This window comes from Monodelphis domestica, chromosome 2 (genome assembly GCF_027887165.1).
Source record: "Monodelphis domestica isolate mMonDom1 chromosome 2, mMonDom1.pri, whole genome shotgun sequence".
Classification (NCBI taxonomy): Eukaryota; Metazoa; Chordata; class Mammalia; order Didelphimorphia; family Didelphidae; genus Monodelphis; species Monodelphis domestica.
The window spans coordinates 19,403,808-19,475,896 of NC_077228.1; the positions used below are offsets into that span (position 1 = coordinate 19,403,808).

General features: G+C 42.6%; 1 protein-coding gene and 1 pseudogene across 1 annotated transcript; both read left to right on the forward strand.

The window, feature by feature from the left end:
- Positions 1-22,739: 22,739 nt before the first annotated feature.
- On the forward strand, positions 22,740-25,218 carry TACSTD2 (tumor associated calcium signal transducer 2). The gene has a single exon (XM_007480507.3). The coding sequence runs from the start codon at positions 22,903-22,905 to the stop codon at positions 23,827-23,829; it is 927 nt and encodes a 308-aa protein (XP_007480569.2). The 5' UTR covers positions 22,740-22,902; the 3' UTR covers positions 23,830-25,218.
- A 4,537-nt stretch (positions 25,219-29,755) lies between these two features.
- On the forward strand, positions 29,756-46,502 carry LOC107651080 (peptidyl-prolyl cis-trans isomerase A-like; annotated as a pseudogene).
- Positions 46,503-72,089: the final 25,587 nt, after the last annotated feature.

Sequence of the window (72,089 nt, forward strand, 5' to 3'; positions counted from 1 at the left end):
CAAATTGGTTGTCTGGAAGGGGGGGGCACTCACCGTTGGGGGACTCAGGAAAGGCTTCATGTGGAAGATGAAGCTTGAGCTGGTCATACAGGGAGAGAGGAGCTCAGGAAGGTGGAAGTAGAGAAAGAGGGCATTCCAGGGTTGGGAGACGATGGCCAGTACAAAGGTGTGGAGATGGGAGATGAGAGCTGTTTATGAGGAACAGAGAGAAGACCAGTCTGAATCCCATAGTGCAGGAGCCTCAGTGCTGTCCAGTGGGACAACAAAGAGGCTAGGGGGGCTTGTGAAGGACCTCAAGAGTCAAAGGAACAAATTGTGGTTTAGGGTTGTGATGGAATACTGCTGCGCCCCAACATGGAAAGAATGAGATCGTGGCCAGGGAAATAAGTAGAACCAGAACATCCTACGTGGCCACAGCACAGATACAAGGAGAATAAGCTGAGAATGTGACTTCCCAAAAGGGAACAGCAGGAGATCACGAAAGACTTCATTTATATGAACACACTGGCTCCCCAACTGTGTCCTGTGCAATGTGGGAAGGCAGGGAGAGCCTGGGAGCCTGATGGTCGGGATCTATTAGATAAAGAAAAGACCGCGAAGCATCAAGGCGATCCGTGATTTCATTTGCGTGTTGTCTTCTTTGCCTTTGTTGGAAGGTGTTTTCTAATTTATTTGTATGACATTTGATTGAATTACTCATTTTGTTTGGATTTGCAAACATGGCATGGAAAAAGAGAGAGAGAGGAATTCCTATTTCTGCAGAAGAGATTAGGGAACTCCATTTTTGTTTCTGTTCTCGTTGATGGGATGTGGCCAGCACCCGCTCTCCCTAGGACCTCCAGGGAAGGAAGCAAGGGAGGGAGAAGGAGGGAGGACGTTGCTCCATGGGAAGTTAGTGAAAGTGACCCTCATCCACTCCTTCCCTGTCCTCTACCCAACCACCCTAAGAATTATGTCTGGAATACTAAAGCTCCTTCTCTGGAAAATCAGAGGACTGGGATACTGGAATAGGTAACTAATCGCTGCAGTGATCTTTGAAATCCTGCAGGGAACAGAGTCCTGGAGAAGGACAAATACTGCCCTAATGTTCAAAGAATGGAGGGTGCTAACTAGGCTGAGCTTGAGCTAAGATTCCCTCATCCCTGGAATGCTCACTTGCACACATCTTAAACCCTGGTTTAGAACTATTCTGAGGGACTTCTGGGAACTCCACATCCAGAGGAAGAACTGTGGGAGCGGAAACACAGAAGAAAAACAACTGCTTGATCCCATGGGTTGATGAGAATATAATTGGGGATGTAGAGTCTAAGTGATCACCCCAGTGCAAAATAATATGGAAATGAGTCTTGATCACTGGCACATGTTAAACCCAGTGGAATTTCGTGTCAGATATGGGAGGGGGCGGGAGGAGGGGAGGGAAGGAACATGAGTCTTGTAACCATGGAAAATTATTCTAAATCATCTAATTAAATAAATCTTTCTTTAAAAATCCTTGGTTTCTTTGAGATTCAGCTCAAGTCCCTAGAGGAGACCTTTCTTTCTACCCCCCGTTGCTAGTAGCTTTCTCTCCAAAGTTTGTTGTTCAGTTGTTTTCAGTTGTATACAGCTTTTTGTGACCCATTTGGGGTTTTCTTGGCAAAGGTACTAGAGTGATTTGCCATTTCCTTCTCTAGCAACCTTTTACAGATGAGGAAACTGAGGCAAACAGGGTAAAGTGACTTGTCCAAGGTCACACAGTTACCAAGTATCTGAAGTCAAATTTGAATTCAGGAAGATGAGTCTTTTAACTCCAGGTTGAGCCTGAAATCAGGAAGATTCCTTTTAAAAAGTTCAAATCTAGTTCCTAGCTATGTGACCCTGAGGCTGGATTTGAATTCAGAAAGTAGAGACTCCATGCCCAGCACTCTAGCCACTGAGCCACCTAGCTGCCCATTACAATACTATAGAATTGAAAACTACTCTGAAAGGTACAAGAGTTATGATCAATACAATGACCATCTCTGATTCCAGAGGACCAATGAGGAAGAACGTGATCCACCTCCCATCAGAGGGTTGATAGACTCAGGGTACAAAAGGAGGCATTTCTGAGACCAGGCCAATGAAGGAATTGGTTTTGTTTGAGTAAGAATATTTGCTTCAAGAAATTGGTTCTTTTTCCTTTTCCAACAATTTGGGAAATGGGAGAGAAAGAAAATGTTTTCTTAAATAATTTCTTTAAAAAGTGATTAATAAGGGGGCAGCTGGGTAGCTCAGTGGATTGAGAGCCAGGTCTAGAGATGGGAGGTCCTAGGTTCAAATCTGGTCTCAGACACTTCCCAGCTGTGTGACCCTGGCCAAGTCACTTAACCCCCATTGCCTAGCCCTTACCACTCTTCTGTCTTGGAACCAATCCACAGCATTGACTCCAAGCCGAAGGTAGGGGTTAAAAAAATTTTTTTAAGTGTTTAATAAACTGATAACCCAGATAGAATTGCTTGCTGGGTTCTAGAGGGGGAAGGGAAGGAGGGAGGGAGACAATCTGGATTGTATAACTTTGGAAAATGAAAATGGAAACTTGTTATTATAAAAAAATTTTAATTAAAAAAAGACACTTAAATTCTTTTCTGTACTTAAAAACATCATTTAAAAATGCTTGTTAGTTGATGAATTGGTCTTCTCCAGCTCCAGCATTTTATGATTCTTGATACTTGAAAAGTGAAATTTTTTGAGTGGCCTACCAGGGCTGTGGGAGCAGTCTCTTGCTTCCTTTTGCAGGGAAGGGGAGGGTGGAAAGACTTAGCTTTTGCTGATTTCAAATTCTCTTGAAATTGAGATTCTAGGTGCTTAGAGTTTAATATACTAGTCATGATTTAAAGTAATAGATTCAACCCAGAGGACAGAATAATCTGCTCCAACCTACCTACCTGCTATTTGTATTCCAAGAAAATAGATTCAGTTTCTCCTCATCCTCTTGGTCAGAGTACCAACAAATGCCTTCTTCTCTTTCCCAATATCCTACCCCAGCCTAAGGTGAATGGAGAACAATAGTGCCTTGTCCTTCTGATAAGGTCTCCTTCTGCCAAGGCTAAAGAGCCTTTTCCCTCTACCTCCCCTTCATCCTCCTCCAGCTCTTCCTCTTCTGTCTCCTTGCTTAGCACTCTCTAAATTCCATCTCTGTAATCTCAGGTGACTCACAGATACCATTCATTTGGGTCTGGAGAAAGGGAGAGAAATTCTCCTGGAGGAGCACTATTCTTCTCCATGCAAGAGGGCCAGCCGTGGCTAAAGGGGAGACTTTGACAAATGGTAGCAGTAGGTACCCTTGACCCCCTGTTTGTAAATCCCTGAAGAAGAAAAAGTTCTGTGCAAGAGGGAGTTTGTTCCTCTTGATTTACTCAGCCCTAGAAGACAGAACCAAGAATGAAGAAAATTTAAAGGGAGGAAATTTAACATTTTTAAGGGAATAGACCAGGTCCATTTTCCGATCTTATTTTTTATCCTGAGCTTGACAAATATTAACTAAAGAGATTATACTGTGGAGCAGAGTATTCCAAGTGAAACTGCACATCTCTCGTATACAGCGTTTATTCTTCTTTTTTTTTTTAAACCCTTACCTTCCATCTTGGAGTGTATTGACTCCAAGGCAGAAGAGTAGAAAGGGCTAGGCAATGGGGGTTAAGTGACTTGCCCAGGGTCACACAGCTGGGAAGTGTCTGAGGCCAGATTTGAACCTAGGACCTCCCGTCTCTAGGCCTGGCTCTCAATCCACTGAGCTACCCAGCTGCCCCCATTTATTCTTCTTTTTAAGTAGTTCATAAATTCAACATGTGACTTTCAAAGCTGTCCTGTTTGTTTGTGCTTCCTTCTGACCTTTCTTCTGTTCTCTTCTCGTTGGGAGGAGGGAACCCTTTCATTCATTCACCTGCCTTTGACTTCACTTACCCTTCAGTGAGATGTGATTTTGTCTGTGGGTCTCCTCTCTGTGGACACAGGATACAACCAATCCCTATAGAACGTAGTTGCCATGGCAGAACATTTGTCACCCTTCCGTAGAATTAGAGACAAATCTCCCTAAATGCAACCTGGTTACCGTAGAGCCTACCACTTGGATCACAACGGAATCCTTTGCTACTTGGAAGCACTTGACAGTTTTAGTCTGCTGGCATAGTGTGTAAGGACCCGGAATGACCACCGTCTCTCTACCCTGGGTTCTAGAACTCTTGCTACTTTTCCTCTTAAGGAAAAAACTGAGTTCTCCTTGAGGCTCTTTCTTCTCCCCCATTCCTCGCATCACGTTATCTGACATCATCTCTCACCATCTCGTCTTTCTTGCAGTAGTCCTTCTGCTTGGCAAAGCCAAGTTCTCTCCATGCACCTGAGATGCCATCCCTTCTCATCTCTTCCAACAGATTGCCTCCCACCATCACCCTATTGTTTCCTAATCTTCAAGCTCTGACTCACACACACACACACACACACACACACACACACACACACACACACACACACACACACGGCATTAAATAAAAGCTTGTTGACTTTACCTCTCACTAGTTCTGCAAACATGCCAAGTCTAATCCTCCATCCTAAAATATCTCTCACTCATTTCTACCATGCCCATTAGCTGTCATCCTATATCCTATATCTCTACTCCTCTCAGCCAAACTCTTTAATAAAACTCTCTATGCTTTGTGCCTCTATTTCCTCTCCTGCCACTCTCTTCTAAGCCCTGAATTCTCATATTATCCTTCAATCAAAAGCTCTGTCTTTCCAAAGTCATCAATGGATGTCTTCAATGACAAATCAAATGGCCTTCTCTCGAGCCTCAGCCTTCTTGCCCTCTCTGCAGTATCTGACGCCATCTTCCCATGGGCACGCTCTTCTTTCTGGGTTACTTTGACTCAACTCTCTCTTACTTGGACTTCCTGCCTCACCCCTGCTACCTCTCCAGGCCACCCCTCCACACAACTGCCAAAAGGCTTTTCCTCACATGCAGATCCGATTGTATCATATCTGCCTCTCCCTCCCCCAACTCAAGAACCTCTAATGACTCCCTGGCACCTGTCTAGGCTCAAGTATAAAGTCCTTTGTTTAAGCTGTTCCCAACTTGACCCTTTCCTTCCTTATTATCTCCCTCTGTCGAGTCTGTGGTCCAGCTGCAAACAGGTCAATCCACCATCCACAGTATTCCACCTCCCACCTTCTTCATTTTGCCAGAAAGCAAAGGAAGCTCCCTTTAACCAGTTAGTGCCTTCTGAATTACCCCAGTTCTGGCTTAGCATCTCATCCACAGTAGGTCTCTTCACCACATGGTTAGAATCAGGGGTATGTTGGTCAGTGTTTAACAATGGACTCTTTCTTAGTCAGGGGTTGGGGAGGGTGTTATATCATTTTTTATTTTAATCTGCATTATTGACATTTTATCCATCATTTTCTTCAATCTTCAGCCAGTTTCTGAGTTTTAATGGCTAACGCTGAAAATTTAACCATCAGCCCTTCTGAGTTATTTCAAAGTGGCTCCAGCATCCCCTTCTTAGAAGTCTAGACCCCGTTATAGAATGTCTATACATATTCCAAAAAGGGACTAGGGCCTCAGACATTTCCCAGCTGTGTGACCCTGGGCAAGTCACTTAATTCCCACTGCCTAGCCCTGACCACTCTTCTGCCTTGGAGCCAATACACAGTATTGACTCCAAGATGGAAGGTGAGGGTTAAAAAAAAGGGGGGGGGGTGACTAGGACCCTTCCATGACAGATGTATCATCAAGCCTGTCCAGAAACAAACTCTTCCACATCAACTGACCACAAATAGAACTTGCTGCCAGGCACACTGGAATGGTGGCATTCTCACTGACCAGGCCCCTGTTCCACAGGCAAAACTGGATCAGTGATACAAGAACAATGAAATAATTCCCGCTCTCGAGGAGCTTTTGGTCTTTTGTGGGGATACAACAAATACAGAGAAAGGTTTCACCAGGCCAAGAGACGGGAGGTCCTAAGTTCAAATCTGGCTTCAGACACTTCCTAGCTGTGTGACCTTGGGCAAGTCACTTAACCCTCATTACCTAGTCCTTGCTACTCTTCTGCCTTAGAATCAATACATAGTATTGACTCTAAGATGGAAGGATAAGGTTTTTTTTTTTTTTTAAGGCTTCCTATAAGATATTGGAGATGATTTGACATTGAAGAACTAAGAGACAGAGCTGGTTGAAGAGGGAGTGCTTCCTAGGCATGGGGGAACATGGTATATACAGCACAGCGTAATCTCAGTAGTGTTAGAAAAGATTGGGGGGAAAAGGTGTATATGTGTGTTTTTAACAACTCTAACCCATAGTTGGGGGGGGGGGGAGATCACTGTTTGGTTAAGGTTCAGGACTCAATAAATGAATGTGATTTAATTGGCCCAACTTCCTGGAAGATATCATGCCCTTAAACAAGAAAGGACTTAACAAGAAAGCTTAGGTCATTATGCTTTCTGGAAAGGTGGAAGGTAGAAACTGAGAGAGAGAGACAGAGAGACAGAAAGACAGAGACAGACAGAGAGAGAGACAGAGAGAGAGACAGAGAGAGAGGAAGGGAGGGAGGGAGGAAGGGAGAGAGAGACAGACAGACAGAGACAGAGAGAGAGAGAGAGAGAGAGACAGAGAGAGAGACAGAGACAGAGGCAGAGAGAGACAGAGAGACAGAGACAGAGAGAGAGACAGAGAGAGAGAGAAACAGAAAGACAGAGAGAGAGAGAGACAGACAGACAGACAGACAGAGGGAGGGAGAGAGAGAGGGAGAGAGAGAAAGACAGAAGAAAAGGCTCTAGTTTCCCTTCACCCCATTCTCATGACCATCTGCATAGATTTTCCAGAAGGAAGGACCTCTGGTTGGCTTCCTTCAAATGGTCTCTCCATTGGGTTCCCCATTCTTCCCTTTGATGTAATTTCCTGTTACCTGAAAAGTGGGAGGATGACTGGGGGAAGAGTTAGTCAGATAGGACTACACCCACCTAGGGAGAGTAAGAGGTCTTGTCTAGATGCTAGACCATGAAAACAGCAGTTGCAGGAAGTTGGGAGTTTTAGCCCTAGAGGAAAGATGACTTAAGGAAGGAAAGCCATGTCCATGGTTAGTAAATTCAGTAGTGGAAACAACAGTTAATGAGTATTTGCTCTGACCTGTCTAGAGGAAGGATTAGATTTATTCTAATTAGACCTCCTCTGCCCCAGAGGACACAGCTAGGAGCAGTGAAGAAGAAGTTATATTGCTTAGAGAAATGCAAATAAAAAGAACTCTGAGGTATCACCTCACACCTAGCAGATTAGCTAACATGACAGCAAAGGAAAGTAATAAACAAATGTTGGAGGGATGTGGCAAAATTGGGACATTAATGCATTGCTGGTGGAGTTGTGAATTGATCCAACCATTCTGGAGGGCAATTTGGAACTATGCCCAAAGGGCGATAAAAGACTGTCTGCCCTTTGATCCAGCCATAGCACTGCTGGGTTGGTACCCCAAAGAGATAATAAGGAAAAAGTCTTGTACAAGAATATTCATAGCCAAGCTCCTTGTGTGGCAAAAAATTGGAAAATGAGGGGATGCCCTTCAATTGGGGAATGGCTGAACAAATTATGGTGATGGGACACTATTTTGCTCAAAGGAATAATGAACTGGAGGGATTCCATGTGAACTGGAACAACCTCCAGGAAGTGATGCAGAGCAAAAGGAGCAGAACCAGGAAAACATTGTACACAGAGACTGATACACTGTGGTACAATCAAATGTAATGGACTTCTCTACTAGCAGCAATGCAATGATCCAGGACAATCCAGAGGGACTTAGGAGAAAGATGCTATCAACATCCAGAGAAAGAACTGTGGGAGCAGAAATGCAGGAAAAAAATAGGATCGATCACATGGTTCAGTGGGGATGTGATTGGGGATGCTGACTTTAAATGATCACTCTATTGCAAATATTAATAATATGGAAATAGGTTTTGAACAATCATACATGTAAAACCCAGTGGAAGTGCTTGTTGGTTCTGGGACAGGGGAAACAGGGAGGTAAAGAACATGAATCATGTAACCATGGAAAAATATTCTAAATTAATGAAATGAAAAATGAAAAAAATTAAATTAAAATTTTTTTAAATGTTTAGGAGATCTGTTTCAGAACAACCTACTCAGAACCAATCTCAGCTTCAAGATAGCCTACCTATTAATCAATAAAATGAAAGACAGTTGAATTTTGAAGCCAAAAAAAAAGTTATATTGCTTTGGCCACAGAAGGAGAACTGAGAGCAATGGAAAGGAAGATTGCAACAAAGGAATTCTTCACTTTTTTTAATACATAAATCTGCCCTTTGGCAGACTGATGGATCCTCATAGAGTCCTTCTCAGAATGATGTCTTTAAATGCATAAAATAAAATATATAGCACTACAGGGGAAACTAACAATATTGAAATACAGTTTTCAAAAATGGATGGAGTGGCCTGGAGTCAGGAAGACCTAAACTCAAATCGAATTCCAAACACAGCTCTGTGTACCTGAGCTGGTTACCTAGTCTCTCTCAGACTCCATGTCCTCATCTGTAAAGCAATAACAATGAAACCCTCCTCAGTTTTGTCGTGAGGGTCAAATGAGATAATATTTCTTAATCCCTTGCACATCTTAAAACATTATGTAAATGGTGGTGGTGGTACTTGTTATATTTTTCAGATCCCGGGTTAAGAACCTGGGGTTAAGAAAGGAGCTTTCCAACAGTAAAAGCTGGCAGAAAATGTAATGGGCTGCCTTGTGAGGTAGTGATTTTCCCATCATTCCAAGTGTGTAAGTGGAAACTAGATGAGCAACCTTCCAGGTTGCCATAGAGGGGATTTGTGTAAGGGTGATACTCATCAACTGCAGGTCTATCCCCTGCTCACAAAATGAGTTTAGCTCCCTTTCAGCCTGTAGAACAGAATACAACCTCCCCTGTTTGCCTGAAAAACAATCTTTCATAGTCCAAATGACAAGTGGTCAAAGGATATAAACAATCAATTCTCAGATGCTGAAATTAAAGCTACCTTTAGCAACATGAAAAAAATGCCCCAAATTCCTATTAGAGAAATGCAAATGAAGACAACTCTAAGGTACCACTTCACACGTTGAAGGGGGTGTGGAAAAATGGGGACACTGATCCACTGTTGGTAGAGCTGTGAACTGATACAACCATTCTGGTCAGCAATTGGAAACCATGTCCAAAGAGCCATAAATCTGTGCGGGCTGTTTGACCCAGTAATACCACTATTAGGTCTATATCCCAAAGAGATCAAAGATGCGGGAAAGACCTACTTGTACAAAGATATTTACAGCAGCTCTTTTTGGGGTCACAAAGAATTCGAAATGGATGGAATGTCCATCAGTTGGGAAATGGCTGTTGTCTATCATTGTAATGGAATACAGTTTCGCCATAAGAAATGACAAACAAGATGATCACAAAAAACCCCTGGAAAGACTTATAAGAAGCGAGACAAAGTGAAACGAGCAGAACCAGGAGAGCAGTGTACACAGGAACGGCAATAAAGTATGAAGATTAATTGGGAATGATTTCACTATTATCCACAAGGCAAGGATCCAGGATGGCTCCAAGGGGCTCTCTCTCTCTCTCTCTCTCTCTCTCTCTCTCTCTCTCTCTCTCTCTCTCTCTCTCTCTCTCTGTCTCTCTGTCTCTCTCTCTGTCTCTGTCTCTGTCTGTCTGTCTGTCTGTCTGTCTGTCTGTCTCTCTCTCTCTCTCACTCTCTCTCTCTCACGCGTGCTCTCTCTCTCTCTCTCCACTGCCAGAGAAGGAACTGATGGAGGCAGGATGCAGATTGTAGCAGGCTATTCTTGACTTTATTTCCTCCATGAATTTTCCTCTAGTGTAAGCAATATGCATCTTCTTTTGCAACATAACAAACACGAAAATACATATTGTATAATAATGCAGGTACAACCTACACATTACCTGCTGTCTTGGGGAAGGGAGGGAAGGGGAGAGAGAACAAGATCTCAGAATGTCAGAAAACAATTATTTTTTTTTTATTTTTTAAAACCCTGATCTTCCATCTTGGAGTCAATACTGTGTATTGGCTCCAAGGCAGAAGAGTGGTAAAGGCTAGGCAATGGGGGTCAAGTGACTTGCCCAGGGTCACACAGTTGGGAAGTGTCTGAGGCCAGATTTGAACCTAGGACCTCCCATCTCTAGGCCTGACTCTCAATCCACTGAGCTACCCAGCTGCCCCCTCAGAAAACAATTACTGAAAATTGTAATGATGGGTAATCTAGAAAAAAAATGTAAACTTCTTAAAAAAGCTTTCAGAGTCTGGTTCCAGGTTCATTGAATAGTACTGGTCTTACCAGCAGCCATATTGACCCACTTACTGTCCTTGGTCGACAGAAATCCATTTCCATATTGCCCAAACAATCCCTACCCCAGCCTGGGCTGTATAGAACCCCTCCTTCAGGAAGTCTGTCCTGTTCCCTGAAGTAATCAGTGCCTGCCCCCTGGTAATTACTTTGTATACATTTTGCATTTAATTTAATTTAATTTTGTATTTAATGTCTACCTTGTTTCCCTTAATGTAAGAATGTAAGCATCATAAGAGTTTCTGTATCTTTGTATCTCCAGGGTCTAGCACAATGTGTGGCACACAGTAGGTCTGTTTCATGAATGAATAACTGAGTGGATTCGGTCTAGCACAATGTGTGGCACACAGTAGATCTGTTTCATGAATGAATAACTGAGTGGATTGGGTCTAGCACAATGTGTGGCACACAGTAGGTCTGTTTCATGAATGAATAACTGAGCTGATTGGGTCTAGCACAATGTGTGGCACACAGTAGGTCTGTTTCATGAATGAATAACTGAGTGGATTGGGTCTAGCACAATGTGTGGCACACAGTAGGTCTGTTTCATGGATGAATAACTGAGTAGATTTTCACCAATTCTCAGGGCTGGAAGTGGGCTCAGCAGTCAAGGTGTCCAATCAGTGCCTGGACTAGAATCTCCTCATACAACCTGAGCTGAAAGCCATAGATGGTCCGGTGTCTGCTAGAAACCACTCCCTCCTGAGGCAGCGCCTCTCTTTGCCCTCTCCCTTATTATTTAGGGTGTCCCCCTCATCCCTTATACTAAGATAAAATCTACCTCCCTGGAACCTCCACCCATTGACCTAGTTCATCCCTTTGGTGGCAAACAGAATAAGAATAATCCTTTCCCGATATGAGCCCTTCCAGTGCTTAAAGATGACCTCCCAGGTGCGAGATTCCCTTCTGGCTCTTCCTCCTAGAAGTATGTCAGAGTGGGGATCTCTTTTTTGATCCAGACTTCTTTAAAGGGCTGCTGAGGTCTCTTCTAACAGTAGAAGTTGGAGCCTCTCTAAGCCTAGTGGGGACTTGGCCCACTCAGCACACCAAGACAGCTTGGCCTGAAAACACACCTTGGGGGATGCACCTGCCCATTGGTCTTCTTTGAAAAAACGAAGAACACACAACCACCACCATCCCCAGCTGCCCTGTGATGCACAAGAGCTGCTAAGAGCCAGAAAAGCCATTCAGGGGCCTCTGCCAGGAGGCCATCTCAGGGAACGATCCAGAGGAGGGAATGAACCATGAGTCACCAAGTGCCGGCTCGGAGATGCTTGGTAGCCACAGGAATGCAGAGTGTGGAATGATTTCCCAATCTTGTTTCATTGCAAAACTTCTCCTGAAACTGCCTGTGGAATTAGGAACCAGTGAGTGAGGCAAACAAAGCAGGACTGAGAAGTTATTGTATGTTTTATTGGCTTCCCTAGACCTGGAAAAGAGACTCAGCCACCCTTTGACCAGCTCCAGATCCCATAATGGCTGAGACCGAGGGGAAAATGTGCCCATGATGGTTTTATAAGTCATGGAAATGGGTGCTCCAAATAAAGCCCCAAGGCTCCCCCTCCACAAGAAAGGGACAGCCCTTTTTATACTCTGTTGAACAAGTCATCGCAATGCCAATGTATGGTGCTATAAGCTAACCGTGGAATCTGGCAGCCGAGAAAGTCAGTGCCATCTTGGCCAATGCTAAGGGAAGTGTGATTTCCAGAAAGAAGCCTGGCTGTCTTCTGCCCTGGTTAGACCATCCCTGGAGGCTGGTGATGCATTCTGGGTACACAGTTTAGAAAAGACAGTGATAAACTAAAGAGGGGGCAGAGGAGGGCAACCAGCATGGTGAAGGCGATGGAATCCAATCAATTGAATGATAAGCATTTGAAGAAACGAGGGGTAGCTGGACTGGGACAGAGAAGCCTTAGTGGAGAGGAGGGCATCGCAGCTGTCTTCAAATCTCTGAAAGCCTGGCATGGGGCAGAGAGTCAGATATTCTGCCGGGACTACTAGATGAAAAGCTGCAGATGGGCAAATTGCCATCACGACTTCCTTTCCCAGATTACGTTGGGCTGCCTGGAGGTTCCCCCTCACCGGAGTTCTTCAAGCAAAGGCTTGCTGACTACTTATTGGGAATATTGTTATAGAAAGGATTCCTGATCAGAGCTTGAGCCAGTGAATCTCTCCCACCTCTGAAATTATCTAATTCTAGAAAGCACCTTCCTCATAACCTCTGTATCCAGTAGTAAGTACCAGCTACATTATCTCCCATTTTAATGTTTGAGGATACAGAGTCCCAAAGAGGGGCAATGACTTACCCAAGGTCACACACCTAATAATAAGAGCACCTAGGTGGCACAATGGATACATGTCTGGAGTCAGAAGGACCTGGGTTCAAATTGGTCCTCAGACATTTCCTAGCTATATGATCTTTGGCAAATGTTTAGCTCTTGCCACTCTTCGGTTATAGAATTGATATTAAGATGAAAGGTGAGGGCTAACTTTTTTTTTAGGTACCTCAACTTCCTGGATCCCATTTTCTTCTTCTTTAGAATAAAGGAGTGGCTCTCTAAAGTCCAGTTCAATTCCAAATCCCATGATTCTCTTCCAGAATAGAGTGCCCAGCTCTTTGTCAATGGGTTCCCCATATCTTCCATTTTGTTTTTCCTGTATGGATGGTTAGATCCATCTTTTTCATCCTTCCTACAATGAATCTCATTTAGTCGGTTCACTGATTTGTAAATCACTTCATTAAGGGTCCAGAGGTCATGCCAGGGGGACATGGAGAGAATCGCAATGACTGTAGGGACTCATTCTTTTAAAAACATGTTTTTTTACCTGCCTCTAGTGTTCAGGATTTAAGATGAAGTTCTCTGAGCAACGTTGGCCTTGGATGAATGCTTGTCGACTGGCTGATGCCTACATCAGTGACTCACATGGTTCTTGCCCACTGGATGCTACTTAAAGATAGTCTACCAAAGCTACAAGAAGGGAATCTGGAGGAACAGGTGTAAGGGCAGACCATAACTCCTTGGGAAACACTGAGTTGGGAAAATTATAGTCTTTGTGGTTTGCAAAAGGGCCGGTCAAAGGAAGAAGGCAGCGTACAGACCGGAAGACCAGGCTTTGGACGATTTTTTATCCCTTTGTCAGCCTCAGTTTTCCCTTCTAGTGACTGAGGGTGTTGATAAGACCATCTCCAAGGAGATGACTTCCAGCTCTAGCTCACAGGGTTTTCCCAAACCCTGCATGTTTCAGGCTCCTGGGCTCAGCACCCCGATTCTGGGAGCTCTGAAATGGGCTCACACCCAGTGTAACCAGCACATTTAAAAATAGGAAACTGAGTCCTGGACTTAGAGAAGTGACACTGAAACAGGCTTATCTCCTCTCAGCAGAGAGGTGGGTATTTATGGAATGGAATAGCTCAAACATTGACAGACTCAATTGCTAGAACCGTTTCTATTTTTGCCTTTAAGATAAGAGGACTGGGCTCAATGGGTGGTGGAGGGGAGGGTGAAGGTATACGGAGATGACTGGGATTTAAAACCAAAGGAATCCATAAAGCATATAAAAAACTAATAATATGAATAATAAATAATATAACACAGACCAGTAGCAATAATATAAATATTGCATAATAATGTCAATCATGAACAAAAATAAAATATCAAAGAGAAATAAATTGATTTCCAATCTAGACCTCTGGTGACAGCTTCAGCCCTGTCCCTCTCCCCATGACCCATGGTTCTTTTCTTTTTTTTTTTAACCCTTACCTTCCATCTTAGAATCAATACTATGTAAAAGTTCCAGGACAGAAGATATAGGAAATAGGGGTTAAGTGACTTGCTCAAGGTCACACAGTTAGGAAGTGCCTGAGGCCAAATTTGAACCTAAGACTGCTCATCCTTAGTACTAGCTCTCAATCTACAGAGCCACCTAGCTGTTCCTTCCTCCTTAATTCTTCAAGAAACATGGATTTGGGGCAACTGGGTGACTCAGTGGAGCTGGGAGAACCTGGGTTCAAATCTGGCCTCAGGTTTTCCCAACTGTGTGACCCTGGGCAAATCACTTGATTGCTATTGTCTAGCCCTTACCTTACCTTAAGTGTCTGTTGCCTTGCAACAGACACTTAGTATCCATTTTAAGACGGAAGGTAAGGGCTTAAAAAAAAAAAGATACAGGAGAAGAGAAACTGTGTCTTGGTAAAAAAGAGCCCTGCCTACAGTATCAGGAGGCCTGGATTTGAGTCTGGTCTGTGTGACTGGGGGAAAGTCATTTCCCATCTTGTTATTAAAAATAATAACAAGAGGCAACTGAGTAGCTCAGTGGATTGAGAGCCAGGCCCATAGATGGGAGATCCTGGGTTCAAATCTGACCTCAGACACTTCCTAGCTTTGTGACCCTGGGCAAGTTACTTAACTCTCATTATCTAGTCCTTACTGCTTTTCTGCCTTAGAACCAATACCCAGTATTGACTCTAAGACAGAAAGGAAGGGTTAAAAAAAGAATCATAACAGCATTTGTATCATGCTTTAGGGGTTAAAAAGTGCCTAACAAACATGATCTCATTTTATCTTCACAGCTAGGTGCCATTATCTTCCTTTTGTAGATAGGGAAACTGAGGCAGGCAAGTTAAATGTCTTATTCTGGGTCACACAATTAGGAAGTGTTTGAGGTTGAATTTGAACTCATGTCTTCCTGAATCCAAGTCCAGGGCTCTATTACTGTGCCACAAACTACCCTAGCAGTAGCTGGTATGTTGCAAAATGGTTTTGGGATCCAAAAAAGCTCGTTTCAACCTGCCTTTTGTCCCAGAGTAGTCTTGGGCAAGTCTCTGAAGTCCCTGGGTCTGTAAAACGAGGCGATTGGAGGGAATGCCCTCTGTAGTCCCTTTTAGCTCTCAAGCCCTGAGTCTGGCTTCACTCTGTAGTAGAAGGAGGCCATAGCAAGGCTCTCTGAATTCCAGTTTGGACTGGCTGTGACTCTATGAGAAGAGGGTTGGCTTCCCCTTTGTTTAGAGGGAGCCCAGCAAAGCCCTTCCCAGGAATGACGCTATTAAGCCCAGGAGCTTGAGAAGACCGCCATGTTCCGGTGGCCCATCCCAAGGCTTTGGGGGAAAGATTTTAAGTGACTTTCTTACCAAAAGGCTTGGGGGCACCTGTTGTATACAATGTCAAAGAACCCCGTCTCTACTTTCCCTTCCTCCCTTGATCCCCACATTGCTCAGCTTTAGAACAGGGAATGTCGGGGAGAGGAGGGGCTTTACAACATATGATGTTCAAATGGATGATCTAGTCTGACTCTCCCATTTTCCAAGGGAGGAAACTGAGGCCCTGAGAGAGAAACTTGGAATCCCAGAATTTGGCCATTACAAGGAACCTCAGCAGCCGTCTAGTCCAGCTTGCCATGCATGAAGAGAAGCCACCGTATGGCGGGAGAGTCATCCAGTTTCTGCAGGAGGGAGAATCCACCACTTCTCAAGGCTGTCCATTTCACTTAGGGCCGCCCTCATTGCGAGGGAAGCTTTTCCTGACGTCCAGGCTAATGTGGTCTCTTGGCAACTCCTCCCCATTGCTTCTGGACATAGAATGGGTTATCGGACACCCAGTGGAGGAAGCTGAAGCCTTCCCTCTTCTACAGGATAGCCCTGCAAACTCTGGAGGGCAACCTTCATGTCTGCCATGTGCCCTCCCCACCCACACCTCCCTCTACTCCAGTCTTCTCGCCACCCTAAGAAGTCCTTCAATTATTCCCAGATGGACATGAATTGAAGACCCTCCACGAGCCTGATTGCTCCCCTCTTGGCTGTCCCCAGATCAGATCACTAGGCCAGTGGTAGAGGGGAGGCTAGCATCGAGGTTCCCACTGCCTTGGGATGTCTGTCGTGCCTTAACTTCGGGGAATGATTCCTCTACCACAAATAGCAGAAATCTGGGGGAAATGGGCTCTTGGGCTTCTTGTATTTGGGGAAAGCTCCCTTGGGTGCTCCCACCCAAAGGTAGTGAGTGACCTGGAGAAAGGAGAGCCTGGGCCAGCCATGCACCCCAAAGGACAGACAGGCTGAGAGTGAGAAGGGAATTAGTCACTGGTGAATCCAGCTTGTAAAAGCTGAGTCTTGATGAGGAAATTCACTGGAGAAAGGAGGGGGAAGGGCAGAGGGGGGGGGGGGCTGAAGGCTGAGTAGAGTTTGCTGATGAGAAATCATTAACAATATGGGATTCCTACACTCATGTGATGGTGTTTACATAGAACAGTCTGCCCAGGACTGAGTGGAGCTCTCCTGGAAAAGCAGCCAACCGAGGCAGCTTGTTCCATCATTTCAGAGGCTCCCCCTCTACCCCCCCAGTCTTGTGAGTTAACTAGTATAGGGAATATCAGCCTTACAACATGGGATCCTAGAACATAGGTTAGAACCAAAGGGAACCTTGGAACATGGAATGTTAGAGCTAGAAGAAACCTTCGAACTTAAAGCATAGAATATCAGATGTAGAAAGTTCATTAGAACACAGGATGTTCGAATCAAAGGAAATCTTCAGACATAGAATGTTAGAGCTGGAAGAAATCTTAGAACTTTAAACATAGGAGGCAGCTGGGGGGCTCAGTGGATGGAGAGCCAGGCCCAGAAATGGGAGATCCTGGGTTCAAATATGACCTCAGATACTTCCCAGCTTTGTGACCCTGGGCAAGTCACTCTCCCATTGTCTAGCCCTGACTACTCTTCTGCCTTAGAACCAATACACAGTATTGAGTCTAAGGTGGAAGGTGAGGGTTTAAAAACAAACAAACAAAAGCTTAAAACATTGAACATCAGATGTAGAAAGATCTTTAGAACAAGATGTTAGAATCAAAGGGTACCTTCAGATGTCAAATGTTAGAGTTGGAAGACATCTTAGAACATAAAGCATAGAATACTAGACGTAGAAAGGTTATTAGAACATCAGAAAATGAAACGGAGCTAGAAAGAATCTAACACAGAATGTTGGAATCAAAGGGAACCTTCAGATGTCAAATGTTAGAGCTGGAAGACATCTTAGAACATAAAGCATAGAATACTAGATGTAGAAAGGTTATTAGAACATCAGAAAATGAAACGGAGCTAGAAAGAATCTAACACAGAATGTTGGAATCAAAGGGAACCTTCAGATGTCAAATGTTAGAGCTGGAAGACATCTTAGAACATAAAGCATAGAATACTAGATGTAGAAAGGTTATTAGAACATCAGAAAATGAAACAGAGCTAGAAAGAATCTAACACAGAATGCTGGAATCAAAGGGAACCTTCAGATGTCAAATGTTAGAGATGGAAGACATCTTAGAACATAAAGCATAGAATACTAGATGTAGAAAGGTTATTAGAACATCAGAAAATGAAACAGAGCTAGAAAGAATCTAACACAGAATGTTGGAATCAAAGGGAACCTTCAGATGTCAAATGTTAGAGCTGGAAGACATCTTAGAACATAAAGCATAGAATACTAGATGTAGAAAGGTTATTAGAACATCAGAAAATGAAACAGAGCTAGAAAGAATCTAACACAGAATGTTGGAATCAAAGGGAACCTTCAGATGTCAAATGTTAGAGTTGGAAGACATCTTAGAACATGAAGCATAGAATACTAGATGTAGAAAGGTTATTAGAACATCAGAAAATGAAACAGAGCTAGAAAGAATCTAACACAGAACGTTGGAACTGGATGAGACCTTAGACAGAATGTCAAAACAGATCTTCCATTTTTGAAGTCTATGACCTAGTGTAAGGGCTAGAAGAGACTCCAGAAAATAGTGTTTGACACAGGACTTGAATTTTAGAGAAAGAACCTTAGAGAGCTTCTAGTCTAACCCCCTTATTTGATAAATGAGGCAGCTGAGGCCCAAAGAAGTTAGTTAATTCCTTCTCTCAGTTACTACCCTATCCAATTCTCTCCCCTCTGTCCATGCTTCTAACATAGAGTTGGTTCTTTAATGTCTTCTCTGATAGAGAACCAATAGTAGTAATTAATCCAAATTGATTGCTGATTGGGCAACTCAAAAAGAGTGACTGATTTGAAAGTCAGTCCTATCTGGCTTTTGCATCCAGCTTTCAGTCGGACCCACACAACCCCTCGGTGTCCAGCTGCATCTTCCTTACCTTTGTTGGCCCTCCAGGGACTCAGGGGAGTGGTAAAGGGGTGCTGGCTCTGGGTAATTAAGAGTTTGACAATCTATGCACATTCCTGCTGCTGATTGCTGACTAGATGGGATACCTGGTCATTTTCTAGAATAGTAAGAGTCAGGAGACCTGAGTTCTTATCAGTTTCCCATTGGGTGATCTTGGGCAGGTCATCCAACCCCTCTGAGCCACAATCTCCTCATCTGTAAAATGGGCATAATATTTGTACCATCGACTTCACAGGGTTGTGAATATCCTCTGAGATCAGGTAGATAAAGGTCATTATTAGCCCTTTAATGAGGCATAAAGCCCCGTGTCATTACTGTCATCGCCCCTTGAAGTCCTACTCTGGTACTGTGGCATGGCACAGGGGTGTCTTGGAGTTTTTCTAGATTATATAATTGGAACTCGGCTCTGGTTGGTCCTACAGAGATGGAAGGACAGGGTCTAGCCTTTGAGTTTGTTATTTGACAGGAGCCCAGCTTAAATGGAAGAGGCTCAATACCAGAATGCTAGCTGCAAAGGGATAGTTTTCTTTTGGGGATGAAGGAAGGAAATAAGAATTTATTAAGCACTTACTATATGCCAGGCACCCTGCTAAGTAAACCCTTTGCAAATCATATCTCACTTGACCCTTGCTGCAGTCACAGGAGGCAGGAGCTGTTATTGTGCTATTTTATATTGGGGAAACTAAGGCAGAAAGAGCTAAGTGACTCACCCAAAGCCACACAGATGGTAAGCAACTCATGAAGACCTAAAGGAGAGAGGGACTAAAATTAGTATTAGCAAAGAGATCCCTCACCTTGAGAAATTTTTGAGCCCTCCAATCAATCTATTGGGCAGCTGGGTGGCACAATGGAGAGAGTGCCAGGCCTGGAGGCAAGAAGATCTGAATTCAAATCTGGCCTCAGACACTTCCTAGTAGTGTGACTCTGGGCAAGTTATACTTAACCCCCTTCTGCCTCAGTTTCCCCAATCTGATTACATTTCTCCAGTGTAAAATGAGATGATAGTCTCTGCCTCCTGTAGCTATAGTAAGGATCAACCGAGATATGAATTCCAAAGTGCTTAGCAGGATGCCTTGCCTAGGCAGATCTCTTAACCTTGTTTGCCTCAGTTTCCTGATCTGTAAAGTAAGCTGAAGAAGGAAATAACAAACTACTCCAGTATCTTTGCCAAGAAAACCTCAAATAGGGTCTCAGAATCAGACACCACTGACTAAAGAATGAATGAATCAGTGACAAACATTCATTCCATGGTACTATGTGCCCATTGTTATAAAAGGGTTTATCTTGAAGGAGTTTCTATTCCACTGAGAAGATAAACAGTACACCAATAATAATAATAATTAGCATGGGCTTAGCACTTTATCTCCTGGGTCACCTATATGAGGATAAGGGCTTGCTATTTGGGCTGAAGACACTCACCAATGCAAGTCTACACCTGCTCAGCAATTGTAGAGAAATGTTTGGTGCCCTGAGAATAACTTTGCCAGGATAATCAGAGGCAGGATGAGAACTGGGTCTTCCCAGCTTCCAGACCACTTCACCTTGCTGCCTCGACTCTTCTCCATCAATTAGGATGTCAAAAGAGGCCCAAGGTCCCTTGGGGGAAGGTGCTAGCATTAGCAGGGGAACAGGAGGGGCCTCCTAAGGAAGGTAGAGCTGGAGCTGAGCCCAGAAAGACCCTAAGGGTTGCTTCAAAGATGCTGAGATGAGGGGAGAGAGTGTATTCCAAACATGGGGAATAGTCTGTCAGTGGGGAGGCATTTTTTAAGATTTAGAGGAGGGAGAAGGGACATTGGATGTGCCAAGCAACAAGTGAGCACATGGGTGAGCGACATCCTAGGAAAGTCCTAAGGATTGGGGCCAGATTGTGAAAGCTTTGAATGCCAAACACAGGAGTGTGTATTTGATCTTGGAGGAAACAGGAAGACCATGGAGTTGATTAACCAGGAGAGTGACATCATCTGTACTTAAGGGAAATCACTTGAAACTTTGCAGGGTCCTACTTCTTTTTATTATTTATAACCAATGCCTCCATTTCTTTTGCCTACATAGGCAGTGTGATATAATAAATGAAAAGAACATTGGACTTGGAGTCAAAAGATCTGAATTTGAATTAGTCAGTCAACACTCATTTATTAAGCACCTACTATGCGCCAGAAAACTAGGTGGTCCAGTGGACAGAGCCCTGGACTTGGAGTCTAGAAGATCTGAGTTCAAATTTGACCTCAGGCACTTCCTAGCTGTGTGACCCTGGACAAATCACTTAACTCCAATTGCCTAATCATTATCATTGTACCGACTTGGAATGGATCTTTGCTATCCATTCTGAGACAGAAGTTAGGGGTTAAATAAACACACACACACACCTCCAAAGCTTATGAGGTGTGTACTCATGGGAAAGTTATTGAGCTTCAGTTTTCTAATTTATAAAATGGTAGTTCCTACATCACAGTTGGAAAAAGTCAAATAGCTACATAAATGCTAACCCTTCTTGTCCTGGGCTTCCGGAATGGGAACTGTCACAAAAAAAAGATAAGGTCATTTTTCCACCCTTAGTTCTCATCTGATTCTCACAACAACCCTGTAAGGTAGGTGCTGTTATTATCCCCATTTTACAAATGAGGAAAATGAGGCAGAGGCTAAGTGAATGGTTTGAAGATTAATTGAATAATGGGTAGGGACCAGACTAACTTTCATGTACTCCCACAAGTCTAAAACCGGAAAGGGATCTAGGAGGCTGTCTAGTCCAACCCCCTAATTTTACAGATAAGGAAATTGAGGCCCATTGAGATTAAGTGACTTTCCCAAGGTCACCTACAGATAGCATCAACAGGGGGATTTAGACCCCACTTTTTAAAAAGCAATTTTGAAGGCAACTGTGCCAAACACTTTGCTAACACTGGGGCAAATCTGGGGCAGTCCTAGCCTCTGAGCGTTCTTAGTCTATTGAATGTTAAGAATAAATACTAAGTGACCCTGGACAAGTCATTTAACAACAATTACCTCACCCTTGAATATACATTATTTTAATGCTTAATATGTGTATATTTTTAAAAAATCTATATTTAAAACCCACACAGTCCCCTTGTGTACTGAGATCAGAAAAGGCAGTATTGGACAGTCTTATTTTTTTAAGATAAAAATTTAAAAACATGTTGAGAAGCTCACTAAGACAGGTTTAAACAATGCCAATGCCAACTTCCTGAAACCTTGAAACCAGTACTTCCTCTTGATTCTAAAACTAAAGGTAGTGGGTTTTTTTTTTTTTTTGTAAGAAAAAGAATAATCACAATCCACAAAGTTTTTTGAGATCTTTGTAGAAAAGGGTTCAAATAACTACATTTTGCCATTTGCTTTTAATTTATTGAGGGAGAGAGGGGGAAAGTGGGGTCAGAGAAAGAGAGAGAGACTGTGACAGAGAGACAAACTGAAAAAAGAGAGAGACAGAGATTAGAGGAGGGAAAGACAGAGAGGGAGAGAGGAAAGGGTAAAAGGGGAAAGAGGAGAGGGAAGGAGGAAAAGGGGGGAGAGAGGAGAACAGAGAAAGGAGACAGTAAAAAGGAGAAAGGGGAGGAGGAAAAGAAGTGAGGAAAGAGAATAGGAAAGAAAAGGGAAAGGAAAGGTCAGGAAAGGAGAAAAGAAAGAATAAAGAAGGGAAAAGCAAAGAAAGGGACAGTAAAGAAAGGAGGGAGAGGAAACGGGGGGAGAGAGAAATTTGAAAAAGAGAGAAAGGGGGGTGAAGGGAGAGGGAGGGAGAGGAGGAAGGGGAGAAAAGGCCAGGGAGAGGAAGCAAAGAAAGCAGGGCTTTGGGAAACGTCCCTTCCCAAAGAGCTGGAGAAGTGGAAGGAGAGAGGGGAAAGGCAGGTGGTCCTCTGGTGTGGGTTTCGGAGACACCTTAGTTGCTGGATCCTAGAAGGGAGAAGCCCTGAGTTTGGGTTCACCTTGACTTCCAGTCCAGGGGCTGAGGCAGGGGTGGATTCCACCCCTAGAGGGCCAGCCCTGGGTATGAGTGGGGCAGGGTGTTAGTGGGAATCTGGACAGCTCCTGGTCTGCTAGTCTCTCGGGGTGGGAGTTTCCGGAGGTCCACAGTCCACGCTCCCCAGAGGGCTGGGGTACTCAGGGAGAGGCGGCGGCTGCAGCGACAGAGGCGGTGCAGCAGCAACAGCCCCTGCTGCCCAGCTCTGCTGCCCTGTAACTGCAGGGCCTAACGTGTCATCAGCATTCCTACGTGAGTCAGTGGTGGAACCTGCCGTGCAGGTCGGACGTCGTATAAAAGCCAGAGCGCCCCGCTCTCTCCAGCACAGACACTTCGGGATCTTGGCACCGCCGTCCAGCCCAGGCGCTCCAGGAGAGGTTCCGGGCCGGCGCTCGCTGCTCCTTCGCTCCTACCTTCCTTCCTCCCTCGCTGAGCATGGCCCAGACGCTCGTCCTGGCCTGGCTCCTGGTGGCGGCAGCGGGCTGGACAGCGGCCCAGAACTGCACCTGCCCCACCAACAAGTGGACCGTCTGCAACCAGGTGGGCGCCAGCTGCCAGTGCACGGTCCTGGGCTCCAGCTACGTGGTGGACTGCTCCACCTTGACCTCCAAGTGCCTGCTGATGCAGGCGCGCATGAGGCCGAACAAGCCCCGCAGGCTGATCAATCCCAGCGAGCACGCCGTGGTGGACAACGACGGCCTGTACAACCCGGACTGCGACAGCGGCGGCCGCTTCAAGGCCCGCCAGTGCAACCAGAGCGACGTGTGCTGGTGCGTCAACTCGGTGGGCGTGCGGCGCACGGACAAGGGCGACCAGACGCTCAAGTGCGATGAGCTCGTGCGCACCAGTTACATCCTCATCAACCTCCGGCACCAGGAGCGCGCCCAAGCCTTCAACCACTCGGACCTGAGCCGCGCGCTGCGGCGCCTCTTCCAGGAGCGCTACCAGCTGAGCCCCAAGTACATCACGGCCGTGGAGTACGAGCAGCCCACTATCCAGATCGAGCTGCAGCAGAACGCCACCCAGAAGGCGCACGGGGAGGTGGACATCGCCGATGTGGCCTACTACTTTGAGAGGGATATCAAGGGCGAGTCTGTGTTCCACAACCGCCACCTCAACCTGGAGGTCAGAGGGGAGCCCCTGCGAGTGGAGGACACCATGATCTACTACGTGGACGAGAAGCCCCCCGAGTTCTCCATGAAGAGGATGACGGCCGGCCTGATTGCCGTCATCGTGGTGGTGGCCCTGGCCATCGTGGCTGGCGTGGTGGTCCTCATCATTAGCAACAAGAGAAAGTCAGGAAAGTATGAGAAGGTGGAAATCAAAGAGATGGGCGAAATGAACAAGCGACTCAACTTGTAGGAAGCGACTCCTGTGGGAGGATGCTGGGGAGGGGTGGAGGAGGAGGGATGACAGCTTTCCCAGAAAGAGCTTCTTTTCAGAACAGAAGCTGGCTGCCTGGGACTCTCTGCTTCCCAGGCTCTTGGCTGGATATCCCCCAGAAGATTCTTGGAGCTGGAAGGGAACTTAATCCAACCCCTCTTCTTACATTTGAGGAAACTGAAGCCCAGAAGACACAAGAAGGTCCATCTAGCTCTTACATTTTCGTTCTAAGGTTCCTCCTAACTTTGACAGTCTGGGTTCCATTTATGTTCTAAGGTTCCCCCTAACTCTGACAGTCTTGGGTTCCATGTCCTCACATCCTCTGTTCAAATGTCCCTTTTCCTTCTTAAGTTCTGTATTCTAAGGTCCCTTCCAGCTTTGACAATCTTATTATGTTCCAAGATCTAACATCCTCTGTCCTAGAGTAGCTTCTGGCTTTGAAGTTCTGTTCCATTTAGGATTCTCAGTTCTAAGATGCTTTCCTTACAATTCTTAACATTCTAGATAGAAATACAATTAGGATGAGAGCCTTTGCCTTCCCTTTCCTAGTCTCTTAGCCCTTTCCACTTCACCTTGCTGCTTTTATGTTAGTTTTTGGTCTTGGTAGCTCCTTCTGACTTTGTATCCTACCTGTGTGGTCTCCTGGACTACTTACTTAGCTTTTCTGAGCCTCTGTTTCGTTATCTGTAAAATGGAGGTAAAAAACAAAGCCACCTACCTCCTAGAGTTGTTGGGAAAGTTGAGGAAAGTCATGTATACAAAGCAAGTGCTGTATAAATGCCAGTTATTATGCTCCCTCAGGAAAAGAATCTATAAAAAGAGCCCAATCATTTCAGTCCTGGGACAGAAATAGGACTGAAAATAAGAACTAGTAGAAGGAAAGAAGGGTGGGGTGGGTTTCTCCGGAAAGTCCATCTGGGTGTGCCTGTCTCTGTACCTGCTGGCTTCTATTTATAACTTCTTCTATCTGGAAGTGCCCTATGATATTTTCCCAATCTGAAATTCACCACCACACTTTGGGTTTAAGCTAATTTAATTATCTCCTGCTGTAAACAAACGAGGAGCATCTTCTCAATTTCCCACTTTGTAGGATGGTGTTCGTAATGGGATGAGGATTTGGTTCTGTGTAATGTACTCGTTTTTATGGCCATTTGTGTTACAAGCTGGGTCCCCATCCATCTTATGCCATTGGTTTGAAATGCATTTTTCTGTGACTTGGTTTTGGGGGACTCAGTATCTGCTCCCCAATGCTTCTGTATAGCTCTAGTTAGTGTTAGTCTGTTTTGGAAAATGTGTGTGTTGTCTTTGATAAACGTCAGAATTTTTATAAGCTGTTGGATTTAATAAAATATGAAGAAAACCCATAAAGCAGTGAAAGACCTTTGTGACTCCTCCATCCACTTTCCCCAGGACTGCTCAGGTTGGCTGTTTAGAACACTCAGAGGGCAGGGATTCCAAGTGCCCTCTCTCTCCTTCAGATCGTTCTGGGACTGGAGCACAAAACTGGAAGAGGACTGGCCTTGGCAGCTATTTTGACTAGTCAATTTATTTTACAGGTGGAGAAACTGAGGCACAGGGAAACGAAAGACTTCCCTAAGGTCACCTAGCAGGATTTGTAACTAGGACTTCTGTCCCTAAACCTGGCCCCCACTGGTGCCTTCTGACACTGTAATGTGGAGGTGAAGTGTTTGGGTTCAAAATCTTCCACACCAGCTCTTTGGGGTGGGGTCAGAGGTATGCAGCCTCTTCTCTCTACCAAAAAATGGGCTCTGGGAAGTGTCCAAGCTTTGTCATTAAATAAGAACTCGGGAGGAGTTGTCCCCGCTGCTGAGGGGAAAACACCACACAAAAACGCAGCTTTTAGCCCAGTTTAACACTCTGCCTCCCTCCCCCACCGGCTTACTGCAGTTAATCACCTGTGAAGCCATTAATTCTGTTTAGCTTCCCCGCTCCCAGCCTTTCTCTTCCTTCTCTCACTCCTTTCTTCTCCCCACCCCTTATCTCGCCTTTCTCAGCCTCCTCTCCCTCCCCCCAGACCTCACCTTCCTCCTCCAGCATTCCTGGCCTCCGTCTGGATGGGCCCCAGGCTTTGGGGTGTGTTTTTTTCGCCCTTTCTTTGGAGGCTGGGCTAGTCTTTGAAATGGGGGGAGGGGGCCCCTCTCTGCTCTGAAATGCCCCTGCTTGAAACCGAATTCCGCTCTAGTGAGGCAGGGAAAGGGGGACTAATAAACAGACATGCGTTATGTGAGTATTGGACATATATATTTTAAAAATTGTTCCCCCACCCCCACCCCCTTTGATGGTTTTACCCTCCAGACTGGGAAAAGTCTCTTAACAGGATTTCCTAGAGAAGCTCGTTGACTCAGAAGGAAAAAACTGATGGAGAGAGCTGGATTCAAGTTGTGACACTCACTCATTTGCTGGATGGGGCTGAACAAAAGCCTTATCATCCTGTAAAATGGGAATGATCCTATTTGCATTGCCCATTCTCCTAAGGTTAAGAGGAAGGAATTTGGAAGCCCTAAGACTGCAGGAATGTTCATTATTATTAGAAATGAAAGGAAAGATGACACCCAGTGGGAAGGATCAGCGTGGGGGGCGGGGGGGGGGGGGGAAGGTTCAGAGACTTTGTGGGACCTGCCAAGGCTGGGAACTTCAGTCTAGGAGGAGACTGTGGGAAGGAACCTGGGATTTTCCTTGTTGGGCTTGCTAATTCAGTCAGCTGTTTCCTTCTGCTTTGAAGTGCTTGTAAACTCTCTGAGCTGGGGAGGAGGCTGACTCCCAGACCAATGGAATTGTGGGGGACAGTGAGAAGAGAAATAATACAGGTTTAGCCTCAGATCCGGGCTCTAATAGAATCTGAAAGTTCCTGTAGAATGTTAAGAGTCCTAGAAAGGACTGGAGTGAAGATGGGACAAAATTGAAGTTGTATTATTTCCTGGGTGACCTCAGGCAAGGTTGATTTGTCTGGGCCTCAGTTTCTTCAAATGTAAAATGAGCGGCTGGGCCAGATAGGTCATTATCAAGGCCCCTTCCATCTCTTAAGTTCAAACACCCCATGCTCTGTCATCTCTGAGCCTCAGTTTCCACAAGTATAAAAATGAAGAGGTTGGCCAAGATGTCCCAAGAGGTTGCGGCCACTTCTACAACCATGACCTTTTCTAATGCTCCCAGGAGTGTGCCGGGAGCATGGTGGAGACTAGCTCCACTCTCCCTATGTTGCTTCTCTGAACTAATCAACAGCAGCAGCAACAATATTAGCTTCTACTTTGCCAGTAGGGTTGCCATGGGAAAACTTTTGTGTACTTTGCTGTGCCTTAGAAACACATCATTGTTCGTTGGCTCTGCCTTGACCCCATTTCATTTGGCTTGGCACAGATCCTGGAGAGGCTGGCCATTTCCTCCTCCAGCTCATATTACAGAGGAGCAAACTGAGGAAAACAGGGTTAAGTAACTTGCCCAGGGTCACACAGCTGGCAGTGTCTGAAGCCAGCTTAGGAACTTCAGATGCAGACACTATCCTATGCCCTGCACCACCCAGCTACCCATTGAAATGTGAGCCATGGCTATTCATGGAAACTGAGGTTCAGGGAGGCAAAAGACTGTTCTAGGGCCACTACGGATGGAGCTTTAGCTAGAACTCATCCATCCCCCCCCTTTTTTTAAAATATGAATTTCTCTTTTTTTTTTCATTTTGTTTTCTTTTGGGGATAAAGGGTTTGGGAGTCTTTGCATCTTTTGGTTCCTCCTGTAACTTCCTTTCAAAACCCATGAATCACCTTGCCCTGATAATTAGCAAATGAAATGTAAATGAAGGGCTGTGGAATCCATCGTAGATTAAATAATAAAAAGATGAGGCTAGGGCTGGGAAGAGAGCCTGGGCTGGGAATACTTCATTCTCTCTCCTTGGCAGGTTCTTTTATCTTTTCCCAAGGAATTGTGGGTAAATGCTTTAAAACAAACCAAATCCCAGCATGCCCCAGAACTTGCCTCCTGCTCTTTTTCCACCCTTCACATGATTTTGTGAGATGCGGCTTGTATCGAGGGTGACCCATATTCCGGGAGATACCATATTCTCTGCTCCCACGTTTGGAGGCCCTTCTTGCTCAATTTCTCTAGGGAGGGGCAGGTGCCTCAAGTTTCAGGCGACAAATACTTGGGCTGGAAATGTCGATGACTAAGTAAGGAGGGGAAACTCCAGGACTCCGGTGTCGACAAGGGTCTAACCACCAGCTTCTCAGCCCTGAAAAACCTCCTAAGAAAGAGGCAACCTTGTTCATTGCTCTAATGCAGCCTCAAGGGGAGTGTTTTGAGGGCAATGTCAGGGAGGTGTGGCTCCCCAGCAAGTCACAACCTGTCTACCCAGGCTCCTCGGCTGCCTTTTTTCCAATTACCAAGTCCTTAGTGATTTCTCACGTTGTCATTTAAAATGACCAACTTGGGTTTGAGAGCCAGGCTGGGAATCTGGAGCACCTGGGTTCCTATCTGGCCTCAGACACCTCCTAGCTGTGTGACCTTGGGCAAGTCACTAAACCCCCATTGCCTAGCCTTGGAACCAAAATAGTGTTGATTCTAAGGTGGAAGGTAAGGGTTAAAAAAAAAAAAAGAAAAGACTACCTCTTTTTACTACTTTTTCTTCTTTCTTGTTTTTTGTCTACCTGGTTATTTCACTGACTAAGTGCATCGCCTCAACTCTTACTTGTTATCCAATATTTAAGGTCTCTTATTTTCTTCATAGCTGAAAAGGCTTAGTGAGGCCACTGAGGCAGTCAGTTCCCCTTTGCAATAGCTCTAATTATTAGGAAAGGGGCAGCTGGGCAGTGTAGTGAATTGAGTACCCAACCTGGAAACAGGAAGACTCATCTTCCTGAGTTCAAATCTTACCTCCGATATGTCCTAGTGTTGTGGGGTTCAGAGGTGCACCCCCGGGGTTTGGGAAGGATACCTTTGCAAGAATGCAGGACCCTGAAACTTGGCTTAAAAATAAAGAGAAATGTATTCATTTGGAAAGTAATGTTGAATCTGACCAGGAAGGCAGCATGGGTGGAAGCCTGCCTCCTGAGTGCAACAGGATGGGTGGGAGAGCTGCTTCTCCAGAAGACAACCTGGAGGGTTGCTCCCAAAATGCTTCAATTCTGGGGCTTTTATATTCTTTTACAGCAGTGAGGACTTCACTCTGGGGCGAGGTGGGTTGGGGGAAGGAGGTTAGCCAGAAGGTATGGGGTGGTTCTGTGATTTGGAGGACAGATGCTGAGGTGTGTCTTTGTCTATCTCAAATCAATGGGACAATCAAAGGAGGAGAATCCTCTCTGAGTCAGATGTTTGGGGTTGGGAGTCCCTGGGGAAGGGAGCAAAGGAATTTCCCTGATAATAGTTTGCCAGAGTTTCTAGGGGTACAATGCCCATGCCACTAGCTGTGTGACCTTGGGCAAGTCACTTAACCCTGTTGGCCTCAGTTTCCTTATCTTTAAAATGAGCTGGAGAAAGAAATGGTGAATCATTGTAGTATCGTTGCCCAAAAATCCCAAAGAGGGTCATGAAGTGGTCCAGGATAGCCTTTTTTTTTCCTGGCCTACTTGACATTCTTCTTACCTGAGCATGTGGCTCTCTTGTGCTTGCCCTTGGGCTATATACTCTCCAGTCCAGGAAACTTTTGGATTTCCCATTCCAGATGTAATCTCTTCTTATGAACTTGCCTCCCTCCCCTAATACCTTTGAATAGTTGCTATCACTCACTGCTCCTGGACACAGAGGGAGAACTCCTCCAGAGTTTCCTTGGGGTTTATTGTCTCTGTGGAGGAACCTATGTCCCTCTGGGCAACCAATCCTGAGAACTTCCATTCAACAAGCAATTATTAAGCCCCCATTATGGGTGGGTAGTGCGTTAGGCACCAGGGATGCAAAAATGGTGGTCACTGATCTCAAGGATCTCACAGTCTACTTGCTGTCCTACCTATTGTGAGCCATCTTGACCATGTCACTCCTACTCAATAAACTGGCTCCCCTTTGCCTCCAGGACCAAATACAAAATCCTGTTTGCCATTCAGAGCCCTTCATAACCTACCCATCTTCCATGATTCTGTTCTTACACCTTACTTCCAGACAAGTACTCTGGCCCGTGACACGGACCTCCTGGCTGGTTCATGGACACGACACTACATCCTGGCCATCTATCCTCATTCCAATAATTCTCTCCCTTCTGGTTTCTTTCAATTCTGTAATAAAAGAGATACCTCTAATAAAGAAATACTTCTGAGGTTGTCTATTGATCAATACTGGTGACTAATGAATCAAGATTTTGTCTACCCTCCTCCCTCAATACCTCCCATTTCCACCCTCTTTCTCCTGCCTCCCTTCCCCTCCTCCCACTTAGTCAGTCACCTTCTAAGTAACTCAAGGTGAACTATGAGGTTTAGAGAACATACATCTTTCTCTCTTTCTCAGTAAGGAGGTTTATTGGGGAAGACAGGAAAGGATGGAGGATGAGGTAAGAGGGATGGGATGTTCCCTAGTTTATACAAGGAGCCTTGGTTTTGAGGATATTGGGGAAATGGCAGTTCAATCACAACTGTGACACAAAGTCTGTCAGGGAGATATGAGGACAATTGGCTTTCTTCTTCTTCTTCTCTGTCAATCAGCCAGTCAGCAAAAGCTTCAGGGTCTTCATCATTAGCCACAAACAGCCAAAAATTAGTTCAAAAGCCTCTCCCCCAGCTCCAGAAGCCACCATGGGTCTCTCAGCCTAGGTCAGAAGTAAGACCAGCCTGCTTGGCTCCAACTGCCTCTCCTAGGAACATTCCAATGGAACTGTCACCCTGATTGACAGCTTCTGTCCTCAGCCTTCTGTCTTGCATGCATGAAAATTCTCTCTTGCATGCATGCCTCTTTGACAATTCCCAATTAAAATCTCATCTTCTCTGGGAAGCTTTTCCTAATCCCTCTTAATATGGGTTAAGGGTTAAGGGCTTCCCCTGGACGGACATCCCTAAACCCCAGAGATATCCCAGGTCAAAGATCCCTGCAGGAATTCCTTTTCCTTACACCTCTGCAGTGTCAAAGGAAAGTGACTTTAAGCAACATAAACCTAGGATAAGAAAGTGTTTCTGAAAATCCCATCCCTCTTACCTCATCCCTTTGTCCTCTCCCCTAGCTTTTCTTTTTAACCCCTTGCCTTCAGTCTTAGAATCAATATTGTGTATTGGTGCCATAGCAGAAGAGAGGTAAAGGCTAGGCAATGAGGGTGAAGTGACTTATCTAGGGTCACACAGTTAGGAAATGTCTGAGGTCAGATTTGAACCTAGGACCTCACATCTCTAGGCCTGGAGCTCTCCATCCACTGAGCCATCCAACTGTCTGCTCTCCCTTAGCTTTTTTATAAACACAGATATGTATCTTCCAGTTTCTTTCTGTTAAGCATCCATTTATATCTCAGATATCTAACCATCCCCTGAGCTGCACAGGCCACCCCCCTCTTTGTCTTCAAGGCACAATGCATTACCACATCAACCCATCTCCAGTCACATAGGCTCTGTTGTCAAAAGGGTATAAGAATCCCAAACCCCATCTCTTTGGGGAGGCAGTATTCTACCTGCACCTGCCTCTCTGTCATTTAACTCAATAAAGTCTCCTTAATAAATTTCTTTATTTTTATTTTCTTTTATTTATTTATTTGTTTGGTTTTTGAGCTCTTCCCTTCTATCTTAGAACCTGTACTGGGTATTGGTTCCCAGGCAGAAGAGTGGTAAGGGCTAGGCAATGGGGGTTAAACGACTTGCCCAGGATCACCCAGCTAGGAATATTTCTCTATTTTAAAAGTAATCATTGGAGCCCGTCATATTTCCAATTAATTAATTAATTATATCTTTCCATGGTTACATGATTCATGATCTCACTTTCTTCGAGTTGCTTAATTCTGGTCATTAGGGACTGGTTTTGCTTTTCAGCTTTGTCTGCCCTTAGCTCTTTTTCCAATTGAGCAGTCTTATCTGTCAGACTGCTGATCTCTTTCTCCCATTTTTCTTTCCAGGTTTCCATCTTTTGGGTAAGCTCCAGTTTGAGATCTTCCAGAGCTTGTTGATAGTTTCCATTTTGGGAGGCGTGTTCTGATTTTTTTTGGATTTCCTCCTCATTCTCCTCTTTTCCTTGGGTACTTCCACCATAAAAGTTTTCAATACTCACCTTTTTCCCTTTCTTCCTGGAGGCTTGATTTTGGGCCATGTGAGCCATCCCTTTGGTGGTTTTATTCCCCTTTCCTTTTTGGTCTGGGGTCTGGGTGATATGGGCGGGTTTTCTGTGAATTTAGGTTGCCTCAGACTAGTTCTTCCCAGCCTCCGAGGTTTCTTAGAGCGCTGAGGCCCTGATCACAACCACACTGCCCAGGTGTTTAGCTCCACCCAGATGCTCAGCGCAACCTCCCCAAGTAAAGCTCTGCACCCGTGCTCAGCGCAGGATTCTCCCGGGAAAGATTCTCCTGTGAAACCGCCCTGAGACGTTTTTTCCTGGCAGTCCCCAGATCCCAAGGACCCTGGGGTGCCCCCCCAGACAGAGACGTTCCCCACTCACTCACTGTCCCAGTGAGCACTCCGGCAGCTCACTCTGGTTTGGTGGGGGAGGTGGGGGTGGGAAGGGCGGCTCAGTTCACGTTTCTATGCAAGCTTTTCCTCCTTCTTATTATAGTGTGGAAATGTTCAAGCCCCATGTACCTTCGCCTCTGTGGGGTACTGGGGAGTCCCTCTGTTCCTCCAAAGGTGATCTTTATGCTCCTTTGATGTAGTCTATTTTGTTCGGTGCTGGGGAAGCGTGTGGCGTCTAGATTGCAGCCATGTTTACCCGGAAGTCTGGTTACATGATTCATGTCCTTTCCCTCCCCTCTTCCAGTCACTTGACCCCCATTGCCTAGCCCTTACAGCTCTTCTTCCTTGGAGCCAATACACAGTATTGACTCCAAGATGGAAGGTAAAGATTAAAAAAATATATATTGAGGCACATGTAAAACCCAGTGGAATTATTCATTGTCTTCAGGGGGTGGACAGGAGAGGAGGGGAGGGAAAGAACATGAATCATGTAAGCATGGGAAAATATTCTAAAATAATTAAATACAATTTTTTAAAATAAAAAAAGAATTAAATGACATTCAAAATTGAAAAAAAAAAGTATTGAATTAAAGTATGTTACAGTGGAAAAAAGTTATGGAGGAGAACCTGAGTTCAAATTTTGCTGCTAACTATGAGCCTGGGCAAGCCACTTAAGTATTTCTAGGCCTTAGTTTCTTCATCTGAAAAAATGAGGAGGTCTAACTACCATGGTCTCTAAAGTCTCTTCATCTTAATATCCTACGAAATAGTCTTGGAAAAAGAGCTCATAAATGAGTCGGAATGACCTACAAGGCCTGGGTCTGAGGCCATAAGAATGCCAGTATGGAGAGCTTAGGTAAGAAAGTATGTCCATTATACCCATTGTCCCTCTCCAAAGGGAGAGCCAACACACACCATTGCTCCTCCCTATAGGAGGGACACAAGGGAGGAAGAGCCAATGTATACCCATTGTCCTACTCTACCCAAGGCTTGAGCCAGTCCAAACTCCATGGCCACATTTCTCTACCTAGTGTCCCTCCCTTTGTTTGTAGGAGAGCCCAGCCCCAGACAAGGGCTCCCAGGCCCCTTGGAGCCTGGGGTGGGGCTGGCGGTCAGCATTCCATGGAAAGCAGAAATAACCATGAATAACTCACATCCAGGAGGTGGAACTCCAAGAGGCCTCTCCTTTGGGGTTTTATTTGTCCTCCAGCTCAGTCATAAAAAGGGGTTTGCCTCTCTTCCAGGTCCATTCTCTCTTTCTCTCTTTTTTTTTTAAACCCTTACCTTCCATCTTGGAATCAATACTGCATATTGGTTCCAAGGCAGAAGAGCAGTAAGGACTAGGCAATGGGGGTCAAGTGACTTGTCCAGGGTCACACAGCTAGGAAGTATCTATGGCCATATTTGACCCCAGGACCTGGTTTTCAATCCACCGAGATACCCAGCTGCCCCCTTTCCTCTTTGTTAATGATGCTCTTCTCTCTGGCAATGAAGTTCTCCTTCCTGTCAGTCACAAAGGGCCCAAGAGAAGGTAGAACTCTTTCCCCACCCCAGCACTGGGATGAAGTCTGGTCCAGGCCTCATCCCAGGGCTCCTATTCTCCTCCCTCTCCTTTTCACGAGTATTGGCCGCTGAGTCCGACTCTTTCCTCCCGGTCCTCCCCATCTTAGCATCTTCCTCCCCAGTTTATCTCCGGTTTACTCTGGATAGATCACTTGGGTGCACCATTGGTCACGCGTTGTCTCCTCCGTAAGAAAGCAAACTCCTCTGTGAATCCCCAGCATTCTGCACAGTGCTGGCACATAGGAGGTGCGTAATAAAGGCTGGTTTTGAATGACAAGCTTGAAACCTCATTTCCTGTCTACTCAACCAGGACCTTGGAAAGGGCTTTGCTCTTGCCATCCTCGGTTTCTCTAATCTGTGCACATTGGGGCCCCATAGTTTTTAGTAATGCCCTTGGGTTATTGCTCTCAAAAATGTCCCGTGGTTCCCTGTTGCCTATAAGGGGTGGAAGTAGAGGAAGGAAGAGGAATGAGAATTTAGATAGCACCTACTATGTGTCAGGGACTGTGCTAAGTGCTTATTTACAAATATTTGTCCATCCTTACAACAATCCTACCATGTGCCTGGCACATATTGGTGCTTAACAATGCTTGGTGAAGGGCAGCTCGGTGATTCAGTGGAAAAAAGACCAGAAGGTCTTGGATTCAAAATCTGGCCTGAGACATTTTATAGCCATGTGACCCTGGACAAGTCACCCCCATTGCCTAGCCCTTACCACCCTTCTGCCTTAGAACCAACACACAGTATCGATTCTAAGATGGAGAGTAAGGGTTAAAAAAAAGATCAAGTAGTATTGTCTAAATTCAAGATGTCCAACATGAGCCCCAAAGGCTACCAAGTGCCCTGGACCCATTCTAAATTGTAACTGGGAAACAGTTAATAAAATAAATAAAAATGCAGTAGCCCAGTCCTTAGCACACTTCTGCCTTGAAAAGGATACCCAGTAGCAATTCTAAAACAGAAGGTAAGAGCTTAAAAAATAACAATAAAGAAATAAAATAAGAGAGCTGGTAACTGATGACTGACTGGCCCATTCATGTAATACAAGTTGTTTTTAAAAAGGATTGAAGCCATTCTTAAGACCTGACTGGGTTTAGAAAGGCTAAAGGTTCAGGCTAAGGGTATCACTTCTTGGTCTTAGAGAACAAAAGAGCCCTGGGGAGCTCCATGGATGACACACTCACTATTTGCTGCCCAGAGACCTTCAATCCACTGAATCATCAACTCAGGGTGTCCTCAGCACCCAGTCAAAATTCTTGTCCATTATTTTTTTCCAGTCAATTTCCTTTGGTCAACTGTTGATTGACTTAAGGATGTCTCCCTTTGTTCCAACATAGAACATAAAGCTTTGGGGCTCTGACCTTAAATCAAGCCCAGCCCTGAACAGAAATCAGTTAGTCCTGATCAACAATCCCCCCTCCACCATACATTTGTTGTTCAGGCATTTTTCATTTTTGTTCAACTTTTCATGATCCCATTTGTGGCTTTCTTGGCAAAAATATTAATATGGCTTGGCATTTCTTTCTCCAGTTCATTTTACAGATGAGGAAACTAAGGCAAACATTTAGGTGACTTGTCCAGGATCACACAGCCAGTTAAGTGTCTGAAGTTAGAGTTGAACTCAGTTCTTCTTGACTACAGACTTGCAATTTATCCAATGCACCACCTAGTTGCCCTAAAGAAACCTGAGGAATTTGAGATGCTGCCTTCTCAAATGAGGTTGGAGAGAAAGAAAGAAACCATGCCAGGTTCTTTTCCTTACTCCCTCCCCTACATGCAGCAACAAGCTAGTTCAAAGTAGTCAATGGAATCATATGATTGTCATTGTGGTCCTGATGCTGAAGAAAAGGATACAGGAGGAGCAGGGAATCAAGGGAAGGGACTGCTGATGGAGCTTGTGTTCATAGACATGGAAAAAAAGGCTTCCAGAAAGGGCCTTTTTGGAACCAATCTGATTTCTTTTCTAATCAATAGCAAATCCTGGTGGGCATTTTTCTGGTGGGTAACCATTTTCTGTCACTGTTCAAGGCCACTGGGGGCTTCATTATGGCTTTTTCCCCAGCTCCAGGAAGGGACTCGGAGGTGGGGGTGGATAGAACAGCAAGCTGGGAAATAAGAAGATCTGTAAAGCAGCCCCCTTCCCCTTCCCCCTCCTCATCCTTCTCTGGCCCCAGCAAATCCATATTCCACTCAATTAAAATGGAAATTTCAGGGGTGGGGGTGGGGGAGCTTCAGGGGAGCAGTTGTGAGGGAGGAAGTAAAAATGATAATCGACAGTGACAGTCAGGAGGCAGAATTAACAAGCTGTTTAAGGGAGGGAAGTGTAGCCTCACTGGGAGAGCTGGGAAAATGCCATTATCTCCTCCCAGCTCAGCCATTGGATGTCCCAGAAGATTCTGTCATTCATTTAATAAACATTTCCAGGCCTTTTCTCTGCACTGATTGACCCTTGGGCTGGGCTTGGGAGAGGGGATCTAAATAGACAAACAGCAGTCCCAGTCCCCTTCAACTCTATAAGGTCTAAGGAGGAAGGATGCTCCACTGGGTGGATCTTAGACCTCAGAGAGTTCAAGTCTCCCAACTGAGGCCCTGGGGGGGAGGGAGTGACTGACCCAAGGTCAAACAGATAAAGCTGGAATTGTTATCTGGGTCTAATGAGTCCGGATGTCCAAGTCTCTTTCCAAGGCATAGTGGGAGCCTTGGACCTCCAGGCAAGAAGGCTCAAGTTCAGTTCCAGGCCCTGACACTGGCTAAAAGCAGCGCTTATCTCAGTGCCTGGCACATAGTAGACATTTAATAAATGTCTATGGGGCAGCAAGGTGGATAGAGCACAGGACCTGGAATCAGGAAGACCTGGGTTCAAATTGGGCCTTAGATACTAGATGTGTGACTCTGGACAAGCCACTTAACCTATTACTTCAGCTTGCTCATCTGCAAAATGAGCTAGAGAAGAAAAGGGCAAGTCACCCCAATATCTTTACCAAGAAAACCCAAATGGAGTCACAGAAAGTCAGACATGGCTGAAATGAAAAACAACCACAATAAGTGTTTACTGACTGACTAGTCAACTGTTATTAGGCCACATGGTTTGAGTAAAAAGATTGCTTATTAATCAGATATTCTGGTTAAAAGAGTGGCTACATACTATATTAATCTGCATATCCAATACATTATCCTTCCCCCCATCTGGCTTCATAAGGGAGAGAACTTGGCGGCCCTTGTTTCTAACCCCTTCATTTTCCAGGCTGGGAAACTGAGGCTGAGATTTCAGTATGTGTCCAGGGGATCTTATCCCCTCCCCCTCTTGGAGGGCCAGTCCAGTTCATCAACATTCCCCACATATCAGAGTTTGAACTTCCAAAGGTCAATAAAAGAAAGTAGATGGGGCATACCTGGGCTTTTTGTGTGGACAGCTAGAGAGAGAGCAGGTAGGTAATGGGGGAGAGGAAGAGGTAAATGGAGACTAGGCTACATGTGGTCAGAGGACCTAGAGTAAAGGATGAGATTTAAACTATGCTGATATATCTTCCTATTAATAAACTTTATAAAATTAATAACTGGGTAGATATATTAATTTTCACATGTAACAAGTGACTTGTCCAAGGTCACACAGATAAGTAGTGACAGGAAAATCTCTGGGGTTAGTAAGAACTGTTGCTACATAAGAAAGTGTGAAGAACCAGGAGAAGCATTTCTACAAAGACTCCAACATTGTGAAGGAAATTGGTTGCAGAAAACCTAAATGCTCAGAGTCAATCAATGCAATGACCAATCAAGGCCCTAGAAAACAAGTGATTAGTCGTGCTGCTCACTTATTGCCAGAGAGGTGGTAAATGAGCAGGGTGGAATGGGACATTTCTAATCAATCATAATCATAATGGGTGAATTTGGAGAGAGAACTCAACTGAAGTTAAATGATGAGGTTGGAAAGCAGAGGAGATTGTCAACCTTTTTGGTGTTATGAGACCCTTTGGCAATCTGGTGAAGCCCATGAACCAAAGAGAATCATGTTTATTTATAACTGCAAAAAATCAAATAATTAGGAGAAAACCAATTACATTGTTACTTACATATATTTATGTCCATATAGGCACACATACATTTATATGTATACAAATAAATGGAGATCATAGATAACAAAATATAACACATACACAGGTTTATATGTACATACATATTATATCTATATCTATCATCTATCCATACATCCACCCATCCATCCATTCATCCACCCATTCATCTATCTTTCTATCTATCTATAATGATCCCAAATCTCAGCTTAAGAATCCATGCTCCATAGAGAATATATGGGATGATACATGCAAGAATGACTAATATTGGAATGGATAGGTGGGCATTTTGGGAATAACAATGTTGAGATTATAGGTTCATGCAAGGGCTGAATTATAACAAATGTCCTGTGCCTTCAAAGAGCTTCCAGTTTAATTGAGGAGATTAAGGTATGTAAAAAAATCAGCCAATGTTACACAACCATGAATTTTTTTAAATAATATTTTATTTTTTCCAATTATAAGTAAAAATAATTTGTAACATTAAAATAAATTTGAGTTTCAAATTCTCTCTCTCCTTCCCACCCTCCCTTCCATTCTTCTCCCACCCTGAGATGGTAAGCAATCTGATATAGATTTTACATGTACAATTGTATAAATCATTTTCCTATGTTAATCATTTTGTGGAAGAGATCTCAAACAAAGAAGGAGGATGAGGGGCAAAAGGAGAAGGAGGGAGAGGGGGAAGAAGAAAAGGAGATGAAAAGAAAGAAAGAAAAAAGAAAGAAAGAAAGAAAGAAAGAAAGAAAGAAAGAAAGAAAGAAAGAAAGAAAGAAAGAAAGAAAGAAAGAAAGAAAGAAAGAAAGAAAGAAAGAAAGAAAGAAAGAAAGAAAGAAAGAAAGAAAGAAAGAAAGAAAGAAAGAGAAAGAAAGAAAGAAAGGAAGGAAGAAAGGAAGAGGAAGGAAGGAAGGAAGGAAGGAAGGAAGGAAGGAAGGAAGGAAGGAAGGAAGGAAGGAAGGAAGGAAGGAAGGAAGAAGGTAAGGAAGGAAGAAAAAGGAAAGAAGGAAGAAAGAAAGGAAGAGAGAGATAGTATATTTTGGTCTGCTTTCAGATTCCATCATTTCTTCCTCTGAAGGCAGATGTTATTTTTTATTGAGTCTCTTGGATTATCTTGGATCACTGTTTTGCTGAGAATAACTAGGTCATTTATCATTATTTATAAAAAAAAATATTGCTAATGGGGCAGTTAGGTGGCTTAGTGGAAAAAAAGCCAGGTGTGGAGATGGGAGATTTGGGGTTCAAATCTGGTCTCAGACTGTGAAGATAGGATTAACTCTCCCCTTGCCTATTTTTAAATTAATCAACAAAAACTGAAAACATCCCTACTTAACACTAAGTAGGGGAGGTCCAGTGAGTCACTTGCTAAAGTGGGTGAAAACTTTATACATATATATATATATATATATATATTTGTTATATATATATTATATAAAACTACTACTGTGTACAATGTTCCTCTGGTTTTGCTCATTTCACTTTGCATCAGTTCATGTAAGTCTTTCCAGGTTTTTCCAAAACCATCCTGCTTGTCATTTCAGCACAACAGTATTCCATTACAATAATATACCTTATGTTCAGTCATTCCACAATTGATGGACAACCCCTTAATTTCCAATTCTTTGCTAAAATAAATATTTTTGTACAAATAGCTCCTTTTACTTTTTCAAGATCTTTTTGGGATATAGATGCAGTAGTAGTATACAGTCATAAAATTTAAGCACTGAAACATGGGCTAGAGTTTCTAAGTCCAGAAGAAATTTTGAGAAGGCACAATTTTAGGAGGGTGAAAATTATGAAGGATGACTTCACTGAAAAGGGAATTGAACTGGACCTTAAAGGATGAATGGGGCATCTCATCAATGGAAAATTCAGGGTGCTCTTCCACTGTAGAGCAGTAAGTGCCTGACTGGGGAATTCCTAAATCAGCCTCTCCAATCCTGACTATAAGATCATAGATTTAGAACTAGAGATTATCTAGTCCCACCCACTCGTTTCTCAGTCTTTCTCTGTTATCATAGGAGCAAAGAGAACTGGAAGAAACTTTACAGATAATTGAGTCCAACCCCCTCATTTGGCAGAGGAGGAACCCAAGGCCCTGGGAAATGGAACGATTGGCCCAGTGTCAAAAAGTGAGTTATCTGAAGAGTCAAGAAAAGAAAACTGGCTTCTAAATCTAGTCTACTTTAAAAAACAACAACAAACTATCCTTTTTTTGTTTCACTAACTTAAGAAACATGAGTATTTCCCTTTGCAAAGAACAGCTGGGCTGGGGTCTGTGAAACTGAGTCTCCATTAAAGACAGCTTGTTTTTCTAAAATGCATTTCAAATTTAATATCTTCATTACAACACTGCTTTGCTTGTTTGCATCCCTTCTGAATTTCCTTTTGCTTTCTTCTGTTTATTTTTAATAACTCATTAGTGTTCTTTAATTTACCTTCCCTTTTTAAAAAGTATCACTTGCAAGTCTTCTATTCTCTTCCAACTCTCATCTAGCAACTCCCCCCTTCAGGGATCCCTTCCTATGCCAATCACTATAATCAAGGGACACAGAAGTACCCATTAACTGTGGCTGAATCTGTGTCTCATTCTATACCTCTTGTCTACTTCTTTTCTTCCAAAGAAATGGGGAATGTGATTCATCACCGGTCTTCTGGTCATTGGTCAGTGCGTTGATTGTGCCTCTGTTTTCCTTTACCCTGTTGGAGTCATTGTAGAAATCATTTTCCTGGTTCATCACACTTTCCTCTGTAATAGCTCATATAAACCTTTGAGAGTCCACTTTCCACTACTCCAGACTGCCTCCCTTAGGAGTTCCTGCTCCTTGGTGACATAGGTGTAGATGTGACCCAATTTGTCACTGAGAAATGTGAGAGCTTTCTGAAGTCTTCCAAGATGAAGGCTGCTGGCTCAGGTTCATCCTTGAGAATTTCAATATCTGGAAAGCTTGAAAGCTTATAAAGCATTTCCTTCATGACTTTCATATGAAGTAAAAGGCATGAATAATATTCCTTTCTTTTCATAACTGAGGAAACCAAAGAATAGAGAGAAAATATTAATAGTGGATAAATATCTGAGCTGGAATTTCAATCCCAAACCCTTGAGTCCAAGGCTGCTACTCTTTCTACTCCAATCCCCTGCCTTATCAGGTAATCCCCCATCATCTGGGATTTGATTTCCACAGAGAGCCCTTGAACGAATCATATTCACGCCTTTCTCTGAGCATAGCTGATGTGAAAACTATGAAATTCTTGGTGGCAACTAAAGAGAAAAAAAAATCCTGATGAGACCAGAACATCACTGCTAATTCTTTAAAGGATAGCAGTGCATAAACCATTTAAAGGACTTGTTCTGGGTTTGCAGGGCTAATTTTTGGAGGTTAGGTAGGTATACAGCTATCCTAGCTACTCACCACTCTTTAATAGTGAATGCTATTTAAAAGATGGTTATGGAATAAATCTGCCAGCCCACTAGACAAATGAAGAGATAGCCCATGCCCAAACTTATAGCCAAGCAAAACTTACTGAAGGACCTATCATCAGTTGACTAGATATCAGGCCAAGGTTAAGAGTAGAAAAAGTCCTTTTCAGTGTCTACAGATAAAGGGTCACATCAGCCACCAGAGGCCACAGAAGGAACAGTGTCCAAAGGCTCAGATTATGGGATGGCAGCATCACTATTCTACTATGCTGTTATATAGGAAATATACCCCATATCTGAACTATGGTTCTGTTGCCTCTAGAGTTTTGCCATATTACAAGGGTCCTATGGCAATACTTGTCTAAGATAGAAACAATCAGACACAGATATGGAACATTTAACCCTTCCCTTTATTCCTAGCCTTGGGCTATTGTCTGTCAGAGTCTCTTGTTTTTAAATTCTGAGAACTGAGTCCAAAAAATGATTCCTTTTTCCTGCTTAGATCATCATTAAGACACTCTCAACAGAGATTTCAACTCCTAAAGAGAAAAAGAGTAAATGTCCCAGTGGCTCAGGCTTAGATTTGTAGAGGGAAAACAATAAGACTTCAATAGTGGAATTTAATCATGTAGAAAGAGATAAGGGGAGCTTGGTGGTTCTCAATGGACAGAACACCAGACTGGGGTTCAAATCTGGTTTCAGATAGATCTCCTAGCTCTGTGATCTTGGACAAGTCATTTAACCTGAATTATCTAACTTTTACTGTTCTTCTGCCTTGGAATCAACACTCAATATTGATTCTAAGACAGAAGGGCTAAGAAGAAAGGCTTTAAAAAAAAGAGAGCAAATTTCTCTAATTCAATATATATAAATGTGATTATATATGTATATTACATATATACATATATTTATATATATTAATTAAATATATTAATACAGACTCTCTTAGTTATAGGCAGTTAGGTGGCACAGTGGATAGTGTTGGGCCTAGAGTCAGAAAGATCTGAGTTCAAATGCAGCTTCAGACACATACTAGCTGTGTGATCCTGGACAAGTCATTTGATCTTGTTGGCTTTTATTTCCTCATCTGTAAAATGAGCTGGAAAAGGGAATGCCCAACCAGTCCAGTATCTCTGCTAAGAAAACCTCAAATGGAGTCATAAAGAATTGGACATGATTGAAATGACTGAATTACAAACCATTAAGTTTCAATAAGTGCAGCAAGTTTCTTGGTAATTGAATAGCAAATAATCAATACAAGGTCCAACAGGCCTAACTTTAGTTCAAGGGAAATTTCTCTTCCCTGTTTCTTTGCCCCCCTCAGATGGCATCTACAAGTAAACAGCACAAGGGACCTGGGGGTGAAGAGAGAAGAGATAACAGGAGCGAGAGAGTAAAGGGGTTAAAGTTTTCCTTTGGCCTTTTTGGGGTTCCACACCTCTGTGTTCTGGATGGTGGTAGGACATTTGTTACGCAGCTGGCTTACACCCATTTGGGAAGGATTATCTTCTCTCTCTGCCAATGAAGGAGAAGCTATGAGTCTCCCAGCATTGGTGGTAAAGAATTTCAAAGTCATCATGATTCCAGTGAATTGAAGGCAAAGACCTGCCAAGCAAGATGGCAGAGCCACATGATGGTCAGGTCTGATAAGGATCAGTTTTAGGAAGTGGCTTTTTTTCTCTAAGAGCAAACATTATCGAACTTTTCATATTTACTTATTTACATATATTCACAGACATTTTATATTTCTACATACTCATTGTGAGATTTAAAATGGTTGAGGTCTTAAACTGTAGTGAGTTAAAATGGTGGAAGATATAAATTGTGATAGATATAAGAGAGGGTGAGTAAATTTGACCGCAGAAAATATGTTTCATTACAGTGTCTTGGTTTTTAAATCAAATATAAGGTGGTCGCCAGGGAAATATTCCCAATTATTCAAATACCCAAGTCAACTGGGTTTTATAGAGATTTTTAATTAACAATATAATGAGGAATTAGAGAACGAGAGAAAGAGTAGGAAAGGAATGATTATGAAGGGCCTCAAGCCAATATGGCCTAGACCTGAGTCTTGAGAGAGAATCAGTCAGTCAGTCTTTTAACACTCATCACAAGGTCTGCCTAAGCAAGGATTCTAGTGACACCAGGCCAGCATCATCTCAGCTGCTTTCACCAGCTCCCTCCTCCATCTAAATGTTTCAGAATCAGTCCTTCCTCAATCTGAATGTTTCAGAATGAGTCTTCCTCAATCTGAATGTTTCAGAATGCTCTCCTCAATCTGAATGTTTCAGAATCACTTCCAGCTCTTCTCTGAGCTGTTATTTTTAAGGGCAAAATCTCCTATGTCACCTCCCCTAAGTTCTTCCATCTACCAATCACTGTAGATGTTTTCCAAAAGACAGCCCATTTTGAATTCACAGCTGAGTAGATTAATCTCTTTAGTAAATCAGAAAAAAATGCTGCTGTGTCGACTAATTTCATTAAGAGAAAACCTCGGAGTAAGTTTTCACCTTTTAGGTCTAAGTAGTTTACAAGTTGCCCCACCTTTATAGGCACTTAGCATCCCATTGTATCAATTCAAACAATAGGCATGGCTCAAAGAACTCCTTTCCTTTATAAGTATGGTTTTCAAGTACTTTCATTGTTTAGCAAGGAGTTTTCTGCCCTAAAGCATTCTTAAGTATGGGTGGAATAGAGGTCCTCCCATAGCAAGGAGTTTTCTCCCCTAAAGCAGACCCAAGTAGGGATGGGGTAGAGATCCTCCCATAGCAAGGAGTTTTCACATTCAAGTAGAGTTCTCACTATCTGGTAGGGAATTATTTCAAGTAGGGAATTGGAGGATTCCTCAATGTGGAGTAAAATTTTTAACATTCATAAGTCTGTGAAATTTTAAGGTTTACATTATATATAAAGAAAGAACAGTTTGGGGTTGCAAAATTGCTAATACGTCTTTCTATACATAATTGGCCTATGATTTCATTGGCACAGGGAACTCCCAGGGAGGAAACTCCCTCTCCTCATGTAGATGAACCACTATTGCACAACTTCTAGTCTAGGAGGCTGGGCCTCTGAGGCTGTCACTTGTTCAGAGTGACACAGCCAGGATGTATCAGAGGCAAGGCTTGAACTCAGGTCTTTCTGACTCTAGTTTTTTTCTCCCACTTTGCCATTGTGGCTCTTTTCAGAGGTTCAGATCAAATATATCAAAGCAGCAGCCTAAAGAATCACAAACTAGCTGGCCAAAAATGCTTCTTAAAATCAATCAAACAATCAATACACATTTATGAAGCAACTATGGTGTGCTAACACTGCTAAGAACCAGGCTACAAAAAGAGGCAAAAGACAAGATTTAACCGTTATTGATGAAGGAAAGGACATTGGGGAGGGGGGAGGGTCCAATTTAACAATCACATAAACACATATTCATAATAATAATTATAGTAATATCTAATATTTACATAGAGATTTAAGGTTTTGTACAAAAGTTTTATTAATGAGTTTTTATTTTCTACAAACATTTTTAGATTTCCCCAAATCTTTGAAATGTCTCATAACAAGTAAAACAATTAAATAAAACCAACAATACAGTGACCTCCTCTGAAAGTGCATGCAAGAGGGGGCTAACTAGGTGGTACAAGGAATAGAAATCTGGGCTCGGATACTTACTACTTATGTGACTCTGGGCAAGTCACTTAAACCTAGTTGCCTAAAAAAAATGTTCATGCAACATTCCACACCCCCTAGTACTCTCACCTCTCTATTAAATTGTTGGGGTTTTTTTAAACTCTCACCTTCCATCTTGGAGTCAATACTATGTATTGGCTCCAAGGCAGAAGAGTGGTAAGGGCTGGGCAATGAGGGTCAAGTGACTTGCCCAGGGTCACACAGCTGGGAAGTATCTGAGGCCAGATTTGAACCTAGGACCTCATATCTCTAGACCTGGCTCTCCATCCACTGAGCTACCCAGCTGCCCCCTATTGAATTGTTTTTTTTTTTTAATGAGCAGAAATATATTTTCTTTCCTCCCTGCCTTCAACATCATTGGCAAAAAAAAGAAAAAGAAAAAAGAAAAAATTCCTTGCCATAAATATGCATAGTTAAGTAAAGCAAATTTCTTCATTGGTTATATATAATCATATTTGTATATGTGTGTATATATACACACATACACATATACATATACGTGTGTGTGATTCTGCCCCTCTCCCCTCTCTTTCAAGAGAAGAGTATATTTCATCCTCTGTCCTCTGGAATCATGGATGATCACAGGGTCTGTTATAATTCTTATAGCTCTTAGCTCTCTCTTTATGGTGGTGTTGGTATTATACAAACTGCTCTGTTCATTTCATTCTTCATCAGTTTGTAAAAGCCATCAAAATCACGAGTTTTTATAATATTGATGCTATGTATAGTAGAATTGTTCCTCCATTCTCTTCCCTGTGTAACAACTCGTACAAGTCTCTTTGAAACCATCTATTTCTCAGAGCATGATTGTATTCCACTCCATTCGGATACCACAATTTCTCGAAGGGTTTCTCAATTGATGAGCATCTTGTTAGTTTCCATATTTTTTGCCACAATGCACTTTTGCTATAACTATTTTTGTACATAGAGGAACTTTTCCTATTTCTTTTTGAAGCGACTTTACTCGCCATAATGGCATTGGTGGCAAGTCCATCTATGGGGAGAAACTTGCTGATGAGAACTTCATCCTGAAAACGTACTGGCCCTGGCATCTTGTCTATGGCAAATGCTGGATCCAACACGAATGACTCCTAGTTTTTCATCTGTACTGCTAAGACTGATCGGGTGGATAGCAAGCATGTGGTCTTTGACCAAGTGAAAGAAGAAATGAACTTCGTGGAAGCTATGGAACATTTTGGTTCTCAGAAAGGCAAGACCAGCAAGAAGATCACCATTGCTGACTGTGGACAAATCTCTATACCTATACCCTCTTTGAGGTATAGGCCTAGCAGTGATATTTTCTCCATTTCACAGAAGAGGAAACTAAGGTTCAAAGATGCCTAAGTATTTTCTGAGGGTCATACAGCTCCTAAGTATCCAAGAGCAGGATTCAAACTCATGTCTTCTTGACTCTATGTACAGCTCTGTCTTTTCTCTGCTTCTGTGGAAAAGCCCATAAAGTGCTAGGAGCAACATACAGTTTGCATGATCCATCATCCCTACCTTCCAGGGATTAAAGCACATATGGAGACGATAAGCATCATATGAGATCAGTGCATCAGAGAATCAAAAACCAAAGTGCTCCCTGCTATGAAAAAAGTCATGTCTGACAACTGAACCCAAATGGGAACATTTGAGTTGGACTTTAAAAGATGGAGGGGAATTCCTTAAGAAAAAGAAGGGGATGGGGGGGGGGGGCACTCCAGGTCTAGGAAACAATGACAACAAAGCCTAGCACTGGGCTCAAGGTCCATTTAGTGACTGAAAGCAGTACCATGGAGGAAATGAAGGAAGGAAGGGAAGGAGAGAAGGAATAGAAAGAAAGGAAGGGAGGAAGGAAGGAAATGGAAAACTATTTATTAAGCACTGTGAGCCATGCACTGGGTTAAGCACTAGGGATACAAACATCAAAGCAATAACAGCTACTGTCCTCAAGGAGTTTCCATTCTAAGGGCAAGGCAGAGGACAGGGGGCCAAGGAGGGATGCTTTGCTCCTATAACTATAGGATATTGAGTGGACTGACATACAATCTGGCAGACTGATCCGATCAGAGTCCTGGAAGTAGAGTGAAGCTGGGCATGGAAAGGGTAAAAAAGGCATGATTAGGTGATTGGCTGAAGATTTCCAAAAGATGGCCAGGGAATAGGGAGGGAAGGGAGCATACTTGGGTGCTTCCTGAACTAGTGGACCAAGGGAGACACTTACTTATCAGATCGTCAGGGGTCCAGGGCAGAAGTTCCAATAAGATGAAAGGGTTGAAACTTCTAGGTCATGGCCTTTGGTGTCATTGGGTCAACAAACATGGCCTTACCAGGTGCCAGGCATTATGGGAAGTACTGAGACTAGGGAAAAAAGAAAATAAAACAGCCTCTGCTCTCAAAGAGATTATATCTAAATTGGGGAAGATAATACCAAAAAGAGAATTAAAAAGGAGAGGATTGAGAAGGTGGCTGGGGCACGGGTACAGAGGCCACGACTGGAGGGCCAGAAGCAGAAGGGGGAGACAAGTAAATGATTTTGAAAGAGAGTTTGGAGGAAGAACTCCCCAGTAGGAGGAGAGGAGGTGTTGAAGGGATATTTGGCATCTTCCAGAGTGAGGAAGTCATCTGAGGAATGGGGGTGAAATCCAGAGTCAGAAATGGTGTTCATGTGAGCAGCAAGACAGCTAGTGAGGCTGTGAAGACACTTGGAGAATAGGGAGTGAGAAGAAATTGTATGAGGATGATTTTGTCACTATGTGTGGTCAAGTCAATCTGTAAACCACTCCTTGTCTCGGAGAGGTGGATGACTCCTCTGGGAAAAGTCTTTTTAAGGTGACAAATCAAGGGCTGCTCAGAAATGAGTGGGAAGGGGAGGGAGGAGCCTCCACCTGGAACAGAAAAAAGATTTAAAACCTAAGTGGCTGGTGATGACAAATCCAGGGCAAAGGCGTGCCAGGGCATGTCAGGCCAGGCCATGTGATGCTCAGGCCACTCTTAGGTAGATGGGAGTAGGTCAGCAGCCTCAGGAAGCTTGGGCTGGATCAGGAGCTGCCTTCATATACCTCTTCTGTTTTTTATAACAATTTTGTTCTCCATAAGAGTCAGTTTCATTCTCCATTTTTTAAACTGCTGTTACAGTCTTTAGAAACAAAACCTAGCTTTTGCTTCCTATTGAGTTGAAGGGGCAGTTCAGCCAGGCTAGTCGAGGGAATCCATAAGAAGACCATAGAATTTTATAATTGAAACAGACTTTAGGATCTTAGAATGATGGATTTAGGGCTGGAAGGGACTGCAGAGGTCACAAATCTAGAAGTGCTCCATTTTACAGATGAAGAAACTGAAGCCAAAGAAGGTAAGTAATGTCCAGGTCACAGAGACAATAACTGGAGGAAGCCAGATCTGGTCTTCTTTCTGCCTCCAAATCTAAAACTCTTTCTGCTACATTACATTGACTCTGATAATAGCTTAAGAGCTTTGGATGTCAGAAAGCCAATTCTAGGAAGGCAGAAGGTGGGAGAGAATACACTGGAGTCCAGCCAATTCCCTCTCCTGCCTCTGTCCGGTTTCATTCAGCTGATCACTTACATTTTAAGCCATTTCTTCTGGGACTGGTTAAGAAACTAGCAAACAGATTCCAAATCCCTTTAGCCTTAATCAGGCTCTTTAATACCATTAAAGCAATAATCCTTGTCCCCCACACGCATAATTATTCTCTTCAAAGTATTCCCATTGATCAGCCCAAAGGGGCTTTTTTGAAATCCCTGAGTACAAGCAATTACTGCTTTTTTTTCCCCTCCACTAAAAAAATTAATCTGGAATATTACAATTTTCTGTCTCCACAAAGGGACTTGCTTTCTTTGCAATTCATCAGACCACAGATGAAGATGTGACCTCCAACCAAAGCTAGAAAACTCACATCTCTGAGTCTTTCAACGAGCTTCTCATTCTTCCCAAACTCTGGCAGGGAAATTCTTTGCCCACTGCTAAGCTTGGTGCTTCTCTCTACCTTGGTGGTAAGAGAGCTAGTGGAAAGAGCACAGGCAAGGGATCTGGGAAATTTGGATTCTCATCCTTGTCCTAAGCCCTTGTTACCCATTTAATCTTGGACAAGTTACTTTTCTTCCTTCAACCTTAGTTTTCCTCATCAGTTAACTAAAGGAGTAAGGACCAAATGAGTTCTGGGAGGTCTAATCCAATTCTAAAGCCATTACCACAGAGACTATTGATTTCACTGTTTAAAAGCAGTACTGAACACTGAGCTAAGAGTCAGAGGACCTGGATTCACATCTCACTTTGGATGTTCACATTTGTGTGACCTTGGGAAACTTCCTTAACTCCAGCTTCCCCATCTATAAAATGAGGGGAGTGGCTACATCCTACCTGGAACTCACCTTGATGACATTCAAAGGCCTTGAACTCTTATGATCAAAGGATCAAGTGTCCCTTCCCATTCCATTCTATGGCCTTATGAACCTTGATTTGGCATATAATGCCCGTTTCCAAATGACCAAGTGAAAACATCTGAGAGTCAGCAGTGAGATAAGGTGGCCATCTTTCTGCTACGACACATCAGCTCCCATAATAGTGTAAGAGCTTTGGGTGTCAGAAAGCCAATTCCAGGAAGGTGGAAAGTGGGAGAGAATACACTGGAGTCCCACCAGTTCCCTATTGCCATCTTAGAGGAGAGACCCATGGCCTCTTGGGGTTGGATTGGAGAAGAGAAGACTGGGGGATGGAGAGGGGAAGGGCATGATGATTTGTTCAGTTACTTGAAGGGCTATTGATTAGAAAAGGCATCTGCTAGGCACTGGGGACAAAAAAGACCAAAACAACCTCTGTTCTCAAGGAGCTCATACTCTAGTAATAGTAAACAATAATAACAGGTTCAAATCTGGCCTCAGACACTTCCTAGCTGGGTGACCCTGGGCAAGTCACTTAACTCCAGTTGCCTAGCCCTTACTGCTCTTCTGCCTTGGAACCAATACTTAGTATCTATTCAAAGACATAAGGTAAGGGCTTGAGAGAGAGAGAGAGAGAGAGAGAGAGAGAGAGAGAGAGAGAGAGAGAGAGATTATGGCAGAGTGAATAGAAATAATAATAATAACAATTAGTAGTCTCATTAGTACCAGGCATAGATGATTGAGATAACACACAACAACAATAGTAACGTATTTTGGCATAGAGACTAGAAGGTCAGCCTCAGAGGGTAGCTTGTTCTGCTTTGCCCCAGATGGTAGAAGCATGAGCTGTGGGGACGAATCTCCAAAAAGTCAATCATAAGCTTTAAATAAAGGAAAACTTCCTAACATTTTAGAGCTCATCCATACTGGAGCCCATCGCCCATCCCATCGAACCAGAACTTGGATGGCCGCTGGTTGGGATGCTGTGGATGGGATTCTTAGAGCAGGACTGGTCGAGATGGCTCGTCTGACACTGAGATTCTAAGATCACTTAAGATATCCTAGAAACAAAAAGCCTGGATTTGCAGGGCACTGGCTGAGGGCACTGAGGAAAGAATGAAGCTGGTGGCCCCATCTTTGTAATGGGCCATCATGCCACCTAGTGATCTTAGGAGGGAAAACATTTTCTTGGCTGTCCATGAGCCTCAAGGGCTTCCAGATTTCAAAGAGATGGTCTTTGCCACTGCCTTCTCTCCCCAACGTTCAATGATTGATTGGGGTAGTTTTCCCAGCTCCATCTCCCACCCCTATCCCCACTCTTACATACCTGAACTGTATTTAAGGGTAGATCCCTGACAGAAAGCAGAAGGCCTTCTGGGGATATCCAAGACTAGGCAGGAGCTTTCCCTTTTGTATCCATTCACTCAATATTTATTAAAATGTCCAGACTGTGGTGTGAGGCACTTGTGTGTGTGTGTGTGTGTGTGTGTGTGTGTTCAAGAATGGACCCTGTAGGAGGAGGAATGAGGCAAAGACACATGGTCATCATCATCATCATCATTATCATCATCTCTAACATATAAAGAGATTGCTGCTAATACTGTGAAGAGAAGAAATTAAGGAATCCACATTTGGGTGGTCCCTTCCTCCCCCCCTACTTATGTGGTCTAATTGCCTGCTTATGTCTCTGTATTGGAATTCTGGATATTGAAAATGATTGCTGGAATGAAATGGCATGGAGGGCTCAATACATCTCTCTCCAGTAAAAATGATCCATTTAGGATTTGCTCTCTGTTGGGCACTGTGGGTTGAAAAAGGAAGAACAACCACCAACAGTGTTTACCCTGAAGGAGCCCACACAATGTTGGGAGAAACAACATGGAGCTGGAAAATTAAATACAAAATTTAAAGGGAGGGATTTCTGGGGTGAGGGCAGTAGTAACTGGGAGAGGCCATCAGGAAAGGTCTAATGTCAAAGGTGGAGGCTGAGCTGAGCTCCAAAGTAAGGTAAGAATTCTTTTTTTTTTACTTTTTAAACATTATTTTATTTGGTTATTTACAAACATTCATTATCTTTTCCTCCCCCCGCCCCCCTCCCACCACTTCTCCCATAGCCGGCGCATGATTCCACTGGGTATCATTTGTGTTCTTGGTTCGAACCCATTTCCATGTTGTTGGTATTTGCACTAGAGTGTTCATTTAGAGTCTCTCCTCAGTCATTTCCTCTCAACCCCTGTAGTCAAGCAGTTGCTTTTCAGCGGTGTTTTTACTCCCACAGTTTATCCTCTGCTTGTGGATAGTGTTTTTTAGATCCCTGCAGATTGTTCAGAGACATTGCATTGCATTGTCCCTAGTGGAGGAGTCCATTACCTTCCATTGTACCACAGTGTATTAGTCTCTGTGTACAATGTTTTCCTGGTTCTGCTCCTTTCGCTCTGCATCACTTCCTGGAGGTTGTTCCAGTCTCCATGGAATTCCTCCACTTTATTATTCCTTTTAGCACAATAGTATTCCATCACCAACACATACCACAATTTGTTCAGCCATTCCCCAATTGAAGGGCATCCCCTCATTTTCCAATTTTTGGCCACTACAAAGAGCGCAGCTATGAATATTCTTGTACAAGTCTTTTTCCTTATTATCTCTTTGGGGTACAAGCCCAGCAGTGCTATGGCTGGATCAAAGGGAAGACAGTCTTTTAGTGTCCTTTGGGCATAGTTCCAAATTGCCCTCCAGAATGGTTGGATCAATTCACAACTCCACCAGCAATGAATTAGTGTCCCTATTTTGCGGCATCCCCTCCAGCATTCATTACTTTCCTTTGCTATCATGTTAGCCAATCTGCTAGGTGTGAGGTGATACCTCAGAGTTGTTTTGATTTGCATCTCTCTGATTATAAGAGATGTAGAGCACTTTTTCATGTGCTTATTAATAGTTTTGATTTCTTTGGCTGAGAACTGCCTGTTCATGTCCCTTGCCCATTTATCATTTGGAGAATGGCTTGATTTTTTGTACAATTGATTTAGCGCTTTGTAAATTTGAGTAATTAAACCTTTGTCAGAGGTTTTTATGAAGATTTTTTCCCAATTTGTTGTTTTCCTTCTGATTTTAGTTACATTGGTTTTATTTGTACAAAAGCTTTTTAATTTGATGTAGTCAAAGTTATTTATTTTACATTTTGTGACTCTTTCTATGTCTTGCTTGGTTTTAAAGTCTTTCCCTTCCCAAAGGTCTGACATGTATACTATTCTGTGTTTACATAATTTACTTATAGTTTCCTTCTTTATGTTCATGTCAGTCACCCATTTTGAATTTATCTTGGTGTAGCGTGTGAGGTGTTGATCTAAACCTAATCTCTCCCACACTGTCCTCCAATTTTCCCAGCAGTTTTTATCGAATAGTGGATTTTTGTCCCAAAAGCTGGGATCTTTGGATTTATCATATATTGTCTTGCTGAGGTCACTTGCCCCAAGTCTATTCCACTGATCCTCCTTTCTGTCTCTTAGTCAGTACCAAATTGTTTTGGTGACCACTGCTTTGCAATATAATTTGAGATCTGGGACTGCAAGGCTCCCTTCCTTTGTATTTTTTTCATTATTTCCCTGGATATCCTTGATCCTTTGTTATTCCAGGTAAGAATTCTTAAAGGTAAAAAAGGAGGAAGGAATACAATTCAGGCATGGGGGGTGGGTTGTGAATTTTAAAAATCTCCATCTTGGTCTAGCACCCAAAAATTGTGCACACCCACACTACACAGGCATGTGCTAGTCAATGACAAATCAGAAATAACTAACTGCCCACCTAGGCTGTCCTAAGCCAAGCTTGAGCCACCACTGGCACTTGTGAGGCACAGGAAGTGACGGAGAAAGCAGCCTCTGGAATTCGCTCACTTCCTGTGGACAGAGTGAGATGGGAGTTCATGTTAGGAGCTTGAACAGGGAGGAGGCCTGCAGACAGCTTCCCTTCAGATCGTCACGTGAGTCAAGGACTGATTCCTTTCCACCTTGGCCCTTTGGGCCTAATCTCCCTCTGCCTTGGTCAGAGGTTGAGTAACCCCTTTCCCTTTTCTCCTCTCTCCTTCTCTCCCTCTCCTTTTCCCTACTCCCATTGTGATTAAACCTCCATAAACTCCATTCTGACTTGAGTGTTTCATTTTAGGAATTTTATAAGTAAATTCCTTGGCGGCCATTGTTCAATATTATAACAATCTTAGAAGATGAAATTTTCACCACAACAGGGTGGATGGTTGCAATCTGTTGTGGAGAATAAGCAGGGTAGTTGGGCTGGGATGCAGAATGGGTGACTAGGGATGATGCAAAGTCCTTTGGTGAAGAACATTGATGACCCCTAAAAGCAGTTCCCTGGAAAGGACCTATGAGGGGGCTCTGATTTCACTGAAAACTTTACTGCATAAATGATGTCAGTTATTCTTACTAATTCTTCCTTTAGGAAGGCCAGAAAGAAGCACAAATAAGCAGGACAGCTTTGAAAACTATTTGTTGAATTATTAATTATGTATTTTAAAAGAAAAGCTGTACATAATAGAGACTCATAATTTCATGTACAATCCTCTGTGTTCTACTCTGTATATGGAAATGCCCATTTCATGTGGTGCTTGTTAAGTTCAGAATAAAATCCAACTTCAGATACTTCTTAGTTGTATGATCCTGGGCAAATCACTTACCTTTTGTTTGTCTCAGTTTTCTCATCTGTAAAATGGATATAATATCAGCACCAGCCTCCTGGGGTTGTGAAGGTCCAAGAAGAGAATATTTGTAAAGTGCTTTGCACAGTTCCAGGCATGTAGTAAGCATTATATTTGCTGTTGTTCAGTCATTTCAGTCCAATTCTTTGTGACCCTATTTGGGGATTTCTTGGTGAAGATTCTGGAGTGGTTGGCCATTTCCTTTTCCATCTCATTTTATGGATGAGGAAACCAAGGCAAACAGAGATAAGTGACTTGCACAGGGTCACTCAGATAAGTATATAAAGACAAATAGGAACGCTGGTCTTCTTGACTCCAGACCCTGAGTTCCATATATCCACTGTGCCACCTATAAATGCTATATACATGTTAGCTATTATTATTTTTAGAAAAACACTTTTGGGTGTGAGTGTGTGATGTGTGTGTGGCCATCTCATATCTTGTAGAATAGTTCAGCTCTGCAGTTAAAAAAAAAATTCCTTATTTGATAGAACATTAGAGCCTATCAGCAAGAAACTGGATCTGTGAGAAGATCTTTGGCATCTTGTCTAATTTTATCCAATAAATACCAGCTCCAATCATCAACATTCAAGCACTTCTGTTGTCGGGAATAAATGCTTTCTGTGTCCTCAGAAATAATCGCCAAATTTGTCTATTAATAGTAAACCAGGCCTTAATCTCTGATTAGACTGCTTTTCACTGGCCACTTTTTAGATCTGCTTCCTGGAAATGCAAATATTTTGAATGTTTTGGCAATTGGCCTGATGATAGCCTATAGGTCTGCCATCCATAGACCCATTTGTGAGAACTAAGAGAAGAGCAGAGTTGGTCTGGTCTTCTGAGGATTAATTTCTTAGACTCTACTCAAAGACCATCTATTAAATGGTAGAGGAAGTGTAGTCTGCCTTAATGGAAAGATGAACCATGAAAGTCGGTCAATTGGCATTTACTAAGAGCCCAACAGAAGGGGAGGGAAGATGACTGTAGTCCTTAGCCCCCAGGTTGTTGAGAGCCTTAGATGAGATGTCAGTCAATCAACAAGCAACAATTAGGAGAAAACAGGGCCTTGATCAGTTATTTTGGCCCCTTGGGCATCTAGTTTCAAGTGACTACTGCTTTCACCTGTGGCCCATGTGGTACTTGTCCAAGCTCTTTGTTCATTACTCTGTATACCCAATATAGTGGGAGGGGGAGATGCAATTCCCATCTTTGGGGAGCATTGGGCTTCTTGGTCCTAGCACCAGATCATCACTGAGACCTTTGCACAGATCTTGGGGACCATAAAAGGGAGGCAGGTACCATTTTGGATTCAGCTGCCATTTTGTTTCCTTCTCTTCCTGGATAACTCAGTCTGGCTCCAAATCAAAGACTTCTCCCATCAATTTTCAGAATCTCAACTGCTCAAGGACTCCTCTTATTCAAGAGGAGTTATGTTCAAGGTCATCCTTCTGGGAGATATAGATCCAAGAAGATACTGGGTTCTGTTCTTGGCTCTGTGAAGTACTTATTATGCAATATGACATAGGATAGCAGAGCACAGTTGAAAACATGCTGATGCTGGACCTGGTCAAATCACCCCACAGGCACATACAACTTGTGCCAACCCACCCAACTTTTTAGGACCTTAGTTTCCTTACTTGTCAAATCAGGGAACTAGACTGGTTGACCTCTCAGGTCTCATTATCTACAGTTTGTGTCTCATAATGCAAAAAATTTGTCCAATATGCAGTAAACAACTGAAGCAGAGCCAATAATTATTTAAGGGACCTGGCTCCCTTTAACAAAGAGCCCTCCAGACCTTCCTCATAGTTTGGGACTCTATCTCCATAGTTTAGTTTTTATACTCTTTAGGGTCCCATCCAGTCTTTTCAGTACTTGGACAGTTCAGGCAGTTAGTACAAAGTGGGTATTTTCACTAGTGAATTCTAAACTCTTAGAATGCTCCTATGTCTCATTGTCATAAAGCAGGGTGGGCATATGGCAACTGTCCCTTCATGCCAACACTTGCAAAGGGCCCTGGCTTGACCTGGCCGAGTCATGTTCCTAGGTCTTGGATCCAGCCCCTTGTCCAGGTCTGTCTAGGAGGGTTCTAGGAAGCAGCTGAGGGTGGAGGGCCACGATCTAGCTCAGGGACTTTTCAGCATCACTATCATGCAGTACTTAAATGTTCAAGCTTCTTCCTCTAATCTAGCAAGTCAAACTGACAAGTTAAATTCAACAGAAGAGAAAATAATGTACTCTCCTATGGAATCACATTAAAGTGGATCATACTGATTGAATATTAGCATAGGGATAAAATCATTGATTTAGAGATGGGCAGGGGACTGCTCAAATAAGGGAAGAGTCAAATAATTTCTCACATTTCTTCCTTTGATTCAAGAAAGACTTGCACAAAAGCCCCCGGGGAAGTCCCTGATGGAGGCTCAAGAATGGATGACAATTTGAGAAGAGGGGAATGGATACAACTTATCTGATTATGTTTCAGAAATCTGGTTTCTAAATGAAAAGCTCATGGGCAATGAATTAGAAAGGCTAAATATAAGGCTCTTGTCAAATCAAAGTGCAAACTGATGGTTGTCCTGTTTCTTCTTGGAAAGCTCCTAGAGGATGTGGCACAGGCAGGCATTCAGGGTAATAGAAGAGATTCATGATGCTGGGATTGTCCCATGGCTGTGCATTGACAAAAAGTCACTGAAGCAGTTTCTTCTCACAAGTGAGGCAGTATATGGGGAAGAAATAAGAGGAATGAGGAACCCAATCCCTCACTGTTTAGTATGTCATGTCCTAGGACTTGAATTCTCATATGAATATCTGATTGTCAGACTCAGTTTCCACAGATATCATCTGGCCCTTTTGGAAATCTCTCCTTGGATCTTCCTCTGACAAATCTACTTCCTCAGTTCAGGTAGACATTTTGTGCTAAGATTTCTTGCAAAATTGATCTTAAAACAATTTCATACAGCCACTCAAATTTTGTTTTCCCCATGATTATGTTGAATGGCTTAGGTCTTGGTAGCTTAGATGTGTTCCAGCCTTAACAAGTGGTATATATCCCATTGACCTCCCTCAACAGCCATGGAAAGTTGCCACCAAAAAAAAAGGGAAAATAGGGGCATAGTTACAGTAAGGGGAAAATGGTTCCCTAGCCTCATGCTGACTCAAGGTAAGAGTCATAGAGCTAATCAATTACATATCAAATGAGTAGCCTTGGTATAATGCCACAGGACATATCCCACAAGCAGGTATTACTTTTTACATCAAATAATCAGCCTAAATAAAACCAGACTTTCCCCTTACGTAACTCAAGACAGGGCATAAGTTACTCCTCAGAAGGCTAATTGTACTAAAATATATTACTCACAGAAAAATTGAAGACATGATTTTCGATTTGATCTTAATAATTAATAGATTACAACAGCATCAATATTGAGCTGCTAGACCAAAGTGCATAGAATGACTCAACAAATTCATAACGTGTTAGAACATCATTAATTCTGTTTGACTTCAGTTCAACAGTCAATCACAATGTCCAAATTCTGTGGTGAGGGTTTTCCCCCTTAATCTGCTTCTGAGATACAAGAGATTAAACTTTCAGACTGTCAGATTAGAAACACATAATTTAGAGAATTGTACATGTTATATCATAAGGGCCTAAATTAGAGAATAAGTCTCTTGATCAAAATTGTCATATAGAAACTTCAAATAGGAAAATAAATTCACTTTCAGCATAGTTATCAATGTCATTTAAGCGTAAAATTCTTGATTCAATTTTAAATAATGAAAAGATGTTGGAATGCTGATCTTCTATAAACTGAATACCTTATCAATTAAAGTCAGAAAAGTATCTTTTCTATTGTTATCAAAGATAAGAATGGGATGGTCTTCATTATGACAATTTAAAATGTTCCCTAACTGTAGCATGATTGTATGGTATTTAGCCAAAAGTCACTGGGAAATTTAGCTTTTATGTTTATTACAATGAAAAAATTGAGGCATAATTGCATTTATCAATGAAATTTGCCATGTCAAGAAAAAGAGAAGGGATACAGCAGCATCAATAGTGTTCTTCAGTTCTCTTTGACTCCAGGTATGGGGCATAGTCAATGATCAATCTCAAAAGAAGGGTCAGTATAAAGCAGAGGATATCACAGTCTGGTCCAGATATACTTAGGTAGGAAAATGTCTATATTTACCAAGGTGGTGGCAGCTAAGTCAAGAGAATCTACCTTCACCTTCACAAAGTCATTCCCTCAAAAGCCTCAGAGCCCAACATCCACCTCTATGCAGTTATCAAACTACAGAAACACATGGCATTCCCCTTGAATGCATTAGGAGAGATGGGCCACCTGTAATTGGAATTACATTTCAAAGCAGCAGACTGAAGTCCCACCAGACTTTTCTTCAAATATCAAAACTCCACTAACACAAAAGCATTTCAAATCTCCCTCTTGGTCTACTCCTGAGAGAAAAGAGATCAAAAAAAGAACAGCAGTCCACCTTAAATGATCTGAAAACAGAATTTCCCCTCCTGATCTTGCAAGTGCACTCTATTTAAAGGTAACAAGAGTATAATATCATTTAGGAAACCACAAGGGGAGTTTGGTTGGGAGAAGTCCTAATACTAGTCATATGTCTTATTGAGCTACTAGCATTTATGGACCGACTGGTGGATTTATGAAGGGTTAAACCCCAAACTTAGATGATTCTGCTTTGGCTGGGAAAGGCTCTAGTTCTTAAACTGAAGTGCTGGGGTTTAAGATTTCTTTTTTTATTTTTTTTCAACTCTTCCCATCTGTTGTAGAATCGATATTTTGTATTGGTTCTAAGGCAGAAAAATGGTAAAGGCTAGACAATGGGAGTTAAATGATTTGCCCCATCACCCAACTAGGAAATGTCCAAGATCATATTTGAACTCAGGGCCTCCTGTCTCAATTTCTGGTTCTCTATCCACTGCACCATCTACCTGCCCTCTGGAATTTAAGACTTCAGAGAATCCACCTCAATTAGGCATTTCCAAGGAACCTTACAGACGAAGACACCAAGAGGATTTTGCCTTTCCTTTCCTTTCCTTTCCTTTCCATAGTAAACCGTATTATAATGTTTATAGCAAAATATATTCCATTAAATATTTGACAAATTGCAAGCATTTTTATCTTAAGAGTTCAACCTAAAATCTGCCAGCAACAAGATTAAAAGAGAAGGCTGCTGTATGCTAGCATTTCTTGAATACACAATTTCATAGAAAATTTAGGATATAATTCAGCAAAATGCATTTAATACAGAATGAATGCCTTATTCATCAGTCAAAAACTAGTACAAAGTGATCCAGTATGGTCAAAATTTAACATTTATATAGTACCTGCCACATGCTAGACTTTTTATGAGGATTGTCATGTTTATTAATGCTCAATTCAAAGAATTTCAGAGCCCTTGGTAATTTACATCACAGGACAGTTAAGTAATAAGATGGAAGTTTTTCCTTTTATGAGGACACAGATCTTAAAAGATTAAATGATAATAGAATCAATGGCAATTTAGAAAAGCACTCTTCTAAGTGGCAGAGGATAGTGAAAGAAATATTATGTCCAATTTAATTCCTACAAGGTGGATATTGCATTATTTGCCCTCTGCATAAGCCAGATACTGTGGGACACACTTTACAGTTACCTCTCGACAACCCTGGTAGGTGGGTGCTATTATTATTATTATTCCCTTTTCTAGCTGCAAATGTGATTTGTATTGAGTTCTGATAAATCAATTTCCTTTCTAGAAGGACACATCTCATTTTAAACGAGATCACCTTAAAGTTTTTAGTTTTAAAACAAAATTTCAACCGAATCAATTCATGATTGATAAATATTAATGGTAATATTTAAATCTCAATTATCAAAGGGCCTACTATTTTCAGTGAGCTTCTGTTAAAAAATAATTTATGGTGGTTCTCCTAGATCTCCACAACTGTTCCTTACTAGCATTTCTTTAAATCACCCCAAAAGACAAATCATTTCACTTTATTTCCCCATCTTAATCTTAGAAGTGTGTTTCAAAAGGGGAGAAAAAGGGCACATCTCTCCCTACACTGAGGTTTTGTGGTTGTACTCTGGGTAAGGAAATAACACTTTTTATTAGAGGCCTTTAGAATAGCTATTGATTTTTTTCTAATTTATTGATTTTCTTTTTTAGATTGCTTCTTTTTAAAAGAAATTTTTAATTAATTAAGAAAAATTTCCCATGGTTCCATAATTCATGTTCTTTCCCTCCCCTCCTCCCAGCCCCTTCCTGTAGCCAACACTCAATTCCTCTGGATTTTACATGTGTCATTGATCAAGACCTATTTCCATATTATTGATATTTGCACTAGGGTGATCATATAGAATCTATATCCCCAATCATAACCCCATTGGCCCACATGATCAAGCAGTTGTTTTTCTTCTGTGTTTCTGCTCCCACAGTTCTTTCTCTGGATGTGCATAGCATTCTTTCTCATAAGTCCCTCAGAATTGTCCTGGATCATTACAATGCTGCTAGTAGAGAAGTCCATTACATTTGATTGTACCACAGTGTATCAGTCTTTGGGTACAAAGTTCTCCTGGTTCTGCTTCTTTCACTCTGCATAAATTCCTGGAGGTCATTCCAGTTCACATGGAATCCCTCCAGTTTATTAGTCCTTTGAGCACAATAGCATATGCCACAATTTGTTCAGCCGTTCCCCAATCGAAGGGCATCCCCTCATTTTCCAGTTTTTTGCCACCACAAAGAACACAGCTATAAATATTTTTGCACAATTCTTTTTCCTTATTTATCTCCTTGGGGTATAAACCCAGCAGTGGTATGGCTGGATCAAAGGGTAGACACTCTTTTAAAGCCTTTTGGGCATAGTTCCAAATTGCCATCCATAGAATAGCTTTTGAAAGAAACACTAGGGGCAGCTAGGTGGTTCAGTGGATGGAGCACCAGGCCTAGAGATAGAAAGTCCTGGCCTCAGACATTTTATACTTGGGTGATTGTGAGCAAGTCACTTAACCCCCATTGTCTAGCCCTTACTTCTCTTCTGCCTTGGAATTGATACTTAGGATCAATTCTTAGACCAAAGGTAAGGATTTAAGGAAGAAAAGAAAAAGTATTTCTCTCCAACAACCAGCCAGTCAAACATATACAAATGAACTAAGTGATTGCTAAAACATCATCTTATTTAAGTCTTATAATTTTTTTTTTTGCAATTTTATATTGATTTGGAAAGGGAAACATGTGGTACTCATCATGCAAGGTCTGTTTCTAAAACCCTTTTCAAATCATTGTTTATTATTGTGGGTTTAAACCTTTTCTCAAATCTACTTACTCAAAACTCCAAAACTGTTTACTTTCAAACTCTTTATTCATGCTGTGTTAGTGCAAATAGATGGCAACTTTCATTTAACTTTCTACCCATTCTTCTCTAGTTCCTATTTGTTCAAACTCTCTCCACTGACTTTTTCTTAAATATATTAGCACTTTTTTTTTAGATCATACAGGATCCATTAATAGCAATATTGTTATATTTTTAGCTTATCCAGTACAAGTGCAAAATTTAAAGTCTCTTCTAATTCTTTAATGTAGAATATGGCCGATTTCAGTAAATGGGATGACTTTGGTGAAGAAGTTATCTTCTCAGAGTTCATCTCTTTTATGTAAGAGAATTATTTGTATACTTCTTCCAAAGAAGAATTTACTTGGCAATTGACATCTCGATCCTGTAGGTTATTGAATTATTGTGTCCGATTAAGTAATTAAAATTTTATGTATGCCACTTATCAGAAGAGGAGTTAGTTTTCTAATGACTTAAAATGAATAGAAATCCTTAATATGCCTTTTGGATTCAACTTAATAAAAAATGGCTATAAAATCACTACTGTTATCAATTTAAAATCTCAAATTTTACAGGCACCTTTAACTGTCAGGATCTTAAATTTGAGGGAAAGTAATGGTGAAATTTAACAACAGTTAGGATATAATTATGTATCTTTTGACTATAAGCAATGCTTTCTCTTAATGAGAATATCTAAGTGCATTTCATTCATTTTCTTGCCCTAACTTATGGCTTTCACAGGAAGATATTAAATTTTACTTACTTTTAGTTGCTTCTTGGATTGGAAATGAGCTGTTCTCTCTCTACGTTTACCTTCAATCTGGGAGTCCTAAAAAAAAAAGTAAATAAACATCATATCTTTCTGCAACAAAATTGTTACTACTGCAAACAATGTTATAACTAAAACAAGGAAATTTTTTTGCTGGGATTATGAGGAGTTAAGGGTCTATTTGTAAATATTGCAGTAATAGGCTGGAGAATCAAGGATTGAGATTAAACTGCCTAACACTCCTAACCACTCTCTCAATGCCACATATCTCAAAGGGTGGAATTATTTAGATCCATTGGGTTTTTACTCTAATTTTTTAATACTATCTCCCCAAGTTCCTTATTTTAAGATTTCTATGAAGTCTACTGAACCTTTCTTAAATTTCATGATTATTAAAACAGTTCTTAAGATTCAAATTCTAGTTCCAGAACGGATCTTTGTGAAGTTCAATAAAACTAAACCAATCCCAATCTAACAATATGTTTCACCAAACCCCACAAGGCTTAAAAACTCATCAAACTGAAACAATTACAATTTAGAAATTTCCACTGGAGAAATTAAACAGTAAGCCTCCCGAAGAACCACCTAGAAATACAGCCGCAAATTACATGGTTTCGAAGTATGGACCTGATGCAAGCAAATATTTAGATAAATGGCAAACAGTGACAAAGGCCAATCCAAAGGTAAGCTGGCCAAGGTGGGGTTCATTTAATGAGGAAAAGATGTCTCTACAGTCTGTTTTAAGCCAAGCAGGTTGAGAGATTGAAGAAGGCGAAAGAGAAGTCTTCACCCAAAGGCTTGAGGAATGCACTCAAAGAAAAACCAGGTCAGAACGATCCATAAACTGGGAGAAGGGTAAGAACAAGAGAGAGGTGAGGGCCAGGAGAGCAGGTCAGATGCGTGAATGGTTGGCTGAAAGCTTTGAATGGGAAGCTGAGTTGGAGTGTGACAGCCTGAGTGTTCAATTGAGGGTCTGAGTAACTGCTTTAAGTTGATTAAAATAGAGAAAGTTTCTTCCTGAATTGAAATGCCGTGGCTTGAGGTTTAAATGGTTATAAAGTTTTGTGAAAAAGCTTCTCATGGAAGCTTAAGAACTTCAGTTCTCAAATTTTTCTGTGGGCTTTTGCTTATATTGTATGTCTAACGGATTTCTTAGACGGAGACCGCTAATAATTTCAAATGCTTGTGATTTAAACATTAGCAAATAATGTCTGAAAGTTGTGTTAACAATGAGTTCCTCCCAAAAGTTGAAGAGGCAAGACCAGAGTGGGAGATCTGGATATGTGAATATCCAGCAGGAGGCAAAGGGAGGTCCAGAAATTTTTAACTTTAAGGTCTAATTTTTCTTCCCAAAGTTTTGGTCTGGTTGATATGTGAAATATTTTGTATCAAGTGCAGTTAATATTGGCAATGAGATGCATTTTATTCTAGGTATTAACTTGGTTATTTGAGGGCTATCATTTCGCATTTTTTTTTTCTCTAGCTGTTAAGTGTTTTCACATAGCAAGGTTTTTCTGATTAACGTGTGTGTGAGCTCTGGAGTAAAGAAATTTCATTTTAGGATGGTCAACTACAGACCTGACTGGTCATTGAATTGTTGCAAATGACAAGATATATTGGGGAAAAGGCCTTGCTTTAAATGGTAAGGAAACCCTGAACATTTTTAAACTGACCAACAAATTCCTCTCTAGGAGCAGCTTTAGCCTTAGGCCAAAGTGGTTTTTAAGGCAAGGCTAAAAGAAAAGGCAAATTTGGAGACAAAAGTAAATTAGAGTTAAGGTAAAAAAGGGAAAGGAATTGTAGAGGTAATTTTTAAGCTTTTGTTAGTAATCCAACATTTTGTGTTTGGAGAAAAATGTTATGGGTTTTAGTTTTTGAAAAAGTAAAATTGAATCATGGACTATAATTTGACTTTTTTTTTTTTAATTTTTAAGGTAAATTTCCAGAGTACAAACATTACAATAGATAGGTTTTTGTTTTAAAAGACCAGCGAATACTGATAATTAATTTTACTTTTTAAGTGGAGAGAACTAATGGTTTTGTGAGCATCATTTCTGATGATCTTTGGCACATGACTGCTAATAGAGAAAGGAATTTCTTACCTGGGAAACTCTTTCAGAAATTTCTAGGAATGCCCTGTATTTTACCATCCCAGTTCTGGAGTGTGGGTGAAGTGATTAAAACCTATTAAAGTTTTACCTCGAGACGTTTCTTAGGAGCCAAAATCCTGGTTAAGATTTTCCTGCAGTCTAGAATCTGAAGAATTCCTGAAGAAGACATCTCTAGGAGAAATCCAACAGAGCCCCTAAGATACTGAATACGAGTATTGTTTCTCATCATTTTCATTGACTTTAGAAATATTTCTGTAGCTGACATAAAACTGGCCATTTTATTTCCCCTGAGAATTCTATTTCCCCTGAGCAAAGTTCCTTTAAGTAGAGAACCTAGAAAAGAAAGAGCTATTGCCCAAATTTATTTGAAGTAGGAAAGTTTAAATAAGAGCATTTTACCTGGTTAAGAGGTTTGAAAGTAACATCTGTTCATTTGAGAATTTGCAGCAAAAATTCCAGAGTGCTAGTTTGTCTTAAAGTAGTATCAGAAGAAGTTAGGAAGAAATGATGGAGCCTAGAAAGAATTGTTAGTAATAGAAGATAAATTTATTTTAAATCCGGAGCATGGTTAGAGAAAATTGCCATCTAAGGGTGAATTGTATGGGAAGATAATTGGGAAAAGAAAGGCTATGGAGGAAATTGGTTATTGATACAGTCACAAGGGTGAATGGAAGGTCTAAGTTTCTGTCAAGTTCTGTCAAGACTGCTGATCATTGCCCATTTGCAAATGGCATTAATATTCCAAATTATGGGAGTTGTTCTCCCTCATTTTAAGTTACTTCCCACTTTTCTTCTGTTAATAGCAAATTTTCTATATGATGAAAGGAGCCTCAGGAAGGCAAGGCATAGAATATGGGAATTCTGAAGGCAGATGGAAATTTTTAGCCATTATGAATGAGTAAGCAAACTCAAAGAGGTTCCTTTTCTTTAAAAGGAAGAATTTGGGTCATAAGGAAAACCTGGCAAAATATCAGTGCCAAAATTGGGGAAGCCTTGCACATAAATAGTAGATTCTAAGCAGCAGTTTTAATAAACAAGGTTCAGATAGAACACTGAGTAGTTCCCTAGTACCAGTAAAGTTTATACATTTTGGAGCTTCAAGGCAGGAAACAAAGATCAGGAAACCTTTGTGCCTAGGAAGACTAATGAAATCACCTATAGACTAGACCTAAGTTAAATGGTAAATGAGCCCTCATTGCCAATGAATAAATACTCAGGAAAATGAAATGTATACTCAAAACTAATTTAAGGCTACAATTCAGTCAAATCAGGAGAATTATTTTAACAAAATTTTTTATCTACAGACTTTACATTAGCTGACTCAGTTGCAACATTTTTTTTTTCATGCTAGGTTAATAGAAGTAAAAAGCCTAAGCTATTTAAGCATGGTTATGGTTAAGTAGTTAAAAGGTGAATGAAAACAGTTTCAAAATTCCTAGCATCTCAACCTCCCCAAAGGGGTGTGTGTGAGGTGTGTATGAGGTTTTAAAATTAAGGAAAATTGAGAAGCATTTATAATCTTGAGAATTTTTGGAGTTCATTTCAATATTGAAACTTAAATTTGACTTTAAAAATAGTTTTGAAGCTGAAATTGCCATGCATTCATTTTAATGTGGTTTTGGATTTTTGGGTGAAAGAATATCTAGTTAGAAGTTTACTTGGGGCTAGACAATATTTTGATTTTGGGGCCACAAACAAGAGGTAGGGCCACTTCCAGATTTACAAGTCTTGGATAACCTGTGATATGGATTCTGTTTTTGCCTTTATAGTTCTATAGTTTGTAGGATTTTTATATTTTGGTAAAGTAAGGCAATCTTTTGATTAAGCATATAAATTAAATAATTTTATAATGGAGGAAAAAACATTACTAAAATTAATGAGATGGGATTGCAGATTTAAGGTTAGCAGCATGGATAATCTTTGTAGTGAGTAGGTATATATGGAGTTGATCAAGTCCTGTTAAAGAATGTGTTTATGGATTTCTCTTAGTTTTCTCTTGCAGCAGCAACGTAGTCTGATACAAAAGGAGGAATCGGCAGGAGGACAGAAGTCTGTGAGAGAGGAGGCTGGAGGCATCATCAGGACCCACCAGATTCAAGCGACTTAAAGACTGGGGAAATGGGGTAGTGTTTTGATTGTTAGATTTTGCCTTTCTGGATCAATTGTTAATGCCCTGGTGGCATTGGGGAATGCCCCCAAATGCCAATCACCAGTACCTGTATCCTTAGGCTTTCCCACCATTAGAGGATGGAGTCCAATCCCATATAGCATCACTCATTTGTCCATATATTTGGTCAGCAACGCTGGGTCTTGACCAAAAGGGGGGTGTGTGTCAACATGGAAATCTAGAGTTCCCCAGTTTATTTAGTTTGAGTGTAGAAACCCCAGGTTTTGACCTTGTCACTGGAGAAGTTTCCCCCTGAGGGAAGGTTCCACTTCACCAGACAATGGACATCCTGGTAGTTTGGGTGGGAGCAGCTAATCCCATCCAATATTAAGTATCTCTTTTGTCCCAATGGTTTCTCCCCCTAAGCTAAGGTCGATTACCTTAGGTTGGTTGGGCGGTTGGGCTCTGAGCTGAGTCTTTCTCACTTCTAATTTCATCTCCTTTTTCTTTCCCTTTGAATTCAGAACTACTGACTCTCACTGTTAGTATTATTTTCAGATTCTTCTGTTACTACTGCTTTAGCTGGGTCCTTCTTGTCCTTCTTAGTGGGAGAAACATTTTCCCTTTCTATTTTTTTTCCCTTTAAACACTTGTATCAAATAGTCTCTCTCTCCCTCTCTCTCTTTCTCTCTCTCTCCCCCTTGCTGTCTGACTTGGAATTAATATTAAATATTGGTTCTAAGGCAGAAGAGTGGCAAGGGCTAGGCAACTGAGGTTAAATGACTTGCCCAGGGTTAAGTAGTGAGGAAGTATCTGGGGTTACATTTGAACCCAAATTCTTCCATTTCCAGGCCTGGCTCTCTATTCCCTGAACCACCTAGCTACACTCCTTCTGTGAGGACAGGATTAACTCTCCCCTTGTATATTTTTAGCTAATCAAATCAAGAACTTAAAGTATCCCTACTTACCATTAAGTATGAGAGTTCACAAGTCACTTACTAGAGTAAGTGACAACTCCAAAGGCCATTGCCCTGTCCCCTGCCCCCCTTGGGCAGTGCTAGGCAAATTGAAAGACTGTCATTGGTTTCTGTGAAGGAGGAGTGACAGGAAGTGATGTGAAAAAAAGGGATATAAAAAGAGACCAACATGGTCTAACATTCATTCTCTTTCTGTTGTTTGGAGAGATTGGTTCTAGAGATCTCTGCCTTGGCTTGGAGGAGTCCTTTTCTTTGGATCTTACCTCAGCTTGCTGGGTGAGTGGAACTCTGGCTGAAGACAGCACTGGGACTTCTGGCTGAGGATTATTGGGAAATCCACCTGGGGACAAGGGATGTGGGGAAGCCTCTGTGGGGCCGAGCTTAGCTTCTCAGGCTGGTAGGCTTGTTAAAAATCTGTCTCTTTAGCTACATTTTTCCACTTTCACTCTAACTCTTTGTAAATAAAACTGCTAAAAGTCATTTCGACTTAAGCTATAATATTTTAAATTCCACAACTATAATATTACTTTATAACTTATATTTAGCATAAAACCTAAATTTAAACTTATACTTCTCTATAATCTTGCCAAGTCATGTTGACAAGTTAAAATTTAACATAAAAGTATGTACCTCCCAATGGAATCACATTAAACTGGATAATACTGATCCAATAGGAATTAAACCAATGATTAAAAATGGGCAGGGGTCTGTCTATTCAAATAGGGTAGGGGTCAAATTATTTCTCAGTCTTTATACTCAAGGGACTCTATTATAAGCTGCCTGAAGATGGGTCCTTTTTATCTCAACTTTTTATCTAAATTAATGAATGAAAATTATTTATTCCTTATTTTCTGTGTGCCAAGAACTATGCTGAATGCTGGGTGATGAATGAAAGACTGCTCCATATAAATAAAATTTAATTCATATTCATTGAGTATTGGGAGGTGGGGGCCATTATTATCCTCATTTTTCAGGTGAGGACACTGAGGCAGACAGGTTCAGCTAGGAAGTATCTGAGGCTAAATTTGATCTCGAGTTTTCAACAAACATTTGTTAGGCCTCTGCTGTATGGGGCACTGTGGACACCAGGGCAGCCACGGGGACCCGTGAACCCCGGGGCTCAGTCTCTTCCCTAGGAACGGGTACGTGTAGACGATAGCTCCTCGTTCCCCTCACTCCACCCCCGTGGCAGGGATGTCTTGGGACCCTGGGGTCCCGGGTCACAGCGCTCTTCAGCCCTTCAAGGCCGCCGCCTTCTCCCGCCGCCAGGTGCCGCCAGAGCGCCGCGACAGCCCCGCCTTCCCCTCCCGAGCGGGGCGCCCAGCCCGCGAAAGCTCGTCCTCCAGGCGGCGTGCGCCGACGGGAAGGCGGGAGCAGGAAAGGGGAGAGACGGAACCAGTGGGCAGGAAGTGGGGCGGGACCCCTCCGGGGTACCGGAAATGGATGGGCGGGGCCAGCGCCTAGGGCCTTGAGGCCGCCGGCCGGGGCACTGCGGGTGGGTGGTTTGCGCATGCGTCTGGGACCTTCTGAACGTTGCCGCTGCCTGGGGCTGAGGGGACGTTGGGGTCAGTACTTGGGGCGACGCCTGAGGTCTCCCTTCTTGGCCTGGGGACAGGGGGTCTTGGTGAGGACTAGAGGGCTAGTGGGGAGTGGTTCTGACCGGGGAGGGGGAGGGGCGCATGTGTAGCGGACCGGAGAGAAAGCTGAGCCCTTCCTCTATCCGGGGCCCTGGAGGGGCGGGGCCTGTCATCGGGGGCGGGGCCTCGACCCAGTCTCCTCACTGGGTTAGTGCCCTACTAAGGCCACTCAAGTTGTGAGTAGCTGAGATAGGAGCCATAAACCTGTGTTGGAATGCCAGTTTTCCTGTGTTTCCATCCAGGGCAAGTCATCTTCGTTGTATAACGGAGGGGTTTGGACTAGATGGACTCTGAGGGCCCCTTCAGCACCAAATCTGTGGTTTATGATCCTCTGATAAGAACAAGTCCCCAAGTATTTATGCTGCTCTTTCTGTATGCCAGGAGCTGTGCCAAACATGGGGGCGCCAAGATTGTCCCCGGGGAGCTCATGCTCTAACAACAGTAACATTGTAGCCCAGTGGGTAGAGATGAGATTGTAGCAACAGTAGGCACAGGACTAATGCAACAGTAACAGTGCCATTGCCCAAAGACTGTAACAGTGACCACAGTGACCATCGTCTTTTGCAGAAAGACTAACAGTAACAGTGACTGTCATGATCACAGAAAGACTATAACAGTAACAGTGACCATGGTGATTGTGGAAAGACTAACAGTAACAGTGACTGTCATGATCACAGAAAGACTATAACAGTAACAGTGACCATGGTGATTGGGGAAAGACTAACAGTAGTAGTGACAGTGATTGCAGAAAGATTGTAACAGGGACTGCGGCCACCTCAAATCACTACAGCACAAGAGGCAACCCCCAGGGTTGGTCCTGGCTGTGGGACTGGCAGCCAGTGGCTTCTCCTCAGAGTTTTACAACATTCAGTGCTACTGTGGGTAAAGGGTTCTGCTCTTGCCAGGATCCCTTGTCATGGAGGCCTTAGGTCCAGGTCCCATCCCTTATCAGATAACTGGTCTTTATAAGGAACTAGGATTTCTGATCCAGACTTTGGACTTCGCCAGAAATTCAAACATTAGTTAAGGACCTCTTGTGCAGGATACCAGAGCTCTTGCTTCTTAGAATCCCAAGTTTCTTTCACAGTAGAGGTGCTACCTCCTACAGGAGGACTTCCTAGATGCCTCTCCTTTCCTCCAATTACTTTGATGTTTTATATACCTTGTGAGAGCTTCTCTGGGTACCTGTTCTGTCACCTCAGTAGAACATGCCCCTTGTTTAAACCAGGTCCTTAAATCTTTGTTGAATTGACCTGGCTCTGGAGAGGAGGGGGCTTGTTAGGGAAGGATAGAGGGATAGTGAAGGGGGACTGGGAGCATTGCAGGTTGGGGAAAGGGATGAATTAATCTCCTCCCATCTGTAGTCCACAGATGTGTCTCCAGCAGGGCACACCTGATTTTCCCCTCCCTCTAGATGTTAACTAACTTACAAATCACTGAGCCTTAGTTTTTACATCTGTAAAATGGGGATGCTGTCTGGAGTATTTGCCTTAAAAAGGTGTTGGAAGGTTCAGATGAGGTATAAGTTAATCAACAAGTGTTTATTTTATTTATTTAAAAATCTTTATTTTCCATCTTAGAATCAATATTGTGTATTGTTCCAAGTTATAAGAGCAGTAAGGGGTAGGCAATGGGGGGGTTGAGTGACTTGCCCAGGGTCATACACCTAGAAAGTGTCTAAATTTGACTTGAACCCAAGACCTCCTGTCTCCAGGCCAGGTTCTCAATCCACTGAGCCACCTAGCTATCCCCCTTAACAAGCATTTATCATGTACTATTTGCCAGTACTTTTGCTAAGTTCTGGAGATACAAAGAAGAGAAACAAAGTACATGTGCAGTACCCTGAGAAAGGACTTTCCTTCTAATGGGAGAGGCAAAACATACAAGTTTGCAGTTCAGTACAAGTGTACAAATATACAAACTATGTACAGAGTAGATGGACCTTAGAATGGGAAGGGCATTAGCTACTGGATAGTTAAATAGCAGAGCTAAATTTGAACTTGGGTCTCTTGATTCTAAATCTCACACCCAGCACAAGACCTGGCACATAGTCATTGCTTATTAATACTGATTTGAGCTTCTGTGAGGAGCCTGGGAGACAGAGGGACTGTGTCAGGCAGGAGAGGGCCCCAAGTGGATGGTGGGAAGAGAATAGATGAGTCTGTGGGGAGAGCTAAGAAGCAGACTGAGAAGAGTAAGCATGAAGAGCCCAAAAGGGAAATGCTGGGATGAGAGGAGCCTGGCAGGAGGGATGGGAACTCCTAGTTCTAGGCATTGAAGGTTCAATAAACAGTTTCCTCATAGTAGCTTTATAAGGCAGGGGGTTGAAGTGTTATTAGCTCCACTTTACAGACAAAGAAATTGAAGCTTAGAAATGCTCTCGTGGCCAGGAAGTGTCATACCTCAGGACAGATGCAGGAAATCCAGACTTCCTGCTTGCCCTTCCTCATTGGGGGTCACTGGGGAGGTGCCAGCTGTGTGCTTAGCTACAGTCTGGAAAGCTGCTTTGCTCACACTCCCTCCCCTAACTCCCCCCAAGACACACACACAGCCATCCTTTCTTCAGGCGGCCCAGGGTTCATTTCTGGTTGAGGTCCTTCCCCAAGAAGCTCTGTGTTCAACAGTGTTTCCCCGCTTATAAAAACAGTTTCATTCCTGCTCAGGCCCTGCAAAAGGGCCTTTCAGCCCACATAACCTGTTTTAAGTCCACCAGTGTTTAATACATCTGAAAGTCAATTCATAAGCTTCCAAGGTAAATCAAATGAAAATCTCTTTCCTCCTTTGCTTGAGCCTTTTAATTGCTCCTCAGTACACTGTCTCTGAGTCCTTTGATCTCCCATCTCAAATGCTGCCTCAGTTCCATGGAGCCACAGTGGGACAGTAGCCAGCAGCCTTGAT

Excerpts from the sequence above, each read along its gene's own strand:
- TACSTD2 (XM_007480507.3), top strand. The coding sequence starts at position 22,903 with ATGGCCCAGACGCTCGTCCTGGCCTGGCTCCTGGTGGCGGCAGCGGGC.